This window comes from Artibeus jamaicensis, unplaced genomic scaffold (assembly GCF_021234435.1).
Source record: "Artibeus jamaicensis isolate MK-2021 breed Jamaican fruit bat unplaced genomic scaffold, CSHL_Jam_final contig_447, whole genome shotgun sequence".
In the NCBI taxonomy this organism is placed as follows: domain Eukaryota; kingdom Metazoa; phylum Chordata; class Mammalia; order Chiroptera; family Phyllostomidae; genus Artibeus; species Artibeus jamaicensis.
In genome coordinates this window covers 3,719,631-3,779,428 of record NW_026521834.1, presented here as the reverse complement: position 1 = coordinate 3,779,428, position 59,798 = coordinate 3,719,631, and the positions used below count along the sequence as shown (strand labels likewise).

The following is a 59,798-nucleotide window of genomic DNA, read 5'->3' as shown; positions in this document are numbered from 1 at the left end:
GAGAGAGGGAAAACACACAGATGGTCAGGAGTCACTGGAATTAACAGATAATGGAGCAACCCTGCCTGGTATGGCTCAGTGGATTGAGCACTAGCCTGTGAACCAAAAGGGCGCTGGTTCAATTTCTGGTCAGGGTTTGTCCCTGGGTTGCGGGCCAAGTCCCCTCCTGGGGATGGGCAAGAGGCAACTGGCTGATGTATCTCTCACATATCGATGTTTCTCTCCCTCCCCATTTCTTCCCATCTCTAAAAATAAATCATCTTAAAAAAAAAAAAGATAATGGAACCCTGGCCCGGTTGCTCAGATGGTTAGGGCATCATCCTGATAATGCTAAATTGCAGGTTAAATCCCTAGTCATATAAGAAACAGCCCATGAATGCATAAATAATTGAAACAACAAATTGATGTTTCTCTCTAAAATAAACGTTTTAAAAAGACAGTGGAGTATTACTTGTTTAAATTGTATTTTGTTGATGATGCTGTTATAGTTGTCCCACTTTTTCCCACTTTGCCCCCCTCTACCTTGTATCCCCCTTCTGTCCAGCAGTCCTCCCACTTAGTTCCTGTCCATGGGTTCTGTGTGTAAGTTCTTTGGCTTCTCCATTTCCTATACCATTCTTAACATCTCCCTGTCTATTTTGTTCCTACCAGTTATGCTTCTTAATCTCTGCATCATTTCCCCTATTCTCTCCGTTTCCCCTCCCAGCTGGTAACCCTCCAAATGATCTCCATAGCTGCGATTCTGTTCCTGTTCTTGTTTTTTGCTTAGTTTGTGTGGTTTTTTATTTTACTTATTTAAAATTTAAAAAATTGCCCTGGCTGGTGTAGCTCAGTGGATTGAGCACAGGCCTGCAAACCACATGAGCATGGTTTGATTCCCAGTCAGGGCACATGCCTGGGTTGCAGGCCAGTTCCTGGCAGGGGACTCACAAGAGGCAACCATACATTCATTGATGTTTCTCTCTCTCTTATTCCCTTCCCCTCTAAAGATTAAAAAAAAAAAAGAAATGGGAGCTTTAAAAAATTTTATAAATTTTACTTATATTTTTAAAATATATCTTATTGATTATGATATTACAGTTGTCCCATTTCCCTCCCTTTAATCCCCTCCACCCTGCACACCCCCTCCCACCCACATTTTCCCCCTTCAATTCATGTCCATGGGTCATACATATAAGTTCTTTGGCTTCTATATTTTCCATACTATTCTTAACCCTCCCCCTGTCTATTTCCTACCTATCATTTATGCTATTTATTCCCTGTAACTTTTCCCCTTCTCTCCCCTCCCACTCCCCTCCTGATAACCCTCCATATGATCTCCATTTCTGTGAATTTGTCCGTATTCTAGTTGTTTGCTTTGTTTTTGCTTTTATTTTAGGTGTGGTTATTAATAACTGAGTTTGTTGCCATTTTGCTGTTCACATTTTTTATCTTCTTTTCTTAAATAAGTCCCTTTAATGTTTCATATAATAACAGCTTAGTGATGATGAACTCCTTTAACTTGACCTTATCTGGGAAGCACTTTATCAGCCCTTCCATTCTAAATGAAAGCTTTGCTGGATAGAGCAATCTTGGATGTAGGTCCTTGCCTTTCATGACTTGGAATACTTCCTTCCAGCCCCTGCTGCCTGCAAGGTCTCTTGAGAAATCAGCTGACAGTCTGATAGGAACTCCTTTGTAGGTAATTGTCTCCTTTTCTCTTGCTACTTCTAAGATTCTCTCCTTATCTGTAATCTTGGGTAATGCAATTAAGATGTCCCTTGGTGTGTTCCTCCTTGGGTCCACCTTCTTTGGGACTCTCTGAGCTTCATGGACTTCCTGGAAGTCTATTTCCTTTGCCAGATTGGGGAAGTTCTCCTTTATTATTTGTTCAAATAAGTTCTCCACTTGTTGCGTTTCCTCATCTCTTTCTGGTATCCCTATGATTTGGATGTTGGAACGTTTAGAGTTGTCCAGAGGTTCCTAAGCCTCTCCTCATTTTTTTGAATTCTTGTTTCTTCATTCTGTTCTAGTTGAATGTTTTCTTTCTTCTGGTCCACACTGTTGATTTGAGTCCCAGTTTCCTTCCCATCATTGTTGGTTCCCTGTACATTTTCTTTTATTTTACTTAGCATAGCCTTCATTTTTTCATCTAATTTGTGACCATATTCAACCAATTCTGTGAGCATCCTGATTACCAGTGGTTTTTTTTTTCTCTTTTTTTCTTTTTTTAAATTTATTTTATTTTTAGAGAGGAAGGGAAGGAGAGAAGGAGAGAAGTATCAATGTATGGTTGCCTCTGGTGAGTCCCCTGCTGGGAACTGGCCTGCAACCCAGGCATGTGCCCTGACTGGGAATCAAACCGCAATCATGTGGTTCGCAGGCCCACACTCAATCCACTGATCTACACTGGCCAGAGCTTTTTTTCTTTTTTTTTTTTAATTTTTATTTTTTATTTTTATTGATTATGATTTTATAGTTGTCCTATTTCCCCCCTCATTCCCCTCTACCCTGCACACCCCTCCCCCACATCTCCCCTTTAGTTCATGTCCATGTGTCTTAAGTTCTTTAGCTTCTACATTTCCCATACTGTTCTTGCCCTCCCCCTGTCTATTTTCTACCTACCATCTATGCTACTTATTCTCTGTACCTTTTCTCCTTCTCTCCTCCTCCCACTGCCTTGTTGCTATCCCTCTATATGATCTCCATTTCTGTTGATTACCAGTGTTTTGAACTGTGCATTTGATAGGTTGGCTATTTCTTCATCCCTTAATTGTATTTTTTTCTGGAGCTTTGATCTGTTCTTTCATTTGGGCCTTTTTTTTTTTTTTTTTTTTTGTCTCAACACTCCTGTTACATAGTAAGGGGTGGGGCCTTAGGGCAACCCAAGTCTGTTGTGACACTGTATGTGGGGGAGGGGTTCGAGAGGGAACAGTGGCGCTTGCTCCACACTCTGGCAGTTTTCAGTCACTTCCCCCACTACCCACAAGCAAATTGGGCCCTTCTGGTGCTGATTCCCTAGTGGGTGAGTTTGTGTACATTCTAGGACCCTGTGGGTCTTTCCAATGAACTCTCCTGTGAAGCTGGGAGTTCTTCCCACTGCTGCCTCAACCTCCATGGGTGTTTTCAATCAGAGATTTGAGGCTTTATTTTTCTGCACTGGAGGCATGGGTTGCGTGTTCTGTCTCGCTCCCCAGTTGTTCCTCCCTGTTTATCTGCATGAGAATGTGGGACCACCCACTTCACCAGCTGCCACCTTGCTGGATCCACCAGCCACCACCTTGCTGCAAGTACTCTCTGCCCAGCTGCTCATCTCTGCTCCTCCTACCAGTCTGGATGAATGTTTCTTCTTTAACTCCTTGGTTGTTGGACTTCCTCACAGTTTGATTTTTTGTCGGTTCTGGTCATTTTTTGTTTTTAAATTTGTCACTGTAGTCCTTCTTTTGGTTCTGCAAGGAGGCACAGTGTGTCTACTTATGTTTCCATCTTGGCTGGAAGTCCTGTGTGTTTTTAGATTCAGTTGTTGATAGTGGTGAATTTGTTGCCTTTAAAATTTTCATGGTTTTATCTGTGTCTTCAATAAGTCTGTTTAACATTTCATGTAACAATGGCTTTGTAATAATGACCTCCTTTAGCTGGTCTGGGAAGTACATTATCTGCCTTTCATTCTAAATGATAGCTTTGCTGGATAGAGTAATCTAGGTTGTAGATCATGCTTTTCACCACTTTGAATACTTATAATACTTGCTATTCCTTCCTTGCCCTAAAAGTTTTTTTTTTTTGAGAAATCAGCTGATAGTCTAATGAGAACTCTGCTTTTCTCTTAATGCTTTTAAGATTCTTCAACCTTTGGCATTTTAATTATAATTGTTTTGGTGTGGTCCTCTTCAAGTCCAGCTCATTTGGGCTCTCTGTGCTTCCTGGATTTGTATGTCTATTTCCTTCACCAAACTGGAGAAGTTTTTTTTTTTAAAAAATATTTTATTTATTTATTTATTTATTTATTTATTTATTTATTTATTTATTTATTTATTTAGAGAGAGGGGAAGGGAAGGAGAGAGGGAGAGAAACATCCATGTGTGGTTGCCTCTCCCATGCTCTCTACTGGGGGCACACCTTGGCTCACAACCCAGGCATGTGCCCTGACTGGGAATCCAACCAGAGACCCTTTTGTCCTCAGTCCGATGCTCAATCCACTGAGCCACACCAGCCAGGGCTAGAGAAGTTTTCTTTCCTTATTTTTTCAAATAAGTTTTCAGTTTCTTACTCTTCTTCTTCTCCTGGCATTGCTATGATTTTGATGTCATACATTTAGACACAACCAAGTTTAGATACAACTAAATATTAGCAACAGAAAACACAGCCAGAACACAGAAATTTGAACTTTTTGGAAGTCCGTTAACAACAAATTCTTCAGCCTGACCGGTAAGGGGCGAAACCAGCGGCCGGTGAAGCGGGGTTGCACAGGAAAACTCGGTCAGACGGACTCAGGCGCGCGGAATCCAGGCGCAGGGTTGGACTTAGTGAGCGACCGCGGGGGAGACAGCGGGGGAGCGGGCCTGCGTGTTGACTGTGGTCGCGCATTTGTGCGCGGGTGGACAGGCGAGGGAGTGGGCGGTTGGACTGGGGCCCGGTGGGTCCCCGCGGCAAGCGGCAGTGGAGGGCGCTGCCATTTCCCTGCTCTGACCCCACCTCCACATACAGCGTCATAACCCAGCGACTCTGAGTGGCCCGGCCCAGGTGAACCACCTAAGGCACTGCTCCTCACCCAGCCTTGAGAAACAGCAGAGGGGGTCACCATTTCCCCACTCTGATCACGCCCCCACATACAGCATCACAACCCAGTGACCTGGGAGTCCAAGGCTCCGCTCCTCACACTTAAAGGGCGCGAACAGACCAAAAATTGATGTCATACATTTAAAGTTGTGCCAGATGTTCCTAAGTGCCCCCCCCACCTGTTTCTTTTTTTTGTTGCGGGGGGAATTCTTTTTTCTTCCTGCTATTCTGGTTGAAAGTTTGTCTCTTCCTTATGTTCCATTGATTTGGCTCCTGGCTTCTTTCCCTTCACTGTTGGTTCCCTGTGTATTTTTCTTTATTTCATTTAGTGTAACCTTCACTTCTCCTTTATGTTGTTGCCATATTCAGTGAGTTCTGTGAATGTCCTAATCACCGTAATTCTGCATTTGATAGGTTGGCTATCTCTGTTTCATTTAGTTCTCTTTCTGGGATTTTGTTCTGTTCTTTCATTTGGGCCGTATTTCTTTGTCTCTTCAATTTGGCAGCCTCCCTGTATTTGTTGCTGTGTATTAGGTAGAGCTGCTTTTACTGTCTTAGTAGTGTGGTCTGTGTAGAAAAGGCACCTGTAAATTGTGTGGGGCGGAGTCTTAGGTAATTGCCAGGGTCTGGCAATCCACTTTACCAGTTTGTAGCTTTGTATGGGGGGAGGACTCTGAGTGGGGGACAATGCTGCTGACTGGCTTCTGAAAGTCTGCCCAGCACTAGCCCCATATTCAGTCATTTCACCCACTTCGCATATGCTGCTGGCACCCTACCAGCTAATGCCCAGGTGGTGAAACCCAGAGTGGGTGGGTTTGCATATGTTCTAAGTTCTTGAGGGCCCTTTAAGGGGTGAAAATCTGGCAGTTTCTTCCACTACCCCAACCCCCACTGGTTTTTACAGCCAGAGGTAATGGGGTTTTATCTTTCTGGTGCTATAACCCTGGGCTGTGCAGTCTGGCCTGAGGATAGGATTACTTGCTTCCAAGGTATCCTTCACTCCCAAGGTAACCCACCTGATTTTTATCCACTGTATATGAAGGTGCGACTCTCCATTCCACCACCGCCACCTGGCCATGCTGCAGTGCCTCTCTGCCCATCTCTATGACTCCATCACTCCTGCCCATCTGGATGAATGTGGCTTCTTTAAATCTTTGGTTGTCAGTCTTCCATCTAGCTCAATATTTTGATGGTTCTGAGTGTTATTTGTTTTGTGACCTGATTGTAGTTCTTTCTATGGTTGCGTGAGGAGGCAAAGCATCTTGATTTATGACTCCATCTTGACTAGAATGCTACTTTTAAAATACTGATGACAGATTATTTCCAATCTACATTTGTATACCCAAGTAAACTACAATTAAGTATGGGAGTATAATAGATATTTTTAGACGTGAAAGGGGTGTCAACAAAAACCTGTACTAAACATTTAATGGTGTTTTTCCAACTAAGACTAGGAATAAAACCCAAGATATCTGCTCTTACCACTTCTGTTCAACATTGTACTAGTGGTTCTTGCTGGAGAAAGACATAGTATGAAAAGGAAGAAGTAAAACTATATTTACAGGTGCTATGAGCTTACGTGTAGAAAAAATTTCAAAGGAATCACCAACAAAAAAGTTACAGTAATAACAGGGTAGCAAGGTTTCAGCATACAAGATCAATATCCAAAAAAAATTGCATTTCTGTTGCCAAAAAATTGGCAACAACCTGAATATGAAATGGAAGGAACAATTTCATAACAGTATACTAAAGAATAAAATAATTCTGACAAAACAAAAGCTGAACATTGAAAATTTTGGAGATAATTAAAATCTAAATTAAAAAATATATACATGGCCCTGGCTGGTGTAGCTCAGTGGATTGAGCATGAGCCTGCGAACCAAAAGATCACGGTTCAATTCCCTGCCAGGGCACATGCCTGGATTGCAGGCCAGTTCCCAGCAGGGGATGCACCAGAAGCAACCATAGATTGATATTTCTCTCCTCTCCTTCCCTTCCCTTCTAAAGATAAATAAATAAAAATTATATATATATATATATATGGACTGGAACAGTTAATATTGTTAAGATAGCAATTCTGCCCAGATTTATCTATAGATTTAATGCAATTTCTATCAAAATCCTAGTAAATTTTTTTAATCCTCACCCCAGGATACATTTATTGATTTTAAAGAGGAAGTAGGGGATGGTGGAGTGCCCTGACCAGGGATCAAACCTACAACCTTTTGGTGAACAGGATGACACTTCAACCAACTGGGCCACCCAGCCAGGGCCCTAGTAAAAAAAACTTTTTTTTTTTTTTCAGAAGTTGACGAGCAGTTTCATCTCAATGTGGGGCCCTGTTCTGGAATGGAGACTAGGTGGGTCAGATTTTGAAGTTCATAGGAACCTGACTGCTGTAATGCCTTCAGACCATCTTCTGCAAGCCTCTGGAAATCACCAGTTGTGGAGGAGTAAAATCCATGCCAGTTTCAGCTGTTCTGAAATTGATCTGCAGAACTTCCCATGGAGTACCTGAGGGGCATGTCTAGGTTGTCCTCTTCTTGGGCCGATCAGATACCCTGTTGCTTTTCTCTGCTTCTTCTACAGGCACATAGTATTCAAGTTTGAGAGCTGTTGATGTTGTTCGTACCCACTTTTACTACATGATTTGAAAGTATACTTTGTCACCTAGCTCTATTGTAAATGTCTTTAATTAGTCTTTGATTTTGCTATTTGTTCTATCTTATGTGGAGGTGCAAGAAAAGCCAAAAGCCAGGTTTTCATTGCAGCTACTATCTTCCCAGGATTCCCACCATTGCCTTTTTTACACACAAAAATTGTAAAACTCTCTTTAGAATCCAAAAATTAAATTTATTGATAACATTATCTGTAGACATAATTACATGTTTATGTATATGTATGCTTAAATTTTCTATAAAGGAGAAATAAAAGGAAAGTAATAAGGAATAGTATTTTTCCAATATGTAAATGTTCCAGCACAACTAGAATCTATAATGAAGTATTCTGACCAATAGATGTTCATGTAGACACCCAAATGCCATGAAAAATGCAGCCTTAGTTAACATGTTTTTCTGAAATGGTGACTGGCCCTTGCTGAAGTTCCAAGCAAAATAAAGTACTGTTTTAACTCAATTTACATAATGATTGCATGCCTACAAGATTTAGTATACTTTAAAACTAGTAAATACTTAGTGCTTATATATAAAACAGAATGTAAGCTCATATCATTATAAACAAGCTTTTCACTAATATGTACATCTAGTAGGAAGTAGAACAAGTCTTTGTTGTATGTCTTGTAGAGGGTTTAGCATATCTTACCACTGACCACTAGGAACTACCCCCACCATCACTGTGAAACAACAAAAATCCTGCCCCTACAAATTTTCAAAATTCTTGCTTGGGGATAGTATCCCTGATTGAGAACCTCTGGTCTAGTAGAAGTTCTTCCACCTGGAAACATGAGTGTGTCATATCAGGATAATGAGCGCAAATGACTTTAGAAACTACAGAAATAAAACTAATCTTTAAGGTGATAGAGAGACAACTAGGGAGGGAGATGGTAGACTTCTTACACTCCAGTCTGAAAGGCTCAGGGAGGGTGGCCGAGGGTGGCCAATGGGAAGAAGTGTGTAGGGTTGGGAAGACTGAGTGTCTCAGGTTGGGTGCCCCTGGAAATAGACCTTTTTTTTTTTTTTTTTTAAAGATTTTATTTATTTATTTATCTTTAGAGGGGAAGGGAAGGAGAGAGGGAGAGAAACATCAATGTATGGTTGCCTTTCATGCATCCCCTGCTGGGAACTGGCCTGCAGGGAACTGGTCTGCAACCCAGGAATATGCCCTGACTGGGAATTGAACCGCGATCCTCTGGTTCGCAGGCCTGTGCTCAATCCACTGAGCTACACCAGCCAGGGCTTGGAAATAGACTTTGATACAGAGAGTTTCATACCAAAGATTTATTTGGCAGTGCTCTTGGGAGACCTACCCTATAGAGAAGTGAAGGAAACAGGATTGAGCAGAGGGAGTGGATGACACGATGTGATTGCAACTGAGTCCTCAGCTGGTCCTAGGATTCTCCAGGGACTTATGAAATGGAGATAATTCTTCTGAGTTGTCCCAAATTAAGGCAAAGGGGTCAGGACATATCCTTTTTTTTTTTTAAATTTAATTTACTTATTTTTAGAGATCAGGAAAGGAAGGGAGAAAGAGAGGGACAAAAACATCAATATGTGGTTGCCTCTTGGGCATCCCCACTGGGGACCTGGCCCACAATCCAGGCATGTGTCCTGACTGGGAATTGAACCGGTGACCCTTTGATTCACAGGCCAGTGTTCAATCCACTGAGCCACAGCAGCCAGAGCTACCACAAAGATCCCAAAGTTCAAAACGGATTTTTTAAAGATATTTATTTTTAGAGAGAGGGAAAGAGAGGAAGAAAGAAAGAAAAATTGATGTGTGAGAGATACATCAATCAGTTACCTCTTGCAGAACCCCAACTGGGGACCTGGCCTGCAACCCAGGAACGTGCCCTGACTGGGTATAGAACCGGTGACTACATTTCCCATGCCAGCACTCAATCCACTGAGCCATGCCAGTCAGGGCAAAAAGGGATTCTTAACTGTGATCCACAGAAGAAGCATTACATCTTTGGTTTTCAGGACCTCTAGACCTCAAACTCAAATTCACTTTGAGTGAAAATAAGTGGAGGCCACTTGGTTTCTATCTTAGACCCATGTAATTAATTCCCAAGTCCACATACTCTACCTGTTGGAGACAAAAATCATACAATGGTGGTTGATGTGTTCTGGGGGGTGATGACCTATTTTCCTAAAGTTTCATCTTGAAGCTGGTGCCTCATCTGTATCTTTAAGAGGCCACTGAACTGCTCTATCAGACTGGTGGCCTCTGAATGGGGCAGTACAAGACCAGTGGACCCTTTGGTTGCATGCCCACTGCCGTACCCCCTTTACTGTAATGTAGATCTCTTAGACTAAAGTAATGTAATGTGAGCTCTATGTTGATGGCTCGAGTATCCTGTAAATCCTTAGAGAGTGGTACTAACTGAGACCCTGTGGGCAGGAAAGGCAAACCTATACAGGCATATCTCAGAGATATTGTGGGTTCAGTTCCGGACCACTGCAATAAAGCAAGTATTTCAGTAAAGGGAGAAGTAATCCTTTTGCTGGTCTTGCCTTCAATTTGTTTAAAAAAAAAATGCAATATTGGTGAAGCACAAAAAAGCGAAGTGCAATAAAACGAAGTATGCTTATACTCAGAATATGTGTCGATCTCAGTCAGAAGTGATGGAATCTAGTGTCCCCAACTTGCCCCTATGTGGTTGGTTATTTTCGTCAAGGAATAGCACCATATCCAAGGCTTAGTGTTGGTATTTATTAATGGCAGTTTGGACATGGGCAGCAGCAGTAGCTAATTGAGCCCAGGGGAGTCAGAGCTCATGCTTTGGACCCATGCATAGCCTGTGTTCCTAACACTACTCAGTTGAGTGTACTCATTGTTTGACAGATAGCGGCTGACTCATCCTGCTACTTGGTTGTTCATTGCCTGATCTGATGGATGATTTCTGGTGGGCATTATCCTCTGATACAGAGATCTTCATACTTCAAGATTATTCCCATGGGTCTACTGACATCTCATCCTTGGACCTTCTTGTCCTTGATCGTCTACTCTATATTTTCAAGCTCCTGACCAACAAATCAGGACATTTGTCACTGTTCTCATGATGTGTATATTCTCACCTTTCTTTCCACACAAAGTAGATGACCAAATGTATTGTAAAATCTCTTTACTAGGAGAATTTCCCCTTACCACTTTCTTTTAGGGCCACTCCTGACTGCGGTCACAATGTGGCAGTAATACAGTGTCTGGCTGGTACCTGCATACCATGCCAACTCATCTGTGAACAAAGCTTAGACTTTTTCCTTCTCTGATCACTCCTCACCAGGGATCCTTGCCATAGACCATTTATGTCTCTCTCCCTGAATTCATGTGTTGAAACCTAATCCCCAGTGTGATGGTATTTTGAAGTGGGGCCTTTGGGAGGTGATTAGGTCATGAGGACAGAGGCTGCATGGATGGGATTAGTTCCCTGATAAAAGAGACTGTAGAGAGCTCTCTTGCCCCTCTGCCATGTGAAAACACGGTGAGAAGATGGCTGTATGTGAACTAGGAAGTGGGTACTCACCAAACACTAAATCTGCTTGCACCTTGATCTTGGTCTTCCCAACCTACAGAGCAGTGAGAGATCAATTTCTGTTTTTATAAACTGTTTTTCAGTTTATGGTATTTTGTTATAGCAGTCCAAAGGGATTAAGACAATCCCAAAAAAGGTCATAGGTGTGAGCAAAGGAAGAGATGCCAGTGTAAGACATAAATGGCATGAAAGTCTGGGCCACTTGCTTTTCAGTTTCTTGTGCCCTCTGACCCTTCTTATGCCAGATCCCAAGATAACCACTACCACAACAGAATGTGTTCTTTCTTGGCCCAGCCTTTCTAATGACATGGAGGACAGTTCACTGTGTGGTGGGCAGTTCTGGCTACTTGGTCACTTGATGAACTGTTGTCAGTTGCTCTGTCCCTATTGGAGTCCAGTAGCACTCCAACAGCTGCTTTTCAAATGGTATGTATTTCTTCACTACAGCTGGCAGGGCTTTGCTTCAGAGCTCTAGGGGGTCTACATTGCAATTCAGTTAGAGCTTGCCAAGCTGCACACAGCTTCTTTTCCTCCCACAGACACCCTAGTCTCATAGGGTCTGCCAGGTCATATGGCTGCAGGAGTCTCTTTTGGTCTCGATTGAAGTTGTTAGTCTTTAGTGTCAGCTGGTAAGTTGGTGACAGTTATATTTTCAAGTGTGAAATATATTGCTATAGAATCCTAAGAAATTGGTATTTTACTTAGTTGTGGATGGTGTGAGATATGATGATAATTGGTTCTTTACCTTGAAGAAATCCAGACCACTGGACCTCTAAAAATTTGACCAGTGTGGCAGTTTCCTGAATCTTTGTAGGGTTATTATACATTCTCTGAATGCATGTATTTTTCCAGGACCTCTGATGTACTTGTCACTTCTTTTTTTTTTTTTTTTTTTTTTTTTTCCCTCTCTAAAGATTTTATTTATTTTAGACAGAGGGCAAAGGAGGGAGAAAGAGAGGGAAAGAAACATCAGTGTGTGGTTGCCTCTCGCACGCCCCCTACTGGGGACCTGACCTGGCCTGCAACCCAGGCATGTGCCCTGGCTGGGAATCAAATCAGCGACTCTTTGGTTCACAGGGTGGCGTTCAATCCACTTAGCCACATCAGCCAGGGCTACTTGCCACTTCTTGCTCTTCTGGACTGATTAGCATGACACTATAGGCACAGGCATAACTTGTTTTGTTTTTTTTTTTTTGCACCTTGCTTTATTGTACTTCACAGATGTGTGTGCATGTGTATGTTTTGTTTTGTTTTGTTTACAAATCGAAGGCTAGACCCTCTACCAGCAAAAATATTTTGACTCACTTGATTGCAGTGGTCTATAACTGAACCCACAATATTTCCATGGTACATCTGTACATTAAGTCCTCACTTAATATTGGTGACAGGTTCTGCAACTTTAAGGAAAACAAGGTTTAACAAAACCATTTAGCATAGGCTAATTGATATACTCGTAAATAAGAGTTAAGTTCCCATGGCATCTCATCAATGGTATAACAAAATGATGTTGAATGAAATGTTTGATCCACTGGTCCACTGCTATATAGTGGACCAATATCACATTCTTCCAAATGTACCAACAGTCATGGCTCTTTCTATTGAGAGGATGACAGAAGTCCTGGGGAAAGACCATAAGTTTATGTTTTGTCCTTCCCATGTGGATGCAAACTTCTTCTGATCCACCTTTCTGATCTAATTGGGATAGAAAACGACCTATTTACTAGATTGATGGCTACATAACACCGACCACAGGCTATATGAAACTGCTCTACAAAAGTGCCATATAGGAAACAGCAACTGCAATTGGAGTGACTATTTGCTTAAGTTTATGGTAGATCACTGCCACCTGCTGTGATCTATTCAGTTTTTGAAGACGCCAAACTGGTGGTTCACCAGGGGCCACCTCTCCTGTATTCTTTATGTCTTTGAGGGTGGCACTAACCTCTTCCACTTTCCCTGGGATATGGTACTTTTTTTAAATTTTGGTGTGGGGCAGTTGCAGACCTCCACTTGGCCTTCATCATTTACTTGTTGGGTCCAGAAGCAAAAGTGAGTATTTTGCGATATCAAAGGATGTCCATTTCAATTATTTGATGTATGTACACATGGGGAAATGACCACTAGGTGGACCCATGGTCTCAGTCAGTGACTATAATGTGAACCAGACCTGAGCTGGGACCCCAGCTATTATCCAAACCCCATATGCTCCTACTCTAACAGAGGGCCATGGTATAACTTTGGGTTGTCAACTATCAGTGTTAATTCAGATCTTTTGTCCAAAAATCCTCAAAAGGTCTCAGTATTCTCCCATTTTTTCAGTAACAGTCATCAACATAAATGATTTGTGTTGGCATTTTTATCTTTCTTAGTATGGGCCGTTATTTTCCCCAAGCCTCCTGGGACTATCCCAGAGGTACATTCACCCTGTATCCCTGGGGTCCCGCTAGGATTTAAATCCTACATCACAGGAGAGTGCTCCTATATCAGTAAATTCTTCCACACCTAACTTTATGTCCCAACTCCCTTGATCCAGCACTCTGAGTGTCCAGTTCCATGTATAATGTCACCAGATCCTGTAGGTATGTATATATATTAGCCCAATCTTGAAACTCCTTTAGTGTGTATTCCTTCTCTCTCTCTCTCTCCCTTTTTTAGAGGGTCAGGCATCCTCTTTGAAGCTTTGCTAGAATATGATTCTTATTTTTGGTCCTATTGCCAGGAAAGTAGGTGAAAATAAATCCTTTAGCGGGTATTATCTTGTAAAGAACCTGCCTCCTTTGAAGCCTCTGAGTGATTTTTATGTAAACCAGAAATGGGCCAATTCTGCAGACTCAGAGGGTTCAGAGAAATCTGGGGATTCAAGATTCTCAGTTGCATCTACCCAGATGTACCTATCTCAAGTATCAGGATTTTACCACCTTTAAAAAAAAAATATATATATATATATATAATTGATTATGCCATTACAGTTGTTCTATTTCCCCCCTTCATTCCCCTCCACCCTGCACACCCCTCCCCCACTATTCCCCCCTTTAGTTTATGACCACGTCTCAAGTTCTTTAGATTCTATATTTTCCCTACTATTCTTGCCCTCCCCCCTATCTATTTTCTTTTTTTTATATAGATTTTTAATTTATTTATCTTTAAAGGGGGAGAGAAGGAGAAAAATATCAATGTATGGTTGCCTCTTGTGTGTCCCCTGTTGGGAACTGGCCTGCAACCCAGGCATGTACCCTGACTGGGAATCGAACCGCGATCGTGTGGTTCACAGGCCCGTGCTCAATCCACTGAGCTACACCAGCCAGGGCCCCCCTATCTATTTTCTATCTACCGTCTATGCTACTTATTTCCTGTACCTTCTCCCCCCTTCTTCTCCTCCCACTCCCCTGTTGCTAACCCTCCATGTGATCTCCATTTCTATGGTTCTGCTCCTGATCTAGCTGTCCTCTTAGTTTGCTTTTGTTTTAGGTGTGGTTGTTAATAACTGTGAGTTTGCTATCCTTTCACTGTTCATCTTTTTTATCTTCTCTTTTCTTAGATAAGTCCCTTTAACATTTCATATAATAAGGGCTTGGTGATGATGAACTCCTTGAATTTGATCTTATCTGAGAAGCACTTTATCTCTCCTTCCATTCTAAATGAAAGCTTTGCTGGATAGAACAATCTTGGTTGTACATCTTTGGATTTCATGACACTGAATACTTCTTTCCAGCCCCTTCTTGCCTGTAAGGTCTCTTTTGAGAAATCAGCTGACAGTCTGATGGGAACTCCTTTGTAGGTAACTGTCCCCTTATCTCTTGCCGCTTCTAGGGTTCTCTCCTTCATTTTAATCTCGTCTAATGTAATTATGATGTGCCTTGGTGTGTTCCTTCTTGGGTCCAACTTCTTTGGGACTCTCTGAGCTTCCTGGACTTCCTGGAAGTCTATTGCCTTTGCCAGATTGGGAACGTTCTCTATTATTTGTTCAAATAAGTTTTCCACTGGTGGCTGTTCCTCTTCCCCTTCTGGTATCCCTATAATTCGGATGTTGGAGGGTTTAAAGATGTCCTGGAGGTTCCTAAGCCTCTCCTTATTTTTTGGAATTCTTGTTTCTTCATATTTTTCTGTTTGGTCATTTTCTTCTTCCTTCTGGTCCACTCCCTTGATTTGAGTCCCAGTTTCCTTTCCATCACTATTGGTTTCCTGTGCATTTCCCTTCATTTCAGTTAGTTTAGCCTTCATATGTTCCTCTAATTTGTGACTAAAATCAATCAGTTCTGTGAGCATCCTGATCACCAGTGTTTTGAACTGTGCACCTGATAGGTTTGGCAATTTCTTGTTTGCTTAGTTATCGGCTCCGGGGCTTTGAGTTCTTCTTGAGCCATGTTTTGGTCTGTTTGCACCTGTTATGCATGAGGGGCGGAGCCGTAGTTGTTCACCAGGGTGGGGCAACCCGAGTTGCTGGTGCTGTATGTGGGGGTGGGGTCAGAGAGGGACAATAGCGGTCCCCTCTGCTGCTTCCCACCACTGGGGCCTGCGTGGTCTGTCTCACTGCTAGCTCCTTCACTGGTTTATCTGTGCGCCAATGTGTGACCTCGATCAGCCTGCTGCCTTGCGCCCTCAGTGGGTCCACCTGTTGCTATTCCACACCTGGGATCCGCCCATGGCCGCCTGCCCACCTAGGTCTGTCAGGTGGATCTTTCCTGGCTGACCCCACTCTGCCGCTGGCTCCGCCCCTTTACCTGTCTGGCTCAAGGGTTTGTTGTTGTCAGACTTCAGTATAGTTCAATTTTCTGTGGTTTGGCTGCATTTTTGTTGCTAAAACTTTGTTGTTTTTAAACTTGATTGTGCGAGGAGGCACAGTGTTTTCACCTATGCCTCCATCTTGGTGAAAGTCTACCCCCTTTTTAAAGAATCCTAACCCAGGCATAGGAAATCTACTGGGGCTGAGAATTCAACCTTTTCTAAAGCTCTGCTACTCATACAATTAAGATTAGTCCTCTACTCTGATGCCCACTGGATGCAGAGATTAAGATTTCCTTAAATGCTTTCAAGAGCCCTGGGTGTCTTTTTCAGTCTGTCTTGACTTCGTGGGCAATTCTATGGAGCTTATAGTTACCATTTCCTCACACCTCTCAAGTGCCAGAGATATTGCAGTAGGAGCATATCCTTTCAACCAATAACCCCTTCCAGTGGACACTGCTGACAGTTTCAGTAACTGCATCACTTCAGCAAGTTAGAGACTATCCATATCCACCTAACACCATAAAAGAGTTCCTTTAGTCAGCCAACAGGTGAATAATTTATCACCCAAATGCCATTTTAGAGTTTACTTGCTAGAACCACTCCTGACACAAACTCTTAAATTGGATCTCTTGGAAAAAGACTAAGATGAAGAGACCCATGAACAAGGTTTACTGGGGAGAGCTAGCACTTTCAGGAGATGCAAATGTAAGGATTTGAGGAAAGCAGGGTTTGGCAGAGGGGGAAACTGACCCACAGTGAAAATATAACAGAGGCTTCAGCTGATCCAGTGGGGAACTTAGGTGCTAGAATGGCCCTTCCAAATTGTCCAAAATTGAGGCAAAGAGGCCAGATCTTTGTGTGCCTGCATGAACCAGAAATTGCCTCACCCAAGATTACAGGACCAGTAGGAGGTCGTGTAACCTTGGGTGAGGCAATTTCCTGCCACAGAAAGCACTGCCCTGGGGAAGCAGCTGTGTGCCATCAGCACCTGATATTCCCACCAGCTGGAGAATGGACTCAGTGGCCCCAGAGGGGACATGGGTGGAGTACTATAGTATTAAATGCATTAAATGAAGTATTATTGCACACAGATGTGCCCAGAACTGTGCCAGAGCCCATGGAATTACATGACCTGGCTATCCAGAACTTCATAAACTACATACAGTATTTTTAAAAATGTGTATGTTATCTGTTTCCATGTACTAGAACATAAGCTCTGGGAGGGCAGGAACTATGTTTTATCACTGTCCCCCAGGTGTCTAGAACTTGATTTGTAGTTGAATTAATCCAATTGGAGGCTTGAGATACAAAGAAGTGGGAAGTGGCTATGTATTATGCAGAACAGTTGTGGCAAGCATACAAAGAAAAAGGTGAGGTTGAGCGTGGGTGTGAAGACTTCATCTGGAACCATGGCACCAAGCCAGATTATTCTCTACTCAAGGGTGAGATTCTGCATGAAGGAAGTCCAAGCGTTCATCATGTGGGATTTGTTTATTTATTTTAGTTAAACATTAAGAGAGAAAAAACACTTTGGAAAGCATACAGAAAAGATAGTTGATGTTGAATCACTTATAAAATGAACCTTAAGGAGTCCAACTAAAATGCACCTTTGGCCCTGGCTGGTGTAGCTCAGTGGATTGAGCACAGGCTGTGAACCAAGGGTCGCTGGGGTCACCGGTGTGATTACCAGTCAGGGCACATGCCTGGGCTGTGGGCCAGATCCCCAGTAGGGGGCATGCAAAAGGCACGACACACTGATATTTCTCTCCCTCTCTCCTTCCCTTCCCCCTCTCTCTTTATTTATTTATTTAAAAATAAATAAATAGAACCTTTAAAAAAGTGGGGGGAGTAGTGGGGAGAAAATGCAGACAACTGTAATTGAACAATAAAGAAATTAAAAAAAAAGACAACTGTAATTGAACAACAATAAAGAAATTAAAAAATAAGGCAATTGTAATTGAACAATAAAGTGATTTTTTAAAATAATAATACAATATAAATAAAAATAAAAGGTTAAATAAAAATAAAGGCAAAATAAAAATTAGACAAAAAAAAGAAAAGTTACTTTCTAAAAATTCACCTTTGGTCAACTTTTGCTTGTTTAAATTCCTCTTGACCTCCTGTCCTAGTGCAGATGAAAATGACAGCTACCATGAGAGGTATGGCGTTGGAGACTCTGGGACGATCAGAGGGTGTGGGGGTTATATACTCCAGCAGTGTCTTTCTTTCTTTGCTTTTTTTTTCTTTTCCTTCCTTCCTTCTGTCCTTCTTTTCTTCCTTCCTTCCTTCCTTTTTTTTCCTTCCCTCCCTCCCTCCTTCCCTCACATCTGGACATTTTTTCATTGCTTTCAAGAGAGAGGAAGGGAGAAAGAAAAATATTGATGCAAGAGAGAAGCACTGAGTGCCTGCCTCCTGTTTGCACCAGGACCAGGGATCCTACACAGCTACCAGGTCACGCTCCAGCCAACTGAGCCACACTGGTCAGGATTTCTCTGGCAGTTTTTTGATCTCCTCAGCCTTACTTTCATCTCTGTTATCACCAAGAAGTGCAAGCATCCTGTGGCAACCTGCTCTGTGAAAATGCCATCCAGTGTCTTCACCTCTTGAGCTGCAGTAGAAGGCCTGGGCTTATGGTCCCCATGGTCCAGTTCCCTGAAAAGTCAGTGAAGACCACTCTTGTCTGCAGCCAAGTGATGCTGCTCTTCCCACAGGCCAGGCTGTGGATTCTCCAGAGGTCCTTCATGGCCTTTGCATACATGATAGATTCACAGGACATGTCGGTGGCCCCCAGAAATACAGACCACCCACTTCAATGACACCAAAGGAGCAGGTGTAGCCAGTATAGGTCTGGGATGCCTCACACCCAGGGAAGCTGAACAGCTCCACCAGGCAGGGGACCATCTCGTCCTTCTGCTCAGCATGGCCCAGTCAGCTGGAGCCACTGAAGGCCCAGAAGAAGATGCTCTTCTGGGAGTCAAGGACCACCATGTGGTTAGCACCACAGGCCACATCTCATACAACCACACTGGGGACTGGCAGAATCTGCCCATCTTTGTCTCCTCGATGAAGATGACCACTTAACAGGATGCCAGCTTGCAGCCGTACTCTATGCGCTGAGCCCTAGCAATGAACTTCCCATCTGAGTTGTGTCCCAGTTGATCATATTCAGGGCACCCAAAGGAACAGAGGTTTCCTTTGCAATCCATTATAATACTGAACTCAGCCCCACAGGCCATTTTGATAATTGGCTGGCCAATGTACATTATTTGTGTAAGGCTCAAGACATGTCCATCTGGTTGCTAAGGCCCAGCTGCCCCATCTTGTTCTCTCCAGATGCAAACATAGAGCTCGTTTCTATTAAGGCCAGGGTGTGGTTCCTCCCACAGGCCACTGACATAATCACTCCATGGTTGAGACCCTCAATGATTCTGGAGGATTCAACTCTCTTCGTGTCACCACATCCTAGCTGCCTCAGCTCCATAGCTTCCCTTTCATGTTGATAAGGACGCTGTGGGCAGTGTGTGACCCTGAAACCACCATCCACACCTGGACCCCTCACAGGTACTGACTGATATCTGTGGGCCCCCCACAAATTCTGACCAAGATTGTGGTAGGCAACTTGTTCTTTAGGTTCTTTTTTTTTTTTTTAAAGATTTTGTTTAGCTCTGGCTGGTGTGGCTCAGTGGATTGAGTGTGGGCCTGTGAACCAAAGAGTTGCAGGTTTGACTTCCAGTCAGGGCACATGCCTAGGTTGTGGGCCAGGTCCCGAGTTGGGGGCGCACAAGAGGCAACGACACATTGATGTTTCTCTCTCTTTGTTTTTCCTTTCTGCTCTCTCTAAAAATAAATAAATAAGTAAAATATTTTTAAAGAAAGATTTGTTTATTCTGCCTTGGCTGGTGTGGCTTAGTGGATTGAGTGCCAGCCTACAAACCAAAGGGTCACTGGTTGGATTCCCAGTCAGGGCACATGCTTGGGCTGTGGGCCAAGTCCTCATAGGGAGCATGCAAGAGGCAACTACACATTGGTATTTCTCTCCCTCCCTCTCTCTTCCTTCCCTTCTCTCTAAAAATAAATAAAAAAATTTTAAAAGATTTTTTTTTTAGAGAGAGGGGACGAGAAAGAGAAACATTGATGGTTGCCTCTTATATGTGTGTCCCAACTGAGGATCCCAACCTCAACCCAGGGATGCACCCTGACCTGAAATTCAACCAGCAACATTTTACTTTGTGGGATGATGCCCAACCAACTGAGCTACACTGGTCAGGGCTAGGCATTTCTTTTCTTCTTTTTTTTTTTTAAATATTTTATTTATTTATTTTTAGAGAGAGGGGAAGGGAAAGGAAGGAGAAAGAGTGGGAGAGAAACATCAATGTGTGGTTGCCTCTCATGTGTCCCCTGCTGGGGACCTGGCTTGCAACCCAGGCATGTGCCCTGACTGGGAATTGAACCGGCAACCATTTGCTTCACAGGCCCATGCTCAATCCACTGAGCTACCCCGGCCAGGGCTAAGCATTTCTTTTTGACCAATCAAGTCCCAGTTGGTTGCCCCCAAAGTCAAAAGCTGCCTTCTGCATTTAGACCCTTCAAGTATGATGCACTCCTTGGTGTGCTCAGTGCTCAGGCTTGGCGATGACCACTGCTTCACTGCATGCTTGCCCCTACTAGGTGCCCTGTGGAGCTCCAAGCTGCCCTCTTCACCACTGCTGTTGTCCATCACAGGGTTTTATTTCTGCAGTCTGTGGTCTTCAGCAGTCTCTGGATGCCTACCTACTGAGTTTTCCAAGCTTCCAAATAGTGTGAGGAAAGTCTTCACATTCCACATGAGATGCATTGTAGAATAACAGATGGGGAGTCATAAAATCTGGATTTGAATTCAGACTCACCCATTAACTAGTTGTGTGGACTCAGGGAATTAGAAGACTCTCTCAGTATCCTCATTTACAGAATGGGAGCAATAGTCCTACCTTATACACAGTTGTTTTGAGGACCAAGAGAATTGATGTATATGAAGCAGGGTATTTCCCTTCAATCTCTCAGCATAGGAGGAGCCTGCTCCAGGGAGGAGAGTAGGAGAACATGGCACCTGGGCAAATTCCAGGCTCCAGCTGTGCACTGAACCCTGCTCACTTGCACATTCTCTTGTTATCTCTAGACTCCCTCCACACGTGCACGTGCACTAGCTACTGCTCGGGAGCTGAGTTAATTGGTTTTAAAGTCTTTTCCTTATCTTTTCACCTGACAGGCCTATATGTGTAGCAGCAGTGTGCCTCTGCAGACAGACGAGCAGTGACCAGACACAGGGAAACTTCACTATGGCTCACATTCAGCTCCTGACAAAAGTCAAGGACTGGCTCAAGATCCAGAGCCTCCTGGCCCGACAGTGCCTGGCAGAGTTTCTGGGTGTGTTTGTGCTCATGGTAAGCAGGGTAACTGGGGGAAGGTGATGGGAGGTGGGCAAAAGCTTTTGGCACCTCCTGTTGTTCTTATCTCTTTCTCCGAAGTCCTGCTTCCTTTCAACTATGCATCATTTCTCCTCCTGCCCCCTTCTTGTCTCTTATACTCCTCTCCTACTTCCTCCTCATTTTTATTCCTGTCCCTTTCTGTATCTCATCCTCCTTCCCTTTCTTTACTTTTTCCCAGTTCTCCCACTTTTCCCTTCCCTCTTTCTGCTTTTCTCCCTTTCTTGCTGATTCCTCAAATTTGTTCATCAGTTCAACTGTTTTGGCTGGTCCCTTCACCTTCCCAGTCACTTTCCCCTGTAGATTCACCAGGCTCCCTATTCCTGGTTCCTTGCTCCTCATCTTCTCTCCCCACCAGGTCCTCACCCAGGGCGCTATAGCCCAGGCTGTCACCAGTGGAGAAAAGAAAGGCGACTTCTTCACCATGTATTTGGCTGGCGCTTTGGCTCCTGTGATAGCCACCTATGTGGGTGGTAATGTCTCAGGTGAGGAGGGGGTGCCTAGTCATCAGACATGCTACGAAATGTGAGTGTGGGTGTATGGTGATGGAGAAAAGGTGACTCATGGACATTATCTCCTTGAGCTTGATCAGTGCCCTGGACTGAGATATGCCTTTAGCCCAGCCCAGCTCCTCCCCTTTCTGTATCTCTCCATCTCCCTTCCTCGCATTAATCCTCTGTTCCCCTAGACAGAGACCTCCTCTTGTGTCCCCTCATTGAAGCCCTCTGAGGCTCATCTGTGCTCAGAACCTTATCTGCTGTCCCCCAGAAACACCCCGCATCAGTATGCCTGGCTGGAACCTTGAGACACAGGCACTGTAGTGGAAGAACAGATCTTGGCTTCATTGTGTGACCTTGACAAGTTGCTTAACTTGGAGATTCAACTTCCTAATTTATATGGTGGGAATAGTAACATCTGCCTTAAGAATTGTGGGGAGTGCCCTCACTGGTGTGGCTCAGTGGATTGACTGCTGGCCTGCAAACCAAAGGGCTGCCGGTTCAATTCCTAGTCAGGGCTCATGCCTGGGTTGTGGGCCAGGTCCCCAGCTGGGGATGCCCAAGAAGCAATCACACGTTTATGTTTCTCTCCCTCTCTTTCTCCCTACCTTCCCTTCTCTAGAAATAAATAAATAAAATCTTAATTAAAAAAAAAAAGAATTGTGGGGAGGAATAGCAATGGTACTCGGTGGTGCCTGTCAGTGACACTTAACAGATATTGGTTTTTTTTTTTTCCTCTTGATCCTTGAAGGGGCTCACCTGAATCCAGCCTTTTCCCTGGCCATGTGCCTCCTCGGACGCCTCCCCTGGGCCAAGTTTCCCATCTACTGCTTCGTGCAGATACTGTCTGCTTTCTGTGCCTCTGGAACCACCTATGCTCTCTACTATGGTAATAGGGGGACAACACGGGCATCTGTGTGCGGGCAGGGCTGCCCCGGAATGCTGTGAATGAGAAAGATGGAAATCCTGGGTGTTTGCTTCTCCAACAGATGCCCTGCAGAACTATACAGGAGGGAACCTGACAGTGACTGGCCCTAAGGAGACAGCTTCCATCTTTGCCACCTACCCTGCTGCCTATCTGTCCGTGAATAATGGCTTCCTGGATCAGGTAGATGTGAGGGGAAGACCTGGGAGAACCCTGACCTTTGTCCCTGCCCTCTGGGACCCTAGTCTATTGTTTAGTCTCTAGGTGGGATGGGATGTGGAGTTAGGTCTATCTTTGCCCCACTCCCCAACCCAGCTGCCTGTATTGACAAAGTCAGATGACAGAGTGGTGGTGGCCTGGACTGTTTGGGTGAGAGAGGGAAGATGGAGCACCTGGCAACTGTTGGGAACCCTTCTGCATCTGTCCACTCAAAGGTTCTGGGCACCGGGATCCTGGTTGTGGGCATCTTGGCCATCGTGGACAAACAGAATAAGGGAGTACCTGCAGGTCTGGAGCCTGTGGCAGTGGGGCTGCTGATCCTGACCATCGGGCTGTCCATGGGTGTCAACTGTGGATGCCCACTCAACCCTGCCAGGGACCTGGGCCCACGACTTTTCACCTATGTGGCTGGCTGGGGCCCTGAAGTCTTCAGGTACGAGATGACTCCCCCTGGTGCTCTCCTTTCACTCACCTTCCTCTGCTAAAAGCACTGTTCCCGGGTTCCCGGCTTTCTCCCTTAAATAGTTCTCCTGGTCTCTTAGGACAGTGCCCCAGTTCTCCCTTTATCTCTAGTCCTCCCCCTGCCACCCTTTTCACTGAAACAGTAAGATTTAGAGTTTGTATTCCGGGACACATATTACCTCTTTGGGCATTAGTGACCTCATCAGCAAAACAGGTATATTCAGATAATTACCTAAGGCAAGATGCTAGACTAAGCTCTCCTGGGGACTCCTCCTAAGTGCTAGGCTTTCATGCCAAGACACCTTCTCCCTGGTGTCCATCACCCCAGAAACTGCTTAGAGAGTTCTCTTGCTACTGCCCCCAGTCCTTTGGGAGAAGGCTAGGTGCATCACCCCTGATATCTTTCTTCTGTCCTTCTCTTGCAGTGCTGGTCATGGCTGGTGGTGGGTGCCTGTGGTGGCCCCTATGGTGGGGGCCACCCTTGGCACAGCCACATACCAGCTGCTGGTGGCTCTGCACCACCCCGAGCCTCTGAATTCACAGCCAGCTCAGGATCTAGAGTTTGTTCAACAGAAAGCCCCGAATTTGTAAACAACTGCCTCCAATGAGATGCCATAGCATAAGCTATGACTCTGACACAACAGCCTACTCCTACCTCCCCCATGGACACTGAAGAGGGCCAGAGACCCAGACCTGGCGACAGCGGGCTCTGGGAAGCTTCTCTGTTTACTCACCTAGGCTTCCTCCTAAACTGGGGAGGATGCCTGGACAGGGAGAGCATGTAGATAAGGTCCAGTCTTCGTCCTCTCCTCCCCCAAGGCCGTTTTGGTATCCTGCGGGCTTCCAAGAACGTAGTTCCTCAAAGCGGCCGTGTAGATAAGGTCCAGTCTTCGTCCTCTCCTCCCCCAAGGCCGTTTTGGTATCCTGCGGGCTTCCAAGAACCTGGTTCCTCAAAGCGGCCGCCAGAGGATGCGCACCCTGGGAACCGGATCGGGAAAGCTGCGGGAATCTGCAGGGCGCTGGGGGCCGACTGTCCGGTGGAGGGGCATAACCCTGGGGACTTCTTCCCAAGCTTAGTCCCCACTGCCTGACTCCCAGTCCTCGTAATCGCAGCGCCTCTGCCCCTAGGCTCAGCCAGCCCCCAGATAACGGGTACAGGTGGGGAAACTGCTTCCACCAAGGGGGCGTGGTGAGGTCCGGGCGGCGGGAGGGTGGTGGAGAAGACGGGACGGGCGATGGAACCCAGCCATTCAAGCGCCTAGAGACCCGTGGAGCAAAGAGGAGAAACTGAGGCACAACGCAATACGTAGACATTCTGGGCAGGGTGCAGTACAACGAGACAACCTGCGGGAGGAAAGAAGGCGAAGACACAGAAGGATTCGAGGGGAATGAAAAAAAGGGTTAAGGGAAGGCTGGTACTGAGGAAAATCATCGCTGTCCGTTGCTTCCCGGCTCTCGTGCCCCTCCCCGAAGAAGACTCCTTTTCAGCAAAGAAGACAGCTTTTTCCAGTTGCCTTTCTTTCATGTAATACAAATCTCAGAACTGTCTCGCCTCCTGCTTGATTCATGGATGTTTTGGAAGCCGGATGGACTTGGCAGTGGGTGGGCGGAGGACGCGACCGGGTCTTCTAGGTCTGCTCGAGAACTAAGACCGCCCCCTGCCCCGCACAAAGATGGCGGCGCCGGCCTCGCCTCCCTCTCCCCAAATCCCCCTCCCGCCCCCCGCCCTCTCCCGCCGCCTCCGTCACTTCCGCCCCGCCGTGGCCGAAACTGACACAAAGTAGCGGGCCGAGGCCCTGGGGGGAGCGGGGCTGCAGCTGGGGGGCGGGAGCCCGCGGGGAGCCGAGCCGAGCGCCCCCCGCCCCAGCCCCCGGCATGGGCAGGACGGGGCCGCCGGGGCGGGCGCCGAGCACTGAGCCCTGAGGTGAGGCCAGGAGAGGCGGGTCAGCCCCGGGGCGCAGGGCGGAGGGCAGATGCGGCTGCGGGCGCGGACTCGGGGCCGTAGGGGCGGGTGCGGGATGTAGGAGGACTGGTCAGGGAGTCGGGAGCCAGTGAGACGGAGAAGAGGGTGTCGGGGTGCCCGAGGATGGGGAGATGGGAAGGCTTTCTGTAAGACGGGTGGCTGGGTGCTGAGGGGCGCGTGGAGACCAGGCAAGGGGCGCCGGAGTGCCAAGGAGAGCAGCTTACGGAGCACCGGAGGGAGGAGAGGAGTAACCGGGGTCCCAGGGTTTGGGTGCCTGGAGAAGGGAGTTGGGGACTGGTAGGCTTTGTCTCTGTGCATGAGGGAAAGCAAGGGTGCAGGAGAGGTGGTCGCTTTGGGAGTTCAAAGATCTAAGGGGTTGAGTCCTGGGTTCTGTCCTTGGGTATGGAAAGTGGCCAAGGGTGATGTTGGAGGCAAGGGAGCTGGGGGTGTTGGATTCCATTTCCTGCTGTTTCCCTGACCTGCCCACAAATATCCCTGCCAGCCTCCTCTGAAGGAAGGGGGTCTGTCTTCCCCGGGGCAGCAGGGGCCAGGTCTAGAAGCAGAGCCGTTTTCCTCCATGGAGTATTGCCTTCTTCCCAGAGCTGGCTATTTTTATCCTAAATGTGGCCGCAGATGAGGCCGAGGCTGGGGCTGGGGCTATGGCAGGACGCCGGGCAGGGCAACATGGCTTTTGGCCCTTTTTGGCCCTGACTGTGTGAGACTGGGAAGGAGAAGTGAGAAGAGTCCTTGTTCCCAGTTCTCCCCTGCCCTTTCCCTTCCTAGTACAGCCCCCAGAGGGTGTGAAGTCTGGGGCCAAGCCAGCTTTCAGTCCCCCAGGGTCCTGGAGGTCAGCAGCTCTCCTGGGCAGTGCCCAGACCCTTCACGAACTTTTCTGTAGGACTCAGACTCAGATCCGTGGGCCGACAGTGCTTCCCTCCGAAAGGGCCGCGCTGACCGTGGGACTCAAGATGCCCACCCATGCATCCTCTCCTTTGACTTCTCCCTCTACACCCCACCCTCCCATGACTCACGCTCTAGACTGGGTGGAGACCCTGGCTGGGGGCCCTGGGGGAGGGCTTGGCATCTCTAAAATGTGGATGAGGTTTTTCTTCCTGAGCCAGGCACCCTTGGCTGCCAGAGTTGGGGAGGGTCCCAGAGGAAGAGGACTTCTGGTGTTCAGTATTGCCCTATCTGAGGTTGGGAAGGGAGTCTGAGTTTGTGAAGAGGACTGGTGTGGGTGACAGGGCTCTGGCCAGAGTCTGTAATTATGGAGGTTGGGCAGACAGGCAATTAGCATCTCTTGGGGCTGACAGGCTGGCGGGGTGTGCCCAGTAGGCTGGATACAGGGGAACTGAGGAGGAGGAAGGCTTTCCACCCAGACAAAGAAAGAGTAGGTGACAAGAGGACCCAGGACCTGGCAGTTTCCTTGTGGGCCAGGCTGGGGCGTAGGGTGAGGCTCTGTGACTCTGTCTTATAAGCTGGAGCTTTTACCTTTTTAGGTGAAAGGAAGGACATGGGAAGATGGAAGGAAGCAGAGGTCCATCTGACTGATGCTCCCTGAACCCATACCCAGGGCCATACTGGCTGGACTAGGTTTGGGGTGGGAGCGAGAGAACTCCTCATGGGGTTGGAAGATCCCTTTGCTAGTCCAGAAAGGTGGCTGACCAGACTTAGAGGAAGTGATTTGGGGACTGTGTGCAGGAAGTGAAGGCCATGCTTCTAATGTGTGGTCCCCTGGAGGAGGTGATAATGGGCAGGGGGTTGGAATAGGAGGGTTGTAAACTTTTTGAGAAGGGTGGAGCCTGCCCACCCGGTTTCCTGATGCTCTGCCAGGTGTTTCCTGACTGGTGTTCACTCAACCGCACCCTTTGGTGGAAATTCTGCTTTCCAGTAAGCACAGACACCACTCATTGTCACTAGGAGGGCACATGGGTGCATCCGTTGTTCCTGAGATGGGTACCTGGAGCCCTGTGCCCTCCTCTCTGCCCCCTTCCTTTCCCCATAGGCCTTGGTTTTTGTAAATTGCCAGTCGTCCCCCCCCCCACGCCCGCATCCCCTATTATCCAAGGCAGAGGCATGGAGGGATGTGGTAGGGAAGGCTCCTGTCTCAGGGACCCATCAGAGCAGTAAGGGCAGAGTGTTGGTGGGAAGTTGGTGGGTAAGGCTGAGGATGGAGAGGCAAGGTCAGAACTGGGGAAAAGAACCTTCAGGAGGAGTCTGAAGAGGGGAATGAAGGGTCACCCTCAGGTTCTTGACCTCACGCACATGTCACCTTCCTGCAGGGTCTCCCATGGGATTGCTGGGACCTTGCTGGGTGAGATGGCATTGTGTGCAAAAAAGCACCCCCCAGGTAAGACAGGCAGGAATCGGGGGGGGGGGAGGCTGTTACGGGGCCTATCACGAGTGGGTGTTATGGCTCAGGGAGCAAAGGGGAGAGGGACACCTGGTAATGACTCTGAGCAGGGTAGTTTGGTACTCTTACCCATCCCGGCAGGAGCCCAGGAAACCAAATTCTTTCCTTTGATCCCAGAGCTAGATTCTCTGGGAGGGTGTTGAGTACCTGCCCCTCACCCCTAAACACATAGATTGTTATCTTTGGGCACCTGGCGCTCCTGTTCTCTGGCCTGTAGAGGCTGGGGAGCTGTTTCCATCTACTCCCCTCCATCCTCACAACTCCCGGTCTCCCTCCTTTCTCTGCTCCCTTTTCCATCCAGCCGGGTCCTTCTCATTTTCCTGTGGGCGGGGTGGGTGGGACCAAAGCTGTTGCCCCCGACAACGTCGTCCCCTCGCCCGCATTGGCCTGGCGGGGAGGCGGGGCTGGGCGAGAGCTTTCGCCTACGCGGCGCTTGGCAGGCCCGGCCCTGCGGCCCTGCGGAGGGAAGCGGGTGGGGGCGGAGCCGGGAGCGCGAGCACGGCTCGGGACCACCCCACTTACCGGGTCTGCGGGCCCATCGCACTGGCAGCCGAGGCTCAGTTGACAGTGTGGCGTACCCGGGTGAGGGAGGCCGAGAGAATGGCCGGGGCGGCAGGTGGGGCGCGTGCCCGACGGCCCGGGCTCCCCTCTGAGTGGCCACAGCTCCTGCGCCTTCCTGGGGGGCCACCCCATCGGCGCCACTGAGCCCAAGGACCGACCGACAAACAGGCCGCCCTCCCCTGATCTAACCGGGATCATGACGGTCCCCAAGGAGATGCCAGAGAAGTGGGCCCGGGCCGGGGCGCCCCCCTCCTGGAGCCGAAAGAAGCCCTCTTGGGGGACAGGTAACGGGAGGCAGCAATTGGCAGTTTACCCGAGCCCATAATTTTTCCTCTCCTAATCCTCACATTTGCTTATCCTCAGCCTTCCCCAACCTTCCCCGTTCCTCTCCTTTCCAGACCTAGAGGTACTGGTTCCGAAGGGTCCGGTCCCTGCCTCTCCTTTTGCATGGTATTTGGTGACTTCAGAGAGGGCTCAGCCAGAGGGTCCCCTCTGGGGAAATTTCTGAGAATGAAGTGATGATGCAGGGTGGGAGCGCGCTGGGTAGGCAGGGATGCTGTGGTCTGAGGTTTTGTTACTGCAGTGTGCTCTGCAGGGGTCTTGGGAGGGAATGAGGGAAAGGGTCCAGGATGCTGCTTTTGGCTTCTGGACAGAATTAAGGCATTATGTTTACTGTCTAACCAGGATGCACCCTTTTTCAGCCTGAGGTATTTGTGACCCTGGGAGATGGGCTGCAGAACCCTTCATAAGACACCCCCATGATCTGTACCTGAACTTGGGGCCTGCAGTCCAGGGTCTGAGGAGGTTTAGGATAGGGTGTAGGTCATTTGTCACTCAGTTAGTGGTAAATGTGTTATTTAGGGGAAGTACGTGCAGATGGCACAAGAAAGATTTTACTGTTACAGAGCATTTGTTTCAAGTAGATCCCATTCCTTCATGTCTGTCTCAGTCTGCATGACCCATATGCCTGACCCCCCTTCTACTTGAAGATGAGCTTTAAAATAAGGTGATGTCATTGTAGGCCAGTCAGAAGCTGCTGCTGGTGACATGTGACAAGCAGAGGCTCCTTTAGGGGGGACTGCACGTGGAGCTGGGATACTGCCGCAGAGCAGTTCCAGGGCACTGTGACCCTCTGTGTCATCACCCACCCCACCCCCAGGTTAGAGGGGGCAGTACCATGGTTAGATCTACAGGGGTTCCCAGGGCAAGGAAGCTTTGTGTCTCCAGTTGCTGTTCCTCTGGGGATTCCCAAGACATTCATGCCTAAGATGCTAATTAAAGGGATGGGGAGAGGAACTGAGTGCCCCTAATGGGAGACCTTGACGGTTGGTGGGAAAGGAGAAGGCATCCTGTCTTGTGAATGTAGCGCCCACAGAGCCCAGCAGTCAGGCTAGTGAAAGGTGGACCAGAGAAAAGAATTTAGTGACGCTTCAGGAGTGGCACTGACTCTTTAGAACTCTGTACTGTGGAAACAAGCAAGGATCCTTGGTGGAAACCCCACAAAGTGGGGTGGGCCTCACAGATTGTTGGGCCAAGCCTCATTTTGCTCCTCCTGACTGCAGCATCATTCTGTTGCAGAAGAAGAAAGGAGGGCGCGGGCCAATGACCGAGAATACAATGAGAAATTCCAGTATGCGGTGAGTGGCTCTAGACCGCCTGTTCCAACCCTGCTAGCCTGAGGCTGACGGGGAGAGTGCTTGGGGGGGGGAAGGCAGCCTTCTCACCACTCTCCCTCTGCTACTGTGCTCAATTTTTTGTGCCTTCACCTGTCATTGAAGTGGTTACATTGACCCCATGAGACTCTCTTCTCACCTACTTTTTGCCCCTCCTGCCCCTGTGGTTGCTGGCTTTTGGGGGCTGAGGTTTGGGGCAGTAGAGGTGGAGTAGGCAGCCCTGGTCTGGTTCTGGTTTGGGGCTTGAGGTTCTCTCATTCTCCTCTCTCCCACTGCCATAGAGTAACTGCATCAAGACCTCCAAGTACAACATTCTCACCTTCCTGCCTGTCAACCTCTTTGAGCAGTTCCAGGAAGTTGCCAATACCTACTTCCTGTTCCTTCTCATTCTGCAGGTAAGTGACCTGCGGAAGACCCTTTGCAGCTCACACAGCCACATACAGTCAAGGAAAAGAAAGGTTGAGGGGCAAAGAGAGCATAGAATCAGGCCTCAGAGTCATGCCTTCTCTTTCCTCTTTTCAGTTGATCCCCCAGATCTCGTCCCTGTCCTGGTTCACCACCATTGTGCCTTTGGTTCTTGTCCTCACCATCACAGCTGTTAAAGATGCCACTGATGACTATGTGAGTTGTTTTCATTGCCATCCCTTACCTGGTCCAGCTGGATTCATGCTATCTTGGCTGAGAGTAGGGAGGGGGAGGCAGAGAGGCAACAGCTATGAATAGGTGGCACCCAGCATGCTCTGCATTCCACTAATCATCTAAAATCCCTTGGAGCAGGAGAAGGTGTCTTACCTTTCTTAGTTTCCTCTTTTCAGTTCCGCCACAAGAGTGATAACCAGGTGAATAACCGTCAGTCTCAGGTGCTGATCAATGGAATGTGAGTGCCTGCTGGAGACTGAGGGCCATGGGAGGAAAGGGGTTTCCTGGGAATGTCTGCAGCCACTAACGGCCTCTCTCGGCCTTCCTATTGCCTCAGCCTCCAGCAGGAGCAGTGGATGAACGTCCGTGTTGGTGATATCATCAAGCTAGAAAACAATCAGTTCGTGGCGGTAAGGGAACAGGCACTCCTCTAGGCCCACAGCACGCTTTCCTTTCTTTGGCAGAAAGGATGAATCTCTCCTGACTTACTGCTGCCTCTTAACCGCCTTCAGAAGGAAACTTTTTTCACTGGAAAGTTTCTGTGTCGTATTAGTATAAATATGAATGGGAAGCTTCTGTGTCATATTGAGGGTGACTCCTTTCTGGCCATTCACATACTTGGGACTGAGCAAGCCAAGAGTGCTTGGTGGCAGGAGGGATCGTCAGAGAGTCCACTGCGGGTGGAGGAGTGGGTCTTCGGGTTTCTCATGCGGTTTTCTCTGTAGGCGGATCTCCTCCTCCTTTCCAGCAGTGAGCCTCATGGGCTGTGTTACATAGAGACAGCAGAGCTCGATGGGTGAGTCGCATGCTCAGTGTCACGCTTCTCCTTCTGCCTCCGTAGGGGTAAAAAGCATTTTTGAAAGAGGGTCTCAGGGCTGGGATGTGTTCCTTTTGGAAAACTTTGGGGAAGCAAGACTTTGGATGGATAGAAGTATTGCCCACCCAGTAATGCATGGGGTGGGCTGCCCCGTGGTCAGGTGCTCCTGGGTGGGATCTAGAGGAAGGGAGGGGAGCCAGGACTCAGGGACACTGTCCTTCCAGAGAGACCAACATGAAAGTGCGTCAGGCAATTCCAGTCACCTCGGAATTGGGAGACATCAGTAAACTTGCCAAATTTGATGGTGAGTAATTCTGGAGAAGTAGCTTTCAGGAAGAGGAGGTGGTTGGGTTTCAGGGTGTAAATTGCATTTTCTTGTTTTAGCTTTTGCTGTGATGACACACCTCCCTTTTTGTGTGGGGGGTGGGCCAGTGGTAGTGTCAGGAATGCTAGGTGGCCACCACTCATTTTTGAATTGATGGTCATTTCAAGAAAACTTAACAGGTGATAACTCCCTCCTTGCTGTGCATATTGAGAGAATTTCAGCTTATTCTTATTGAGCTTAGAATAGTGATATATGCTCCTTTTAATAAGATGACTGTGCAGAGTACACAGGAAAAAGCTCTTCTGCCCTCCAGTTGTACCTTTCTTAGGGTAGCCAAGTTAACTGGCAGTTGAGTGTGTTTTCATCCCTACTTTTTTCTGTGTTTATACAAACATTTGAATAGAAATCAATGGGATTATACTGTACCAAGTTCTCTGCCACCTGCTTTTCTTTACCAATTAAATTCATCATCATTATCTTATATCACCATAAAAGGAAATTTACTTGTTCTTTTTTTTTTTTTTTAAAGATTTTATTTATTTTTAGAGAGGGAGAGAGAGGGAAACATCAATGTGTGGTTGCCTCTTACATGCCCCCTACTGGGGACATGGCCCAAAACCCAGGCATGCGCCCTGACTCAGAATTGAACCTGTGACCCTTTGGCTTGCAGTCTGGCATTCAGTCCACTGAGGCACAAAAGCCAGGGCCTACCCAGTATTTACTTTTTTTTTTTTTTAAATTTTTAAATTAATTATGCTGTTACAGTTGTTCTATTCCCCCCTTCATTCCCCTCCACCCTACCCCCCATCCCCACCATTAGCCCCCCCTTTAGTTTATGACCATGTGTCTCAAGTCCTTTAGATTCTATATTGCCCATGCTATTCTTGCCCCCCCCATCTATTTTCTATCTACTGTCTATGCTACTTATTTTCTGTACCTTCTCCCCCCTTCTCCTCCTCCCACTCCCCCTGTTGCTAACCCTCCTTGAGATCTTCATTTCTATGTTTCCACTCCTGATCTAGCTGTCCTTTTAGTTTGCTTTTGTTTTAGGTGTGGTTGTTAATAACTGTGAGTTTGTTGTCCTTTCACTGTTCATGTTTCTTTAACTTCTTTTTCTTAGATAAGCCCCTTTAACATTTCATATAATAAGGGCTTGGTGATGATGAACTCCTTGAATTTGATCTTATCTGAGAAGCACTTTATCTGTCCTTCCATTCTAAATGAAAGTTTTGCTGGATAGAGCAATCTTGGTTGTAGGTCTTTGGATTTCATGACCTGGAATACTTTTTTCCAGCCCCCTCTTGCCTGTAAGGTCTCTTTTGAGAAATCTGCTGACAGTCTGATGGGAACTCCTTTGTAGGTGACTGTCCCCTTATCTCTTGCTGCTTCTAGGATTCTCTCCTTCATTTTAATCTTGGCTAATGTAATGATGATGTGCCTTGGTGTGTTCCTTCTTGGGTCCAAGTTCTTTGGGACTCTCTGAGCTTCCTGGATTTCCTGGAAGTCTATTTCCTTTGCCAGATTGGGGAAGTTCTCCTTTATTATTTGTTCAAATAAGTTTTCCACTGGTGGCTGTGCCTTCCCCCCTTCTGGTACCCCTATAATTCGGATGTTGGAACGTTTAAAGATGTCCTGGAGGTTCCTAAGACTCTCTTCATTTCTTTGAATTCTTGCTTCTTGACTCTTTTCTGTTTGGCCATTATTTGCTTTCTTCTGGTCCACTCCATTGATTTGAGTCCCAGTTTCCTTTTCATTGCTATTGGTGTCCTGTGCAATTCCATTCATTTCAATTAGTTTCGCCTTCATATATTTGTCTAATTTGTGGCTATAATCAACCAGTTCTGTGAGGATCCTGATCACTAGTGTTTTAAACTGTGCGTCTGAGAGTTTTGCTATTTCTTCATTGCTTAGATTTATAGGCTCTGGGGCTTTGAGATCTTCTTGAGCCATTTTTGGTCTGTTCTGGCCCTTTAAGTGTGAGAAGCGGTGCCTTGGACTCCCAGGTCGCTGGGTTGTGATGCTGTATGTGGGGGCGTGGTCAGAGCGGGGAAATGGCGGCCCCCTCTGCTGTTTCGAGCCGCTGGATGAGGAGCAGAGCCTTAGGTGGTTCACCTGGGCCGGGCCACTCAGAGTCTCTGGGTTATGACGCTGTATGTGGAGGTGGGGTCAGAGCTGGGAAATGGCGGCGCCCTCCCTGCCGCTTGCTGTGGGGACCCGCTGGGTCCCGGTCCAATCGCCCACTCCCTCGCTTGTTTATCCGCACACAAATGCGCAACCACAGTCAACCCGCAGCCCTGCTCCCTCGCTGTTTCCCCGCTCGGTCGCTCACTAGGTCCAACCCTGGGCCTGGATTCCGCGCGCCTGAGTCCGTCCCACCCGAGTTTTCCTGTGCAACCCCGCTCCACCAGCTGCTGGTTTCAACCACACCTAAAACAAAAGCAAACTAAAAGGACAGCTAGATCAGGAGTGGAAACATAGAAATGAAGATCTCCTCATATAAGTTCTTTGGCTTCTCTCTTTCCTATACTAAACTTCCCCTTATTTTGTACCGACCATTTATACTTCTAATTTCCTGTACCTTTTCCCCCCTTCCCCTCCCCACTGATAACCTTCCATGTGATCTCTTTTCTGTAATTCTGTTCCTGTTCTAGTTGTTTGCTTAGTTTTTGGTTTTGTATTTTGAAGTTTAGTTGTTGATAGTCATGAGTTTATTGTCATTTAACTGTTCATATTTTTTATCTTTTTCTTAGATAAGTCCCTTTAACATCTCATATAATAAAGGCTTAGTGATGATGAACTCCTTTAACTTGACCTTATCTTGGAAGCACTTTATCTGCCCTTCCATTCTAAATGATAGCTTTGCTGGATAGAGCAAGCTTGGATGTAGGTCCTTGCCTTTCATGACTTGGAATACTTCTTTCCAGCCCCTTTCTTGCCTGTAAGGTCTCTTTTGAGAAATCAGCTGATAGTCTTATGGGAACTCCTTTGTAGGTGATTATGATGTGCCTTGGTTTGTGCTTCTAACTTCTTTGGGACTCTCTGAGCTTCCTGGACTTTCTGGAAGTCTATTTCCTTTGCCAGATTGGGGAAGTTCTCCTTTGTTATTTGTTCAAATAAGTTTTCAATTTGTTGCTCTTCCTCTTCTCCTTCTGGCACCCCTATGATTCAGACCTTGGAACGTTTAAAGATGTCCTGGAGGTTCCTAAGCCTCTCCTCATTTTTTTGAATTCTTGTTTCTTTATTCTGTTCTGGTTGGATGTTTCTTTCTTCCTTCTGCTCCAAACCATTGATTTGAGTGCTAGTTTCCTTCCCTTCACTGTTGGTTCCCCGTATATTTTCCTTTATTTCACCTTTTCATAGTCTTCATTTTTTAAATCTAATTTGTGACCATATTCAACTAATTCTGTGATCATCCTGATCACCAGTGTTTTGAACTGTGCATCTGATAGGTTGGCTATTTCTTCATCCCTTAGTTGTATTTTTTCTGGAACTCTGATGTTTTTTCATTTGTGCTGTATTTTTTGTCTCAGGCACCTGTTACATGTAAGGGGCGGGACCTTAGGTGTTCACCAGGGCGTATTGTGAGGCATTATGTTGGGGAGAGGTTTGAGAGGGAACAGTGCTGCTTGCTGTGCTCTCTGCTGGTTTTCAGTCACTTCCCCCACTACCCACAAGCAAATCGGGTCCTTCTGGTGCCGATTCCCAGGTGGGTTGGTTTGTGCACATTCTAGGACCCTGTGGATCTCTCCAGTGAACTCTCCTGTGCGGCTGGGAGTTTCTCCCACTGCTGCCTCAACCCCCACGGGTGTTTTCAGTCAGAGGCTTTGAGCCTTTATTTTTCTGCACTGGAACCCTGGGTTGAGTGGTTTATCTGGCTCCCCAGTTGTTCCTCCCAGTTTATCTGCATGGGAATGTGGGACCACATAGTCCACAGCTGCCACCTTGCTGCATGTCCTCTCCACTGGGCTGCCCATCTCCACCCCTCCTACCAGTCTGGATGAATGTTTCTTCTTTAACTTCTTGGTTGTTGGACTTCCATACAGTTTGATTTTCTGGCAGTTCTGGTGGTTTTTTGTTTTTAAATTTGCTGTTTTCCTTTTGGTTGTGTGAGGAGGCAAAGTGTATCTACCTATGCCTCCATCTTGGCTGGAAGTCTCTACTCATTCTTTTTAATAGCTGCATATTTATTGTTTTACAGAATTGACATAAGTTATTCCACTATTCCCTGACTTTGCGGTTGTGTCCAAGTCCTTTCCTATTCAAATAATGCTTAAATAAAAATTTTGACCTCAGCTATTATTTCTGTAGAATAGAGTGCTCAAAATAGGATTCCTGGGCCCAAGGGTATGTGTACTCTTAATGTTAGTTCATATTGCCTCATTCCTTCCCATCAGCTCACAGTCCTACCAGCAGTGCTTGGATGGGCCCGTGTCCCGATACCTCCCTCAGCCCGTTTCTGTTTTCTTGTCTCATGGTCAAGCTTGCACCTGGAGTAGTGACACTCTTGTCTTGCATGCAGGTGAAGTTCTCTGTGAACCTCCCAACAACAAGCTGGACAAATTCAGTGGAACTCTCTACTGGAAGGAGAACAAGTTCCCCCTGAGCAACCAGAACATGCTGCTGCGGGGCTGTGTGCTGCGAAACACCGAGTGGTGCTTCGGGCTGGTTATCTTTGCAGGTGAGCCTCCTAGGATCCAAAGAGAGAAGGGGAAGAGTTGGTCCTTCACCCCTTCCTCAGGAACATGAGAGGAGGCTGAGTGGACTGGTGCCGTGTAAGGTAAAAAAGCTCCAGCCCTGAATACAAGCCTCCTGTCAGCCTGCTGTCCTGTAGTCTGGGACTGGGGTGGAAGCCCAGAGGCAGTTTCCTTACGTGGCTTTCCTAGCCCTCCCTTTCCTTTGTAGGTCCTGACACTAAGCTGATGCAGAACAGCGGCAGGACAAAATTCAAGAGAACAAGTATTGATCGCCTAATGAATACACTGGTGCTCTGGGTAAAGCTTCCCACACATGGTTCCCTGCCCTGCCCTTCTGGTTCTCTCTGGGTAGTTCCCCTGCTTGCATCTCCTCCCTCATCGGTAGCCAAGCTTCAGGTTTTAGCTGTAAAGCCACTGGCAGGTTAGCCACTCAGTGGCGGTGTTTATTTCAGGCTCTTTTAGACTTGAAAGATATTTTAAAAAACCTTTAGAACATGTGTGAATCAACAATTTAAAGCTAAAACAAGTCTTCCCTTCTGTGGATTCCAGTTATGATGATGACTTTCTGTTTGCTGTAGCATGTGACCTTCTGTTTACTTTTGCCCGAGACAAGGAGTCCTTCATGGGGATGGAGGAGGAATCAAAAGAAAAATTTCCATTTGGAGGATGGAGAATGGGTTCTAATGGGGTCTTTCCCCGCAACTTCTAAGAGTGAAAGATCCCAAAGGAAAAGTTTCTGTTTTAGTTTTTGGCGATTCCTGAATCCTTCTCTTGTTTGGCTGGAAATCTGAGCTCCTTGTCGGGTTCTTCTCGCCTTCTTGCACCCCCACTGCCTGCTGCCTGCCCTCCACATGCCAACTTGCGAAAGGCTGGGGCCAGCCTCTGGTGAGACAGTTTCCGCCCTGGCCTTAAAGTTCTTGTAGGAACCCAGCCTGAGGGAGAGTGGTTAAGTCAATCACGCAGTGGCTCGCATCATCCCCTGGTGGTCCTTGGGTACCGGGATGGTTCCTGTTTTGTTCCAAAGCATCAAGAGCTGAGCCAGTGCCCTGGCCAGGTAGCTCGGTTGGTCAGGGTGTTGTTCTGATACACCAAGGTTGAGGGTTCCATCTCTAGTTCGGGCACATAAAAGAAGCAACCAGTGAATGTGTAAATAAGTGGAACAACAAATTGATGTTTCTTTCTCTCTTTCAAATCAATAAAAATAAAATAAAAAAGCAGAGGCAGCTTGGCAAATAGATGTTTGGAATCAGACAGTGGTCTCAATTTTCTTCCTTTAACCTCCAAAATCTTCTTAGGATTCTTCTTCAAGGACTCTAAGCTTCATAAAATTTTTGGCCATTAAGAAATCCACATTTATGAAAATACATGTTTTTCCCCTGGTTTTAAAAAGGTAGGGGGCAAGCTACATGAAGTAATGAACATGTCAGAAATTTGGGTGGTATGTTGTTGACTTGCAGAGGCTTAGCTCAGGTAAATGGGTGATTTCCGTGAGCTTCTTCGATGTGTTGAAAGCAGCTCGCTGCCACCGCGACTGCCTTGGATGCCTCGTCAGAGTTCCAGGATGTCAGATGGGGAGCTGCACAGCGATTTCGGCTTCCCCGTAGTACAGATGGGAAATCGTTCAGAGAGAAGGCTTCAGTGGTCAGCGGCAGACGAGAACCTATCACCAGTCTGGGCTCTTCCCACGAGAGCATGCCACCATTTTAAAGATGCCTGAACCTTTTTTTTTTTTTTCCCCCAAATGTTCACCCAAGGACAAGCTTATTGATTTTAAAGAGAGGGGAAGAGAGAGGGAAAGAGAGGAACATCGTTGTAAGAGAGAAACACTGACTGGTTGCCTTTTGTACTTGTCCCAACCAGGGACAGAACTCACAATCCAGTCATGCGCCCTGACCAGGAATCGAACCCATGACCCTTTGGTTTGCGGGATGGCACCCAACCAACTGTGCCACACAGGCTAGGGTGATGTCTAAGCTTTTGAGGGTTCAGGTGTGAGTGATGACCTTCAGGAATACACTTGGTTCTGAGGGCTTCCTAAGTGGCAGCCTGACCTTTGCTTTTCATTCCTCCTCAGATTTTTGGATTTCTGGTCTGCATGGGGGTGATCCTGGCCATCGGCAATGCTATTTGGGAGCACGAGGTTGGGAAGTGCTTCCAGGTCTACCTGCCCTGGGACGAGGCGGTGGACAGTGCCTTTTTCTCTGGCTTCCTCTCCTTCTGGTCCTACATCATCATCCTCAACACCGTTGTGCCCATATCACTGTATGTCAGGTATGTGCTTTCTATGCCTGGTGTCTCCAGGGTCCCTTGCAAACTTCTCTTGTCTGTGAAGGTGAAACCCTTGAGAAGGAACATGCATTCTTTTCTTCCTGAGCTGTGAACATTTTATGGTACCTGTTTATCTTTGCCTGCAGAGCTAACTTCACCACAGTTTCGTGGCACTTTGGACTGTGTGGGGAAAAAAACCATGTGACTCTATTTGGCACGTGTTCACTGCATGCTGGCTTTGTGCAAAGAAGCATGTTAGGTGTGTGGCGCTTACAAAGATGTGTTAGCAATGGCTCTCCTTCCCTCTAGGCACTTAAGTCTAGCGGAGGAACATTATAAAATAAAGTGAGGGCCAGTGTTGTAGAAGCAGTGCTGCCTGCAGTTGGATGTGCATAGCAAGGGGCACAGAGAAGTGGGACATGGCGTCTGTCTTCAAGAGCAGCAGACTGGTAGAGGAAGGGAGACACGGACAGCTAGGACGCTAAGACACCACGCGGGCGGCGCAAAGTGCCCTGAGACGGGAAGAGCATTGCTCCCCATGGAGTTAATCAGAGAGGACGTCTCTGAAGAGGTGGCTGTTGACCCAAGCTTTGAGTGGTGGCTGGATGGGTGGAAGTATAGCCTGGGGGAGAGGGCTAGAAACATAGTCTCAGAAATGGGAACCAAGGAGTGGTCACAGAACAGTTTGATTGTGGGCCAGAGGGCTGGAAATACAAGTTTGATCCCAGTTGTGGAGGGTCTTGAATCTTTGCTTCTGGCCTTTGTACTTAGTAAACCATTCAATGACTCTTTGAGAAGAAACGCTAAAGAGTCCTTTACAAAGTGTTGGCAGGCAGTGGTGCGCGTGGGTCCAGGAGCATCTAGGATGCATGAGGCGAAGAGATGTTAACGGCCTGGAGAATGAACAGGAGGAGGGGGATGCAAGAGGAAGAAGGGAGATTGGCTGAAGAAATTTTCTTTTGTACTTAGTTCCTTGCGCTGGAGATAAGTGAACCTGCAACATTTTTAAGGAAATGCTTCATGAAGTCTGAGGACTCTTCCCTTACGCCATGTTTTTGTTCACGCAGATTCCCTGGTGGGTCCTCAAATCGCCCCACTAGCCCCTAGCCCCCGGGTTGATGGCACTGATAGGAGACAGAGTTCCTGGGCCGAGGGTTTTTCTAGAACATTAGGAGGAGACTCAGAGGTTTGTGGTCAGGTCCTGCCTTCTCTTTAGTCATGTGACCTCAGGTAAACCCACAGTCACTCGAGACCTCAGTTTTCTTGTGTCAAATGGTAACAATAGTAAAGGCCCACCTTTTTCATAGGGATGTCTTAATGTAAGATACTAGATTGGAAAATAGTTTAAAAATTAAATTACCCTACAAATTTTGGGTGGTGACATGTCCATCATCATCGTAACTCTGATTCTTCAGCACTATTTAAATGCTTTGTTGCTTCTAACCTAATTTTTTCCCTGCCTTCGGGCTTGGCTGTCGGGTTTTGCATCTAAACCTAGGAAAGTTCTCCTTCTGAGTCTCATCAAACTGAAAGTGGGTGTATGGGGGGGGCAGTGGGGGTGAGTAGGGTAGTGGTGCTTGGTCAGCTGAGTGGGGAGAAGGCCATGAAGACATTTCCAGGCAGCTCATGTTTTGCCCAGTAACCGGGTCCTGATAGCAGCCCCAGGTCAGAAGCAGGGTTCCACACGTGGCCCCATTGTTTGGCTATATTGGGCCCTTTCTGAAGTACACTGACAGTCCATATCCCAGAGGACACACCAAGCAGAGAGAAGGGTGTGAGCGCACCGGGGATGTTGAAACGCCGTGCCATTGTGAATCCGTATCATTTCCCAGCTTTTTGAGGCCCCACTCCTTTCCTGAGTTGGCTTCTCAGTTGGTCTCGTGTTCTTTCGGAAAGGCACAGGCCGGAGAGTCGGGGCTGCGGAGCCCTGAGCCAGGTGGAAGGCGTGCGCCAGCTGTGTTCGGGCAGTGAGGAGTGGGCCGGAACCTTTGGGCTTCCTCTCCCCACTGTGGCCCCTTTTGAGGTGGCACCTGTGTTGTTCTGGCATGCGCAGCGCCCTCATTATTTTTCTCTTTTTTTCTCTCCCTTCCTTCTCGCACTCTCTCTTGTTTTCTCTGCATGGTTTCTGTATTATTAGTCCTGAGGTAAGAACTGGTTGAGCACCTTGTCTCCGGCCCCTCTTCCTCCTCTGCCTGTGCTGTCCGCCCTGCCTGCACAGACCCTTTGCACCTTTTCGTCTGGAGAGCGTCCGAGGGGCGGGTCGGGGGTTTCTGTGTTGGCTGTATGTGGCTGGCTCCACCTTCAGGCTCTCCTTGTCCTTCCTCACCCAGGTTCCCGTGTCCGGGTGTTACTCTGTCACTGTTTCTCCCCAGCCGGAGCACCTGCAGCAGAGGCCTGCGTGGGTGGGCCACCCCCTTTCCTTCCCATCGAGCCTTATCTCCTGTCCCTTGTGCAGTGTGGAGGTCATTCGCCTGGGCCACAGCTACTTCATCAACTGGGACAAGAAGATGTTCTGCATGAAGAAACGGACGCCTGCGGAGGCCCGCACCACCACCCTGAACGAGGAGCTGGGTCAGGTGGAGTACATCTTCTCTGACAAGACGGGCACCCTGACCCAGAACATCATGGTCTTTAGCAAGTGCTCCATCAATGGCCGCAGCTATGGTGGGTGGCCCCACTGGGCACAGGGGCTCGAGTCTTTCCTGGAAGGAGAGTGGTCTGGGGCTCCCACAGTTGTCTTGACGTTTGGGTTCTTGCTTCTTTCCTGCTGGGGTCTCTGGGGCCTCAAAAGGGCCTGCTCTTCTGTGCCCTGTGTCAGGAAGCAGACAATGGCGGCGCTTCCCACCCTGTGCTGACGCTCTCACCCATTCCCAGCTCCAGGCAGTGGGGGAGCTCCTTGGCTCTTCGAAGTGAAGCCCGAGACACTGGCCTCTGGGTGTCCTAGCCAGGTTGGATCTTGGCTGCCCTGGTGGAGTGCTAGACTCACCTTGTGTTGCTGTTCAGGGGCCTTGTGCGTCTCTGGAATGTGATGATGGTCTCGCTAGTGTGGCCCTGCGACAGGGGCCTTGTGGCTGAGCTGCTGGGATGGCTTGGGGCAGGGTATGTGGTGTCTGACTTCTCTGCAGTGGGAGCCCTTTCTGTTACTGCTTCTGTACTAACCCAGGTCTTCCAGCCGGTATGCAAGGCCTTGTCTGTGTGTTGGCCTGAAGGGGGAAAGGCACCTAGGAGGCCTGGGAGCCCTCGGGGTGGGCTGTTAACTAGGAGCTGTTCTGGGAGGTGAGCACGTTGGCGGGGGCCACAGGGACGGGGGTGGGGACCAGGTCCTGAGGATCCAGGTGCCTCTCGCCGCCTGTCCCTTTAGTTAACAGTGTGAATCTGTATGACATTTGCTCAACAATTAGGGTTGTGGGTTTCAGGTGCTTGCAGGGGGTTCTGTGCCAGCGGTTTTGCCCCTGGGTCTGAGGGGACTCCAGCTCTGATGTTGCTTCTTTTCTGTCCTGGCTGTGTGTAGGTGACGTGTTTGATGTGCTGGAACACAGAGCTGAGTTGGGAGAGGTAAGGTCCAGCCTCCACAGTTATGCTGTATTCCAGTTAAGTTTATGGTACCTGCCCTGTCCTGGTGGCTTAGCTCGTTGAAGGTCATTCCATACACCAAAAAGTTGGGCGTTTGATTCCTGGTCAAGTCACATACCTGGGTTGTGAGTTCAGTCCTTTGTTGGAGGAGCATGTAGGAGGCAACCAATCGATGTTTCTCTCTCACATCAGTGTTTCTCTTTCTCTCTCCTCTTTCCTCTCTTTTTATATCAGTAAACATATTAAAAACAAAACAGCCCTGGCTGGTGCGGCTCAATGGATTGAGGCTCAGCCTGTGAACTGTTCATTTCACAGCCTGTGAATTGAACCTGTCACTGGTTCAGTTCCCTGTTAGGGTACGTGTCTGGGTTGTGGGCCAGGTTCCTGGTTGGGGGTGTGCGAGAGGCAATTGATCAACGTATGTATCGCACATTGATGCTTTTGTCCCTCTCTTTCTGCTTCCCTTCCCCTTCCTCTAAAAGATAAATAAATAAAATATTAATCTTGTTAAATTTGCATCTTATATCTTATTCATATCTTAATAATTTAATTATTTATGTTTAGAGCTGGGGAAGGGAGGGTGAAAGGGAGAGAAACATCAATGTATGAGAGATAGGTGGGTTGTCTCTTGCACACCCCTAACCAGGACCTGGCCCGCAACCCAGCCTTGTGCCCTGACCAGGAATCGAACTGGTGACCTTTCAGTTTTCAGGACGATGCCCAGTTCACTGAGCAACACCAGTCAGGGCAAGAAATGAGTATTTTAAGGAAGAATGACCAGCAGCAGTGGGAATTTTGCAGTCCACAGTGGCCAGGGTCTTAGGCTCTCAGCCTGAGAGTTGGAAGGGTAGGGAACAGTAGAGTAGGGACAGCCCCTTCCCTGTCATACTGCCTGGTGACCCACTCTTCCCTAATTGTCCTCCCAGCTGCCACAGAGGCCTGAACCTGTCGACTTCTCCTTCAATCCTTTGGCCGACAAGAAATTTTTATTTTGGGACCCCACTCTCTTGGAGGCTGTCAAGATGGGCGACCCCTCCATCCACGAGTTCTTCCGCCTCCTCTCCTTGTGTCACACTGTCATGTCCGAAGAAAAGAACGAAGGTGAGCTGCCAGCTGGCCCGCACTCTTCCCGCCCAGTGCGTGCTTCCGGGTTCGGGTGCTGCTCTGCACCGCGTTGGCTGGGCTTCCCGGGCGGGACGCGTGGCCGCGAGGATGGCCGTTTACACCGCGTGTGCTCCTCCTTCCCTCCAAGGGGAGCTGTACTATAAGGCCCAGTCCCCAGACGAGGGAGCCCTGGTCACTGCAGCCAGAAACTTTGGTTTTGTGTTCCGCTCTCGTACCCCGAAGACCATCACCGTCCACGAGATGGGCACAGCCATCACCTATCAGCTGCTGGCCATCCTGGACTTCAACAACATCCGAAAGCGGATGTCAGTTATAGGTGAGGCCAGAACCAGGTGCTGGAGAATTTGGGGCATCATACAGTCCTGAAATGGGGGAGGTGTGGTGGGCGACCCTTGCTGATATGGTGACGTTGGGGTCTTCACCTGCCTAAATTTTCCTGGGACGTATTCCCCTGTCCCACTCAGTGCGAAATCCAGAGGGGAAGATCCGACTCTACTGCAAAGGGGCCGACACCATCCTGCTGGACCGACTGCACCACTCCACCCACGAGCTGCTTAACACCACCGTTGACCACCTGAATGTGGGTGTGAGCAGAGGGGCACGGGATGATTCAGTGTTGCGGAAGAGGGCCAGGGGTGACTTTCTTGGTTTGGCCTCCAGGAATATTCAGGGGAAGGGCTGAGGACCCTGGTCCTCGCCTACAAGGACCTGGACGAGGAGTACTATGAGGAGTGGGCCGATAGACGACTCCAAGCCAGCCTGGCCCAGGACAGCTGGGAGGACAGGCTAGCCAGCGTGTACGAGGAAATTGAAAGTGACATGATGGTACGGGCTACAGAATGGGTCACGGGTGAGCGAGGAAGGCTCCTGCCTGGGACTCTTGTGGCAGGGACTCTTGTGCTAGGAACCCTTGTGGTATTTCAGCTGCTGGGAGCAACAGCCATTGAGGACAAGCTTCAGCAAGGGGTGCCAGAGACCATTGCTCTCCTGACGCTGGCCAACATCAAGATTTGGGTGCTAACTGGAGACAAACAAGGTGAGAGTCCAGCAGGGTAGAGGCAGCCACATCTGGACAGCAGCCCATTGGGTCCTTGCATGAGCCTGGGACGTCAGGCAGGAGAGGGGCTGGCCTTGTCAGGGGCCTGCCTGTAGCCCCTGCCTTCTCTCTTGCTAGAGACGGCTGTGAACATTGGCTATTCCTGCAAGATGCTGACAGATGACATGTCAGAGGTGTTTGTCGTCACTGGTCACACCGTGCTAGAAGTGCGGGAGGAGCTCAGGTAAACAGGCCCGAGGCTGGCGGGTGCTCTGCTCTGTGAACACGGGCTGGGCAGGGCTTCCTGGGCTCTGATGGGCTTGAATCCCTCCTCCTGTCCTGGGAGGCAACAGTTCCGCTTCCCCTCCACAGGAAAGCCCGAGAGAAGATGATGGACCCGTCCCGCTCCGTGGGCAATGGCTTCGCGTACCATGAGAAAACGTCTGTGCTGGAGGCCGTCTCCGGGGAGTACGCCCTCATCATCAATGGGCACAGCCTGGTAAGTGTTGCCACCCTTCGCTTGGGCAGTGTCTTTCCAGAGAGCGCTTCTCTCCATAGGGCTTCTGTATCCTGCCTTGTTCTCATTTCCCTTGACTTCAGAGGAGTTGTGGTCTTTAACGGGCTGGGTGGGGCTGACTCCCGGCCTCTCCTGGGAAGACTGGGGCTCTCTCAGGGCTCTCTGTGTTGCAGGCCCATGCGTTAGAGGCAGACATGGAGTTGGAGTTTCTGGAGACGGCCTGCGCCTGCAAAGCTGTCATCTGCTGCCGGGTGACCCCACTGCAGAAGGCGCAGGTGGTGGAGTTGGTTAAGAAGCACAGGAAGGCTGTGACGCTTGCCATCGGGGACGGGGCCAACGATGTCAGCATGATCAAAAGTGAGTGTGACCTGTGCAGGCTGGTGGGGGGACTCGCAGAGAGGGGGCTGTGAGCTGCTGGAATTCTGAAGTGTGCAGCCACCTTCACCTCTTGTTCCCTCTTGTCTCCACAGCGGCTCACATTGGTGTGGGCATCAGCGGGCAAGAAGGGATCCAGGCTGTCCTGGCCTCAGATTATTCCTTCTCCCAGTTCAAGTTCCTGCAGCGCCTCCTGCTGGTGCATGGGCGCTGGTCCTACCTGCGCATGTGCAAGTTCCTCTGCTACTTCTTCTACAAGAACTTTGCGTTCACCATGGTCCACTTCTGGTTTGGCTTCTTCTGCGGCTTCTCGGCCCAGGTAGCCCATAGTCCACTACTTGTCTGTCTGTAAGTCTCTTAAGGGCAGAGATTGTGTCTGCTCTGTTCATTGCTCAGTCCCTTAGGGCCTAGCTTTTGTCAGGTTCATGCATTTAAAAAATCCTTCTTGAAAGAGTAGAGAGGGAATTCCAAAAATTCCTTGGGGCTGCCACATGGCCGCCTCCCTCTGCCTGATTTATGGTGAAGAAAGACTGCACGCTCACACCTCTCTCACTCCTCATTTTCTTTCCAGACGGTCTATGACCAGTACTTCATCACGCTTTACAACATCGTATATACCTCCCTCCCGGTCCTGGCTATGGGGGTCTTCGATCAGGTATGGGGGAGTGTGACAGCAGCCAGGTGGGCTGGGGAGAAGGACAGTGCTGTGAAGGAGTCACACTGGTCTGGTGCTGGTGGGCATGTGACCCTTGTGCTGCTACTTGTGGTCCCCGGGAAGGCAGGTTTTCCAGCTGGGCACGGTGTGACTGGTCCTCCTCTCAGGCACAGCTGACCTGTAGGTCCTCTGGGCGCTGAGTGGAGACTGAGTGGGGGCAGTTGGGTGGAGGCTGGGTCTAGCTGTCAATTTAGAAAGGGGGAGGCAGAGACAGGGTCTGCCCAAGCCGGAACCGCAGCCTCTGAGCCTCCTGTGCGACCCGGTCCCCCCACACAGGATGTCCCTGAGCAGCGGAGCTTGGAGTACCCTAAGCTGTATGAGCCAGGCCAGCTGAACCTCCTCTTCAACAAGCGGGAATTCTTCATCTGCATTGCCCAGGGCATCTACACCTCTGTTCTCATGTTCTTTATCCCCTACGGGGTGTTTGCTGAGGCCACCCGGGATGATGGAACCCAGCTGGCTGACTACCAGTCCTTTGCAGTCACCGTGGCCACTTCACTGGTCATTGTGGTCAGCGTGCAGGTATGAGGCAGTCTAGGCACTGCCCTCACCTCTGGAAGGAGTGAGCGTCCTGTCCCTGGGGCTTCTCTGGGCACTGCTATCGTGTTTCTGGGGAGGGGACAAGGTTTTGGGGTGATGGGTCCTTCTGCCTGAGACACTCCTGCTTTTTGCAGATCGGGCTGGATACTGGCTACTGGACAGCCATCAACCACTTCTTCATCTGGGGCAGCCTGGCTGTTTACTTTGCCATTCTCTTTGCCATGCACAGCAATGGGCTTTTCGACATGTTTCCCAACCAGTTCCGGTTTGTGGGTGAGTCTCTGTGACTTCCTGTCGAGTCGCCGAGGAACCATGCTGTCCCTGGGACTGACGGGCAAGGCAGCCAGTCTGCACTCGAGGAGCACTTACGCAGTGCTCCTTATGCGCCAGGTGTTCTGCCAGGTGCCGCAGGGGTGGCTGGGTGTATCTGACCCAGGCACTGCCCTTAGGGAGCTTCCATGTCCTCAAAGTGAAGAACAGCCCTACCGGGCTGTACGACGTCGGGACCCAAGGAAAGTCAAGGGGCGGCAGGTATTATGGTCAGCAAAGTGACTGCCTGTGGGGTGACTAAGGATGGTCCCATACAGGAGGCTGCTGTGAATGGAGCCGGTATGGGGGAGCTGGATTCTAAGTTGGAGAGCTGAAAGCGTGGAAGGGCCACTTGTTTCTAGGGCAGAAATACCCGCGGGAGAAGCAGTGGAAGCGAGGCTGGTGGTAGGACGTTGGAGGTGTCAGAATGCCAGGCTGCAGGTCTGCGTCTGACCTGCGGGGGTCTTTAGGAGTGTGTGGGGAGTGGCGTGAGGGGGTTGCTTTAGCAAAATGAATGTGGCAGTGGTGGCCAGTGAGGAAGCTACTGCAGTGACTGAGTGTAAGCCTGTTCAAAACTGGTGACCCAGGGTTGGCCCAGATCATTTAAGCCTGTATAGTTCAAGAGTAATAACTTTGAATTTTAACCCGATGTGACAAGAAGCCATTGGAGGGTTTTGGGCAGGGAAATGTCATAAACTGACTTACGTTCTGAATGTTTTGTGGATGATAAAGTATGGAAGGGGAGGGGCTGTAGCAGCAGTCCAGGCGCGAACGATGTGGCTTGCAGCGCGATGTGGCTTGCAGCGCGGTGAACAGTGGTGGAGTTCCGTAGGTACTAGAAAGGGAGCCTACAGCTGGGACGAGCAGTTTGAGAGAGGTCAAGGTCGACCTCAGGGCTTTCAGTGGTAGCAACCGAGGGGTTGGGGGAGTGGCACTTAATGTTTTCCGGGGGGAACAGAGCAGAATAGGGTAGAGGAAACAAGAGTTCACTTTGGGTCTTTTGAAATTGAAATGCCTGTTAGGTGTTCAACAGAGATGTCAAGTAAGGCAGTTAAAGAAACAGGTCTGAAGTTTTGGGGAGACATTGGAGTAGATCAAATGTGGAGGTAACTGGGGAGCAGGTAGCCAGGAGGACTCAGCTTCAGCGACTGGCAAAGTGGGGCTGCCAGGAATAGAAATGGCGGTCTGCTCTGTGACTCCCAGGGCCTCTGACCCCTCCTGCCCTCAGGTAATGCGCAGAACACCCTGGCCCAGCCCGCCGTGTGGCTGACCATCGCGCTCACCACGGTCATCTGCATCATGCCAGTAGTCGCTTTCCGATTCCTCAAGCTGAACCTGAAGCCCGATCTCTCTGACACGGTGAGAAGCGGGTGTGTCAGAAGGCCCTCTGGCTCGGACATGCTGTGGCTGTAGTGTTGGGCTTTGTGAGTCTTACGTGTTGGTGGAGTTCCTCAGGACAGACGCCCCATGCTGTCCTGTCCTGGGTACTTGGGTCCCCTCTGGGTGGTGGCAGCGGTGGCCGTGGTGTCCGACACTGATGGAGGCTTCCTCCCTGTGCTCCCTTCCCGCACCCGCCAGGTCCGCTACACCCAGCTGGTGAGGAAGAAACAGAAGGCCCAGCACCGCTGCATGCGGCGGGTGGGTCGCGCGGGATCGCGGCGCTCCGGCTATGCCTTCTCCCACCAGGAAGGCTTCGGGGAGCTCATCATGTCTGGCAAGAACATGCGGCTCAGCTCGCTGGCACTCTCCAGCTTCACCACCCGCTCCAGCTCCAGCTGGATTGAGACCCTGCGCAGAAAGAAGAGTGACAGTGCCAGCAGCCCCAGTGGAGGGGCCGATAAGCCCCTCAAGGGTTGAAGGCCGGACTGGGCCGTGCGGGCGTCAGGCAGGCAGGTTGGGCCGCCACCGGGGACTGAGTCTGAGAGCAGCCGGACCTCCTCCCCTGCCGCTCCCTGGTGGACTCTGTCCTGCTGGTCCCACCAGGAGTGTCTGGGGCCTCCCCAGTGGGGGAGCTTCCCACGAGCCAGGAGGGGGAGGGGGAGACCTCAAGGGCAGGGTAGGGACTGGGCCACGAGGAACCAGCCCCCGTGTGGGACCAGATGTGGAGCCAGAAACAAAAAAAAAACTGTGAGAGTTTGGGTCTGCCCCCACCTTGCCTGTGAACCCACAGGGAGACTGAGTCTCTGTATTTTTTTATTCCCACTTTCCAGAGGGGTCGTAGAGCCCCCGTTCCTGAATTACACAAGAATGTACCATGCCGGGAAGCCAGAGACCTGGTGAGGCCTCTGGGCCCCTCACATCGTGTGTGTCTCTCCTTGATTTGTGTTTGTGTCCAGTTCGGTTGTGTCTTTTTTATTTGGCAAGTGGAGGCCTCCAGTGACTTCTGTGTTGTGGTTGGCACCTTAACTCTCCAGGGAAGAGGAGTTCTGCACTGACGGGCGCCCCTGGAGGAGCCGAGGTTCTCATTGGCCCTCCATGGCCGGAACCCCGAGGGGCTGAGGCGCACGGGACGGGGTGCCCGTCAGTCAGCCAGAGGGTCAGCCAGAGGAAGGTCTGGTCCTCTCTTCTTCCTCCCGCAACACACATACACACACACACAGCTCCTGGGCTCCGTGTGTCCCGCTGGTTTGGGGCCGGAGCCTGGAAAGTGGCCCTGTCACCCTCAGCCAAAAGCTGTCTATGAAGTTTAGTCCTGAAGAAAAGGTTTTGTTTCATTTTCAATTTTGACCCACGCCCATTAACGGTCCCTTTTGACTTCCCTTCTGCCTCCTCATCTGACGTTTTCCTGCACCTACACCCAAGGACCTGAAGTACGCCTGAAAGGGGAAGCCGGGCGCCCTGAGGTGGCCCTGAGAGGGGAAGCTGGCTTCTGCTGCTTCCTTTTGGTGAACAAGAGGTCCCACCCCTCCGGTGGGAGCTGGTGGAGTCCCCATGCCAGGCGGTGCAGGTTCTGCTGGGGGCCAGCCTGGTCTGGACAGGACTGGTTAGAGCCTCGGCGCCTCTTCCTCTCTATTGTCCTCACCGGGAGCTCTTCCCCCAAATTAGGTGTTTCCCAAGTTCATTGCTACCAAATCAGTCTTGGGAAGAATCCTTTACTTGTCTTTGATAGCGGAGGGGGTCCTCAGGAATGGTGGGGAGCTAGGGGACCCTGAACATTCTATTCTGTGGAAGTGCTGGGAGCTGCAGGTGTGCTCTGGTGGGGCAGGGTGGGGGCCTCAGGTTGGGGGGAAGCCCGGCAGGGGAATCTCCTTTGGCCACAGTTTACAAACCCAACATCATGTCTGTTTGTGTGTCTCAAGGTGAGAGTCTGATTTTTATACCAAAGAGGAAATGATTTTTTTCATGTTTGGTTTGTCTATTATATAAATATAAATCTATATATCTATATATATATACAGTTATATATATTATTTTTTTGGTTCTCTCTCGTTTTTTAGGGAGGGAGGAAAGTACCAAGTTGCATTGAGCTGTAATTAAGGAACATTCTGTATAATTTATGACACATTTCTATACTTGCAAAAATTATATCATTTTATGGATATAAGAGAAAAATGCCTTTTTATAAAATTTCAGTTTCTGAGAAGTGTGTAATTTGTTTCTTTCTGATGTTTAACAAAGACTGGTGGTTGAAGTAAAGAGGAAAAGAAACTTGAATGGAATGGAATGGGCGGGTCTGGGCTGCGGGGAGAAAGTGGGGTCTGACGGTGGGGTTCAGCGCCCTCCTTTGCACACCTCCCGGGTGGTTCTGGACAGTGGGACAGTGGGCAGGGCTGAGAGGCACCTCACAGAGACTCTGTTCAGCTGACAGCGCCTAGGGCCTTGAGCCACAAGGTTCCCTTTTCCCAACATAAGCCGACCTCTCAGCAGGGACAGGGCGTGTGCAGGGAGTACCAGGCAAATATTTTACTTAGTATATATTTTGCCTTTCACCCAACACCTTTTCCCATGGCACCAGCCTCACAGACTAACATCTCCCTGGCTTTTCTTGGAAGTAAATATCAAAGGGCCTAAGGATTACAGATAAGACTGCAGGAATTCAAGGTTAGCGAATAAGGTGAGCTCCCTCTAGGGGAGAGAGTGGGGTGAGGACCTTTGTCCCAGGAGAGCTCAGGACTAGGGGCCCCTGCCAGTGTCCATCCACGCCCCCAACCCCCAGCCTGGTTTCCCCCCTGACCTAACCAGTCTTTTCTGTCACAGGGACGATCCCTCTTCTAACCCTTCTTTCTCGAGAATACAGAGTTCCAAATAGCTCAGGACAAGACCAGGTTTTCTCATGGAGAAAGCGTGGTGGTGGGGGGGGGACAACACAGACCCCTGGGACACAAACCAGCCTTTTGCTTGGGTTTTCCTGGTTCTCTCAGGCAGCAAGTGATACCTGGCTACTAATGGTACCAGTCCCCTCAGCCCAGGATGCAGAAACAGGCCTTAACCCCTTGAGGCGGATTGGGCTCCCAGCATTTTTGTCTCTGCCATCTTTCACCCCCACCGACAGGCCGACACTCTCTTCGCCCCACGACAGACCTTCAGGGCTGTCATTCAGCACTGCCTGTGCTTTTGTCCCCACTCTGTCCCAGCGCTGACCTGCAAGGGAGGTTTCAGAGGACAAAATCCTCTTCGACTGGGGAGTGTTCTTTCTCGCCCTTCCTCAGATGAGCCTAGGGTCTCCGCTCACCCAAGACCCCATCATACAGGTCTGGGGGAGGGGCCAGCACTACTTTTATGCTCATTGCCATGTTCAGACATTTCTTTCCACCTCCGAATAAATGTGCTTCCTCTGAGTTTCTTGCCACTCAGGTCCGCCCTTTTCTTCCCTTGATCTCCTACTTCCTTCATCGAGGACTTGGGCAGCTGCCTGTCTTTGGTCCCCACCTGCCATTACCCCGGTGCCTTTTCCTACCGTGTGGGTGAGGAGCATCTGATGCCCTGGCTTTGTTCTTCCTCATTCAGACGGAGGGCATTCCCTGCCACATACTAAAACGGCACACTCCCACGGACACCCACTGTCCCCAGGAGCGCCTCTGCCGCTCAAGTGTCACAATCCAGTGTTTGACCCTCCTTACCCTTTAATCCTTCCACCTTTCATTTGTGCTCCCAACACAAACTACAACCTCCTGCCTTTTCTTACGGTCACCCACCTCCTTTGCGCGGGCTCTTCCTTGCTTCCCAAACCAGCCCAGAGCTGACACATGGTCTGCTGTTGGCCACTCCGCCCAGGAACACTCCAGTCACTTCCAGCCTCCATCCCTCACTGACTCTCCCTGACCTGTCCTCGGCTCCTTCCAACACCTCCTGCTCTACCCCCAGCAGGTGGCCCGCCTCCTACATCACAGAGGAAAATAGCTTCTCAGGCTTCCTGTCCCAAGTTCCACTGGGCAGAAGTGGGCCTGGCCCCCCACTGCTTGTGCTCTGGCTCCTCCACTCCCCCCACCTCAGTGCTTTGCACCGGCCTCCACCCGCTTCCCCGGTTACTTCCCTCCACCCCCTCTGTTGATTCTTCCTTTCGCCAGATAAGAATGCTCAGGTTCCGTCCCACCCAGCCCCTCCCTCACCCCACAAAATGCTCTGGGATCTGTGTCCACATGGTCATCTCCCTCACTCCGCTCCAGCAGTGCCCCTTCTCCTCCACCCGCCCCCGACACACGGCCGCCAAACTTGCCTTTCCTCCTCCCGCAGCTGTGCCCAGTGGGTGTGCGCAGGTCTGGTCTGGCAATTCCTTAGTCGTTTGACTTTATCGACCACTTTCTTCTAGAAGGTCTGTCCTCTGGCTGTTTTTTTTTTTTTTTTAAGATTTTATTTATCTTGAGTGGGGAAGGGAAGGAGAAAGGGAGAGAAATATCAATGCATGGTTGCCTCTTGTGAGTCCCCTGCTGGGAACCGGCCTGCAACCCAGGCATGTGCCCTGACTGGGAATCGAACGGTGATTGTTTCGTTTGCAGGCCCGCGCTCAATCCACTGAGCTACACCAGCCAGGGCAAACTATCCTAATTAAAAAAAAAAATTTCACCCGATGATATGTTTATTGATTTTATAGAGAGGGGAAGGGAGAGAAAGAGAGAGAAACATCGATGTGAGAGAGAAACATTGGTTGCCTCCCATCCATGCGCCGATCAGGGATTGAACCCACAACCTAGTAGTGCCCTGACTGAGAGTTGAATTCACTGCCTTTCAGTGTATGAGATGATGCTCTAACCAACTGAGCCACCCAGCCAGGGCCTAACTAATTTTAAATTCCTTTTTGTTTTTGCTGTTCTGATTGGGTGTTTTCTGCCATTTTGTCTTCTAAATCACTGTTTCAGTTCTCTGCTTTATCTAATACGTTGTTGATTCCATCTAATGTAGTCTTCATTTCAGTTATTGTATGCTTTGTCTCTGACTGGTTCTTTTTTATGTTTTCTATCTCTTTTAAAAATTAATTTTAATAAGATATTTTATTTTAAAAATATTTTATTTATTTCTTTTTAGAGAGAGGGGAAGGGAGAAAGACAAAGAGGAAGAGAAATGTCAGTGTGTGGTTGCCTTTCATGTGCCCCACACTGGAGACCTCACCCACAACCCAGGCATGTGCCCTGACTGGGAATTGAACCAGCAACTCTTTGGTTCACAGGCCAGTGCTCAACCACTGAGCCACACTAGTCAGGCATAATCTCTCTCTTTTTAAAAAAATTTTTATTTGTTTATTTTTAGAGAGAGGAGAAGGAGAAAGAGTGGGAGAGAAACATCAATGTGTGGTTGCCTCTCATGTGTCCCACACTGGGGACCCGGCCTGCAACCCAGGCATGCACCCTGACCGGGAATCGAACCAGCGACTCTTTGCTTCACAGGCCCACGCCCAATCCACTGAGCTACACCAGCCAGGGCGGCATAATCTCTTTTTTAATGTCTCCTATCTCTATGTTGAAGTTCTCACTGAGAGCATCTATTTGTCCCCTAAAATCACTGAGCATTTTTAGCACCAGAGTTTTTAATTCTGCGTCTGGTAGATTGCTTGTCTCCATTTTATTTAGTTCTTTTTCTGGAGTTTTGTTCTGTGCTTTCATCTGGGATGTGTTTCTTTGTCTCCTATCGGCTGCCTCCCTGTGTTTGTTTCTGCGTACTAGGTAGATCTATGTTTCCTGGTTTGGGCAGAACGGCCTAACGTAGTAGGTGCCCTGTGGGGCCTGGTGCCTGCTGAGCCCACTTCTGGGTGCGTCATTTGTGGAGCTACTTGGGCAGGGCGCTGGTGTGCTCTGAATCTGAAGCCAGCCACCATGTGTTTGGTGGTGGGGCCTCTTGGGAGGAGCTCTGGTGCTGGCCTGTGCTTGGCTCGGGACCACCTGGTAGGACCTACAAAGTGATCTGCCACTGACAGATGCCTGCGCTGGGCTTGGAGGTGCCTTGGAGTGGTTATGCTGAGAACTGGGGCCGGCTGCTGTTAGTGCTGGGTTTGGGGACACTTAGCAAGAAGTATAGGACACTCCGAGGACAGCCACTACTTGTTTGGTGTTGTGGCACTTTGACAGATTTTAGGGAAGTTTATGGCACAGGCCCCACCTAGCCAGTTGCATGGATCAGCCTCTGAAAGAGATTCCGTGGATTGGGTGGGGCAGGGGCCTCAGAGAACCAATCATCAGGGCGTCATAAGAGCCCTGTGAATGAATGATGGGGACTCAGATTTGGTGCCTGCACCTGCTGGCTGTGTGTTTTGGGGGGCATAACAAAGGGACAAACGCATCTGCTGGCACTTTAGTCGCAGAGAGAGCTGTCCCTCTAGCCCTCACTCTGAAGCCAGACAATTCAGTTCCTCCAGCGTGCCCCTGGCACTTTTCAAGCTGCTAGAGCTTTCGGTGAGTGTTTGTGAGCAAGTGCGTCTGTGTTTGGGCCGTTTAAGAGGAAGCCTGGGTCTGCAGCAGCCATCTGTCTCACCTGGGCTGAGTTCCTGCTGAGTTTCACAGCCAGTCGTAGGGACTCCTCTTCCTGGCACTGGTGCTTTGGGTGGGGCGGGCTGTGTGGGGCTAAGACCCTTCGCTCCTCAGAAAACCCTGCAGAGCCAGGACGACCCTCCCAATTCTGACCAGCCTGTTTTGTGTCTCTGTCCCACCGATCAGTCTCACCGTGGCATCTTCTTTACATTGTTTGTTATGAAACTTCTGTTCAGCTAGACTTCAGGAGGTTCTCAGGGTGGTCGTTCCATGATTTACTTGTCATTTTGATGTGGTCAAGGAGGTGGGTACTGTGTTCACTGTGTGGCCATCTTGGCCTCCTCTGCTGGCTTTTTTGCTTTTTTCTATAACATTTTATTTATTTATTTATTTATTTATTTATTTATTTATTTTAGAGAGAGAGAAAGGGAAGGGGAAAGAGAGAGGGAGAAACATCAGTGTGTGGTTTCCTATGTACCCCCCACTGAGGACCTGGCCTGCAACCCAGGCATGTACCACAACTGGGAATTGAACCAGTGCCCCTTTGGTTCACAGGCCTGCGCTCAATCCATTGAGCTACCAGCCAGGCCTCTGCTGGCTTTTTAAAAAAAACCTTCTCTTGGTGTTGCCACAGCCTCTCTGGATGCTCTTCTCAGCCTTATTTCCTGGACGCCTTCCTCTGCTCATCTCTGCTCCTTTCCTCTGGTCTGTGAGGGTCCTTGAGTGGCCCCATCCAAGCCCAAGGTTTAAAGGAGGTTTGGGAGAGTCGCCGTTGTCAGCGTCCAGGTTGGACTCCTGCCCGTCCCTGCCCACTCCAGGCCTCTGGGAGCGTGCGGGGACGGGCACACTGCCCGCTGGAGCTCTCCACTTGGATGACCATCCCAGCACCTCACACTCGGCGTGCCCCAGGTGGGGCACTGCGTTCCTAGTACCTGCTCCTCTCCTGCCATTCGCATTTTCACCCCCCCGCCCCGCATTCTCTTGTTCAGTGAGAGTCACAGTACCCCCATGGCACCTCAGCCGGGCACTGCTCTGGTGCCAGCACGCTCTGTATCACATCCTTCACCCTCCTCCATGTCGGGCATGAAATGAACTGAAAGGCCATGACCGAAAGCACTCTTTCCAGTGACTGCGACCTGGACGATGTGATGACAGACATATTTCTGCCCCGGCGAGGAGCCATTCAGGTTGGTACTCAAGACACAAAGACTTTCCTCTGCCGGAAAGAATCAATGCCACCACGTTCCTTAGTCCTGCAGGAGAAAATGGGCAGAGACCAGGGCACCGGGGTCAGACAGGTGGGCAGTGCAGCCTCACGCCGCTGTCACCTGCAGGAGCACGAGGGAGGCAGTCCCGATAAAGGCCCAGGACTATGGACTGTGGTCTGCACTTAGGAGGGGTGAGCTAGTGAGAGGTTCCCTGCACAAACAGCTGAAGGGCAGAACTGAGTTCTCCCTTATCTTTGTTCTCAGAACAAAGTCGGGAGGCCGGCCTGTGTTTTCCCCATTGTGTGGGGAGGGTGGGTTTGGAGAGCTCCCTCCTAAGGTCAGGGGTGGGGGTGGGGGTGCTGGGTGGCTCTGACTGGGCCCAGTGAAAGAAAAGGCCATCTGTTGAAGGCTTCAGGCAGATTCTTCTCTGGGGCCTCAGTGAACCGTCTTGGAGGACTGTGTCTGACCCCAGTGGGAGGCACTCACCTCCCGTCTGACCCTCCCAACACTCCAGGGAAAGATTCGGTTCCCAGTGCTCGGTGAGCTGCTGGGAGCTGCGCTGCAGAGCAGCTGGTGGACAGCTGGGGTGGGCGTGGTGTTGCCTTCATCTTGTTAGGGTGAGAAAGGGAAGTCTTTCCAAAACATTTCCTTGGGCCTAGAATCTATTAAAAAACAAAACAAAGAAAACACCCCACCCGTGGTGGGGTGTTTCCCTTTACGAAATTAGTGTTTCTGGGTATTGAACATGGGTTTGCAGAAAATGTCTGCCAGCTCTGACTGCAGGGCCGAGGTCCGAGCCACTCTGGACGGGACCCTCTCTGTCTCCTGGGGCCTGGCAGGGAGCGGAGAAGACACCCAGGTTTAGTCGAGGGCCTGAAGGGCAGGTGGAAGGAAAGGACCATGGCCCCCGCCCACTCCCTTTGTACCCCACTCTCTTCCTCGAGCTTGGCTGCTGCATGGTGACCCCTATCCTGTGTCCAGTCTCCCGGTGACACCCCACCATGGCTGCAGCACTTCTGCAGGGACCCCTGGGTAGAGGGGTTATTGCGCCAAGGTCTCCAGGTTAGGGGGCAGTGTGGGGAGAGGTTCCCAAGGTGCCCGCTGACTGGGACTGCGGGCCTGGCCCGCTGGAGTGCCCCCCAGAAGGGCAGCCAGAATGGCACGGCTGGGCTGGGAGGAAGGCGGGGGGCTGCCCATGCTGGGAAGCGGCTCCTACAGCACCTAAGGATGGGGAGGGGAGGTGCGATGGAGGGTGAGGGGAAACAAGGGGGCATCACTGGAGGGGAGGGGGGTGCCTCTAGAACACAGAAAGTCCACTCTGTGGAGTTATACAGGATAGGGGAAGAATGTGGAAGACACTGACCATTGACCTTGGCCTTCTCCAGGTCTGACCCCATGCCAAGCACAGGAAAACACAGCCTTTGTCCCTGTCTTTGGAACTGGCATGGTGGAACAGGACAACTTATCAGATATCCCACAAAGTCTTAGCTAGCAGTTTTCAGTCGTATTGGCTCAGGGCCCACTTGGAAGTATGCAGTAAAATGATTACGTGCACTGACCAAGGGCACGCAGGCCAAGAGGCTCTTCGGCTATGCACCCAGGGACACCTCAGGATGGGTCCCAGGGCAAGGAAAAGGCAGAGCCCAAATACTGCTGGTCTAGTGGGAAGGAGCTCGGCATCAGGTTCCAGACTGTGGAAGTGTGTTCTGTCCCTCTACCTGACAGGTACACCTTCATAACAACTTGTGAGGCCAAGTTTGGATTTAGAACTTGCCACCCATAGCTCCCTAACCCTCAGCCTGCCCCCTTCTTCCCATTCTCTTCCCTTCCCCCATTCTGTGCTCTGAGGGGCCGGCATCACACAAGTGGCCCCCAGCCCACAAGTCCAAACTCCACCCGCACCCCTGTGAACCGTAGCTCCCGGGGCCACCAGGAGGCCAAGCATGCTCGATTGCGATGGGGGGGGGGGGTCCGCCTAGCGGGAGACCCCTGAGGCAGAGGCTGCAGAGACCCTGCAAGTGCGCTTGGGGCAGAAGAGGCAGGGTCCAAACAGTGCTTCCGGTGAATGGTCGGTCAGCTTTTTAATTTTCCAACTGCAATGGACTGATACTTTTGTAAAGTACAGTGTATTTTAGTAACATTAGTACTAACAATATAATGTATTATGTTAGCATTGCTGGGAAAATAGAATATGATCAGGAGCTTTGATGTTGGAGCAAAGTCAAATTGTGATAAAATGTTCTCAGTTTCTCACGCTTGCGTTCAATTTCTCCTTTGCGTGCTGTGCGCCGGGAACAGGCGGTGTGCCGACTCTGAGCGGCACTGGCCTGGAAGGAGTCAGCGGGGGCTCCAGGAGGCACATCTCTAGGCCCCTCTGATTGGTCACTTACGCGGAGGGAGGCCGGAGGAGGGACTGCGGTGGCGGCAATGAGGGGCCATGTCAGCCTAGAACAAGTAGTACCTTTCTTGCCTAAGTGTCTAAGAGTGGCAGATGGCTTTTGGGATAGACTCTTGAACTGTGTGGAATTCTACCATAATTTATTAAAAAGTCCAAAGTTGCTTATGCAACATCACAGCACCAGGCCTCCCCTGGGCCAGAGACAAGGACGGACAAGAGAATAAGAGACAGAATACATATCCCTAAATGAGAAGAATCTGAATACGAGACAAGAGCTAACGACGAAGTACAGGCTCTCTGGAATGCGAGACGCCAGGCACTGGGAAAGGGTCGCTGGCGTTTTTTGCCTCGTCCCAGCTGGAGTTGTTGTGGGGTCGCGTGCCTGCTGCAGCTGATTACTCATTCTGTACCTATCATGTCTCTTTCTAAAACTTATTAAAAAATTAATTAATTTATTTATTTTTAGAGAGAGGGGAAGAGAGGGAGAAAGAGAGGGAGGGAAACATCAATGTGTGGCTGCCTCTTGCACACCCGAACTGGGAACCTGGCCTGCAACCCAGGCGTGTGCCCTGATTGGGAGTTGAACCAGCGACCTTTTGGTTCGCAGACAGCCACGCATTGATGTTTCTTACTCAAGCCACTGAGCCACACCAGCCCAGGTTATTACCTAAGTATTATATGAGAAAGAATATTCACAATTGTCTTAAAAAGCTATTAAAATACTCTTCTATTTTCCAATTACAGTGAAAATGCCAAACTTTCTTCATATACTTCAACTAAAACACCATATATTAACAGATTAAATACATCAGTAGTATGAGACTCGAGCTGTCCTTTATAAGCCAGACATTAAAGTAAAAGCAAAAAATGTGAAATGGCTCTTGTTTGTTTTTTTCTTGAGAAACAACATCCTTCAATGTTATTTTTAATGCTGTAATTATTATTATTTTAGAATAAGTTAATGTATACATGTATATTTTTTACTCATCACCCCAGGATGTGTTTATCAATTTTAACCTCTGAGCCACCTGCCCAGGGTTAGTGTATACATATTTTTAAATTCTCATTTTTAATTTCTAATATGACAAATATTGTTAAATATAATTGACACAAAAAAGCTTTCTGAGGTCCTCTATAACTTTTTAAATTATACTAAAATAGATAAACATACAACTTACCATTGTAACACTTTAAAAGTGTACAACTTAGTGGCATTAAGTACATTCATAATGTTGTTCCACCATCACCACCACCTCATTCCGGGGCCCACTCATCACCCTGTGTGGAAACCTCGTACTATTTAAAAATACATATATTTGATTGATTATGCCATTACAGTTGTGCCATTTCCCCCCTTCATTCCTCTCCACCCTGCACACTGCTCCCCCCACATTCCCCCCCTTCAGTTCATGTCCATGGGTCACAAGTTCTTTAACTTCTACATTTCCCATACTATTCTTGCCCTCTCCCCTGTCTATTTTCTACCTACCATCTA

General features: G+C 49.1%; 2 protein-coding genes and 1 pseudogene across 4 annotated transcripts; 2 read left to right on the top strand and 1 right to left on the bottom strand.

Annotated features, from left to right (window-relative positions):
* Positions 1-13,507: 13,507 nt before the first annotated feature.
* Positions 13,508-24,798, top strand: AQP10 (aquaporin 10). The gene is made up of 7 exons (XM_037162391.2): positions 13,508-13,545; positions 20,937-21,111; positions 21,512-21,638; positions 22,402-22,539; positions 22,640-22,758; positions 23,010-23,227; positions 23,682-24,798. The coding sequence occupies exons 1-7, from the start codon at positions 13,520-13,522 to the stop codon at positions 23,845-23,847; spliced, it is 969 nt and encodes a 322-aa protein (XP_037018286.2). The 5' UTR covers positions 13,508-13,519; the 3' UTR covers positions 23,848-24,798.
* On the bottom strand, positions 17,977-20,506 carry LOC119061754 (protein RCC2-like; annotated as a pseudogene).
* A 211-nt stretch (positions 24,799-25,009) lies between the features above and the next one.
* Positions 25,010-50,382, top strand: ATP8B2 (ATPase phospholipid transporting 8B2). Of its 3 annotated transcripts, none has more exons than XM_037162465.2 (28): positions 25,010-25,180; positions 27,502-27,569; positions 29,772-29,830; positions 30,148-30,261; positions 30,389-30,487; positions 30,682-30,743; positions 30,843-30,915; positions 31,231-31,301; positions 31,547-31,626; positions 36,167-36,325; positions 36,550-36,638; positions 38,416-38,612; positions 41,065-41,273; positions 42,121-42,164; positions 43,109-43,283; positions 43,435-43,623; positions 43,772-43,887; positions 43,968-44,132; positions 44,232-44,343; positions 44,482-44,587; positions 44,716-44,842; positions 45,034-45,217; positions 45,331-45,554; positions 45,807-45,890; positions 46,227-46,472; positions 46,625-46,763; positions 48,028-48,158; positions 48,378-50,382. In XM_037162465.2, the coding sequence occupies exons 2-28, from the start codon at positions 27,539-27,541 to the stop codon at positions 48,654-48,656; spliced, it is 3,564 nt and encodes a 1,187-aa protein (XP_037018360.1). In that variant the 5' UTR covers positions 25,010-25,180; positions 27,502-27,538; the 3' UTR covers positions 48,657-50,382. The 3 variants fall into 3 exon arrangements, with proteins under 3 accessions (XP_037018360.1, XP_037018361.1, XP_037018359.1); XM_037162466.2 differs by lacking the exon at positions 25,010-25,180 and adding an exon at positions 27,013-27,109; XM_037162464.2 differs by lacking the exon at positions 25,010-25,180 and adding an exon at positions 28,362-28,477.
* Positions 50,383-59,798: the final 9,416 nt, after the last annotated feature.

Coding starts and splice junctions, on each gene's coding strand:
- ATP8B2 (XM_037162464.2), top strand. CDS start 28,390: ATGACGGTCCCCAAGGAGATGCCAGAGAAGTGGGCCCGGGCCGGGGCG. Junction 36,326..36,549: donor CGGGCTGGTTATCTTTGCAG/GTGAGCCTCCTA, acceptor TTTCCTTTGTAG/GTCCTGACACTAAGCTGATG. Junction 36,639..38,415: donor TGAATACACTGGTGCTCTGG/GTAAAGCTTCCC, acceptor ATTCCTCCTCAG/ATTTTTGGATTTCTGGTCTG.
- AQP10 (XM_037162391.2), top strand. CDS start 13,520: ATGTATAATGTCACCAGATCCTGTAG. Junction 21,639..22,401: donor TGTGGGTGGTAATGTCTCAG/GTGAGGAGGGGG, acceptor TGATCCTTGAAG/GGGCTCACCTGAATCCAGCC. Junction 23,228..23,681: donor TGGGGCCCTGAAGTCTTCAG/GTACGAGATGAC, acceptor CTTCTCTTGCAG/TGCTGGTCATGGCTGGTGGT.